A 72,089-nucleotide genomic window follows, 5' to 3' on the forward strand; every position below is an offset into this window, starting at 1 on the left:
AGAGGAAGAGAGGCTCTCGTCGTGGAGGAAGGTTCGAGTCACTGCGCTACCCAGGGATGAAACCAGCCGTGGTGCTGCCAAACGGAGTTTAAAAGGTACGCTCCTTTTAATCGTCGTCCGGGTCGATAGCTGCCTGGCTATCTGGTCTCCAAGTGCTGGGCACTGTCGATTCGACCAAGTCAGGTCCGGAGAACCGATGGGTGAACTGGTTGTTCCCACCAGCTCAAGGGAAGAAGGCTCTTTCGATGAAGATCTCCTCTCGTCGAGTGGAAGAAAAGTGGTGAGACGATCCGGCAGGGCTTCACCGGTGGTGTAGATGCTGAAGATGTCTGTGGCTTCTCTGCCCATCGGTTCTGTAGTTCCAGTGGTGACGTCTTGCTCTTCCAGTCCTCCGGACCCTGCTGTTATGCAGAAAGAGACCCATTCATACAGCCTAGCTGTTACTCACACAGTGGAGTGGTCTTCGTGGCGGGAGAACCTCCAGCCTATCAGGTTAGACTGCGACCTGAGTTGCTGTGGCAACTCTGTCCAGGGGTTCTACACCCCCTCCCAAACAACAGACCCACCCCAGATTCAGAGGTGCCAAAAGGAGGGCTTCTTGGCAGAAGCCTGCCAAAAGAGCGAACAAAGGATCCCCGACCTGGGTTAGGAGTATGGAGTAAGACTCGAGAAAGAAGTTATATTAAAGTTCTGGCAAATAAAACCTACCGGACTAAAATTAATAATAAAATAAACCGGTGGTATGTTAAAGGCTGTCAGTAAAAGTATTAGCCTCGAACAATGGGGAAATCCCATAGGAAAATATTTTCGGTTGAATATTTTTGGCAGTAACTACTGCCACCAGCCAGAAACTTTAAAGAGAGGGACTTTAGGGTACCCCCTCGAAAATGAACCCAAGGGAAAAACTATTAACCCTTTCCAGTACCTCCATAGTAAGATGGGTTGTACTGGTTAAGTTCGTAGGATTTGACTAGTAAAGTCAATGGAGACTTGACATGCTCTGGGAGACAGTAGTCAGTCCCAGGGTATGGACTCTATGTTTGGGGGTCGCTACGACACCCCTGTGTCACTGCACGGATGGTGCTGTGTAACACATGTGCATAAAGATGGTTCCTACGGGTGAGAGAAAATGCCATAGGCATTAAACACAAACAAATAGCTGTTAGGAAAGATTTCGTAATTGTGGGTCATTTTCCTTCCATGTGGCAACCCCTAAACTTTTTGCTGTTGTTTTCACCATGATCTAGACTTTGCCAGAGAAGTGCAGCCTTCTGCCGCACTCCTCTGGGCTTTCGCTCCATTCTTACGGGGAAACTGACATGCCCTTAAGACAGTCAGTACCGGGAAACGCTGTTTTCCGTAGTTTCTTTATCATGTTGCAGCTTTCGTGCAACATGACACAAGAGGGCACTGTAAGCTAAGTTACTGTTCTCTTGGGTCTCTAGCCTTCTACAGGCCCTAGATACTCTTTTTGGATTGTAACTGATCGGTGCAAGTGAATCACGGACGGGAATGGTGGCAGCGATCGTTTCTTGTGTTTTTGAGATCCTTTTGGCGTTGTAAGCGCGTTTCTCGCGCTTAGCCCAAAATGGTGGCCTGGCTCCCAAAATGGCCAGACCACGAGGCTCCTTTGTCCTGTCCGCTGACCGTCTTGCCCCTTCACATTCCCCAGGTCGAGCCGACCCGGGGCCTTCCTTATTTGAGCATGTACTTTCCCGCGAAACACAGATACTTTCGCGGGCTTTTACAGGCCTTGTGTGTGCCTCCAGGATGTGGGCTGGGATGTCTGGTCCCAATACACATCCTGGGTGCCAGAGAGTCTAGTGTGGTGTGAATGCCTGGGACCACCGTGGTTCGTGATAGGTCCATGTATGGTGTGAGTGTTTTATGAGCGGATCTCGCATTGGGTCCCCTCCGTTTTGGCGCGAAGGGAACCGTGGATAAGAGGGGGCTGGAAACGCCACTACCAGGTCGATCTCCTAAGTTCTCACGAACAAAGGAATACAGGAGCCAAGTATCCTGCAACCATGAGGCTGAACCGAGGAATCGCTGGTGACCCGCTGAAGGACTGCTCCTCTGCACTGCTGTCGCTTTGTGAAACCTTTTCTACCTCTGATCGAACCAGAAGGCCTGTACTGGTACTTCGACACTTGGAATAGCGGGGACAGCTATTCTCGGCATCTTCACCATCTCCTGCACGTAAGCCTTCAGAAGTGTCTCTGGGCCATCCAGCAGACTGACCAGCCTACCCAGGAGTCTTGCTCTGTAACCGCCGTCAGGTTGTGTTGTATATCGAGTCCTTGTCACTCTCACACGATTCGTACACTTGGCATTCCCAGGTCTGAAGTGAGTAGTGTACATTTGGCTGAGATACACACGGCCGCTCCGTTGCCCTGCTGTGGTAACAAACTGTGTGGGTTCACTTCGTTTGGGACATCTTTAACTCAACTCTGCTGCTGCAGAATCGACACGACGACGAGACGTCTCCTGCTCCCCTGAACCTGCCAGCACTGAAACTGACGCAGAGAAGCCTGGTTCTGCTTGCATCGGGGACCGGTGAGTAGCATAGCTAGGAACTGGTTGCCCTCCTGCAGGAGCCCATAGCTTTTCCCCGCTGTGTCAAACAGCACGCCTTTCCGTACTCACGCTCTGCTTCTGCCCACAGTGGAGGCTGTGCTTGAGTCGCAGAACTCTGTTCTTCTTCATTTGTGTGCCAAACTGAACTGCCTGATTGCCTCGAAGAGACTCCCCTTTTTGCCCGTTGGCACCAGCGTGTGCAGGTACTTTTGAGCACAAGGCTCCACTCTTCGTAGGGCTTGGAATTCCTTTTAGTTAGGTGCCTCTGAAGGCGGACTGGGTCTAATCATTATTTCGCACTGCCTGTTTTCCTCCCCTTCTAGGTGGACTACACATTTCGTGCATCTAACGCTTTAGACTCGTTTGTATTTGTATATATATTGTATTGGTTTGGTATGTGTTGGTTTACTAGAGTCTTATCGTGATTTCTCGCTACGGTCATTGTTGCAAAGGCCTTGGAATAAATATGTATATATTTTTAATATAACACCTGTTTGGAGTAATTTGTAAGTGTCCTTGCTTTGTGTGCTCATTGCGGGCTTTCAGTCACCCTCACCCCTCTTGAGACCTAGTCTTGACCGCTGCGATCGCTACCCTGATTGGTCTGGCTTGTCCAGAGGTTACCCTGTTCCAAGTAATTAGGTTGGCCTTCTGAACCTCTGCGCCTCCAGGACAGAGTTCAGAAATCCGTCTTAACAATAGCCTAGAACACACATAGCAAAAATGCCTAAGAGTGGGAAAAAGAGCCTCACTCTCAGCAGGTAAAAAGAAACAAACCCTTCAAATCCAGCAAAGGTGCTGGGGGACTCTATAGGTAAGGGAAATTATCCATGAAATGAGAATTCTCCCTAACAATAATATGTTGTGTTAGAATTGTTATTTACAAAGTTACAACTTCTGATTCAACACCCTCTTGTATACAATCCCACCCCACAATTGTGAGAAAAGAAAACTGGCTGTATTAGGAATCAATATTTTGTTTTATTAAAATAAAAATCAATTCCATGTTGGTTCCATAAATTTATGCTGGGGGGGTCACCTCAATAACTTCCATACTATTAGGCAGCCAGCCAATTTACTGAAAGAAACATTTGCCTGCCTGTAAAGGTGTCCCTGTGGTACGCAACACACACACAGTCATTCCACAAATCAAATGCTTATATTCCTGAATATTTCTAAACATCTTTTTCCAAATAGAAGAATGTGATTCACATTTCCTTACATGTTGTTTGGCAACAAGAGTGTTTAAATACTTTGCCCATCATATACATAACAGAAACATACTTTCATAAATGACATATTGTAAGACACATTTTATTTTCTCCAATATCCATAACAAGTATTGCTACCATAGAAAGGTTGGACTCTGGGTTCATATAATATTCATATAAAGGAAATGCAAGCTACAGGCTTGTGTTTACGGAAGCTCTGCTATGAATTTAGAACACACAGAATAATGATTTATCTACACTATTTATCCACACCAATTAATGATTTTCTGAAAGGAAACAACTATCGCTCAATTCCCTTGGACAATTTGATTGTATATATTTTGGGATCCTCTCACTACAACACAATGTAATTCATTAAATGTTACTGTTTATTTGAAATTGCATCTTTTCTATGAATGGAAATGCCCAGCTAAATTCCCTTTCATCCCAAATTGTCTTTTAACCTATCTACCCTGCCACTCAGTTGCTCCATCCACTATCTGTTTTCACACCTTCCAGCCAGCTACTTGAGGATTCTCGGCCACCTCCAAGCAGACAGTACTGAGGTGGCTGCTGGTCATGTCATCAGTCTCTGCCATTCAATTGCGCTGTCTACCACCTATTTTCACATCTTCCAGCCAGCTGCTGAAGGACTCCAGGCCAGCTGCAGGTAGACAACATTGAGGAGGCTACTTGTCACTCGACTTAAGCCCCACCCACCCAATTTGCAGAGCCTCTTCCTTTCCTTCATTATTCTTAGATCAAGGGTGTCTCTCTTCCTGGCCTCTAAAGCGAAGGGCAGATGAAGAAAAGCGCAATTACCGTTTGGACCTGTTCAGACCAGCATAACCGAAGACCAGAATCACTGCTCCTCTGACATCAGGTAAGCCCCCTCAAATATGTATTTCACTCCTCTCTCAAAATAAGCCATCTCTACCATCACTACTAATCACCAACCATGCAGCTCACCAGCAACATCATGGACGCCCCATCGCAGCAATCTCACTCGCATCTTCATAGACCCCATCAGCACTCCATCATCCACAACTACAAGAGGACTGATGCATGCCAATGTCCTCTCATCAATCAACCATGTCGCTGACAAACTTGACCTCATCAGCACACGAGTTAGATGTCATCTACATTACTGAGACCTGGATGACATCCACCTCCACCCACATCCTAGATCTCCTCATCCCCGACGGCTACAGAATTCTACAAGGAGATGGTCAAAACAAGGTTGTGGCTGGCTCACCATCATTCACAAAGCATCACGGCCATGGACCCAACTTTATGTCACCAACATTGGCTCTTTTGAAAGTATTTCCTGCCACTTCTTGCTCTCCCCGATGGACAGTTTCACTTTTGACCTCTTCTACTGAGCATCCACGCCCAACTCCTCATTCAGCAAAGTCTTCACAGAGTTAGTCACCACCATGTCTCTCACACATTCCAACAACATCTTACTCTGCGACTTCAAAATCCCTGACATCTCAGCAACCAAGTCAATGAAAGAAGATCTCCACCATCTCAACACACTGAACCGCACACAGCACATGAAAGACTCAACTCACAGGGAATGCAATATCCTTGACCTCAGCATCACTGGCCTTCCACTCTACATCATGGCTCTCCAATCCAGTTCGACTGGTGAGACCACCTGGCAATCCCCTATGACATTAGACACACCACATTAGTCAAGCAAACCCACTGGAAACTGGAGGGTCTGGAGAGGGAACAAGCCTTGCATTCATTCAAGAAATTCTCAGTAGAGGTTTTCACGTAAGACCTCACCAAACTCCACTTCATATGGGCTGATTTAACTCTGACTAACCTGGACTGCGACTCGGTCCTCTAAAATCTCAACAACACCATCACAACCATACCCCAGTGAAACAACATGACCTCCAGTCTTAACTTTCCCAGCCTGGTACACTCAAGAAATCAACTTCAACAAACAAATAATCAGAAAACAAGAGAATACTTGGCAAAAATCTTGCAGTGCATCAGACCTCACTCTGCCCAACTTACTCTGTGCTACACAGAGATTACTGATCACCACTGCAAAAGCAGATTATTACCTAAACACCATAGCCAAGGTCAACAGTGAAAGTAGAGCCCCTTCAAAGCCATCAAGCACTGCATCAACCCTCTGCCCAACCCACCCATACTGCACTTCATTGAGAAAGCTAGCACCATCAACTCTTTCTTCATCATAAGATCAGCATGATCAGCCAAAACACACAGCAATGCTACAACTGATAGCACATTATGCACTCCATCTCGCAAAAGCACAGCGACCTTGACAACTTTCAAAAAGTCATTATGGTAGACCATTCTAGCTGCACTCAAAGCCACATCATATGTGGACGACATACTCCCTGCCTCCATAATCAAGACCCTTTTGACTGAAACCCTCCTGTCTTGCCTGACAATCATCAACAGCTCCCTAAGTCAAGGCACCTTTCCCTTGACCTTCAAGGCAAATCTCTTGCTTCTCATGAAACCAACACTGAACCGTGATGACCTCAGCAATTACCGCACCATCCCCTATCAGCCCTTCCAAGGTAAGATCTTTGAGAATGCAGTAGCCACGAAACTCCTCTAACACATTGAAGCCAACAACTGCAATCAGTCTACCAATCTGTCTTTAGACCCAGATGCAGCACAGAAACAGCAAGCATCAAGGTGATCAATGATGCCCTTAACACCCTTGATGACCGCCATCCTTGCCTCCTTGTTCATCTTGACCTCCTTGTAGAATTTGACACAGTAGATCACAGATACTCACTGGCAATCTACATTGTTATATGGGGATCAGTGTGATCGTCCTCAGCTGGTTCAAATTGTACCTTGCTAATCACCACCAGTTTGTACAAATGGATTCCTCAGATCATCAACTCTACCCATCCCCTGTGAAGTCCTACAAGAATCCATCCTCTCCCCTGTGATCTTCAATCTTTTCATGGGACCACTTAGAACCCTTGTTGTTCCATACACCATCCAAATCCTCTAATATGCATATGACACACAGTTCTACCTCAAGATATCATCCATTGAAAATATCCACAGGGTCAAGGCCTGCATCTCATTGATCCAGTTGCGGATGTACAGTGCTTACCTGAAGCTCAACCCCTACAAGACTGAATTCCTACTTCTGACCAAAAACACTGAACACGGATATCTATACCTTGCTGTCTCCTATGCACTTCGAGGGCTTCACACCACAGCTGGCCACCTGCACCAAGTGCCTTGGCTTTGACATTGACAGACAACACTCCTTCAAACAGCACATAGCAAGGACGACACAAACGGCTTGGTACCACCATTCTCTCCTGTGAAAAACCAAGCCCTTCATCTCAGAAAACAACTTCAGATCGGCTGTCCAAGCCGAGGTCTTCTCCCACCTGGATTGCGGCAATGCCCTTTTGGAAGGCCTGTTGGCAAATAACCTGGCTCCCCTGAGTTGTGTCCTTCATGCTTCAGCACGAGCCATTAAAGGACTCAACACATTCAACCACATCACCCTGACCCTCATCGAACTGCACTAGCTCCCACTGCAAGCCTGTATCCTTTTCAAATCCTGCTGTATCATATACAAGGCTGTCACCCCAACATCCTAAAGCTACCTCACTGAGAAACTCAACATCTCCAGAGGTCTACAATCCACCAAAAGTAAAGTCATGTCCAAACTTGAACTTTGCTGGTGCAGGAAGGAAAAAAAATAAGATGACAGGCCATCTCTGTCTATGCCCCAAGACTCAGAACATCCTCCCCATCAACATCTGAACCGCCCCTTGCTTCTAAAGTTCAGGAAGGAGCTCAAACCCTCTTCTTCAAGGAGAGTCTTAAACTTTTCACACATTTTAGAAAACTATTCTCTACAATTTGCTTCATCGGATGGGTGTTCCTCCTCCCAATACATTGAGAAATGTACCTTATGGGCAATTGTTAAGGGTCATGAGTGATGCAGATCTTTGTAGAGAAGACTTTGCTAAAATGTGTGGATTTTAAGAGCAGTGGATACCATCAATAAACAATCTTATAAAATAGTGTCCTTATCTTCATAACAACATCATGTACTTACAACATTCAGTGAAATCACAAAATCACAACATCACATTAATTAGCTAAAATACAATTCATACTAAATCATCTATCTGTCAGTATCAAGTTAAATTCAGTTCTGATCAATTCTGAAGCATTGCTCCCCTATATGTTATGCTTATCCCTAAGTACACATTGGAGTTATAGGGCACCTCAATTAAGTAAGTCTGTTAAAAATGTGTTACAAAATGTTAAAAATAAGATATTGAGTATCAGATATATATTTCTATATTAAATATATTCTATAATGTAAAATCAGATTACTAATTAAAACCATTCCACGCTATTCCGCACTGTCAGCTGATAACAAATGTACAATAAAGTGCCACATCCAATATAGGGCAATGTGTACACTATCAGACCCTGTATTAAGGCAATAGTCCCAAAAGGCCTATTCTTTTATTGAATCAGGGTCTTGCACAATTTTACTGAGAATACCCATATAAACTTGGCCCAGCAATTTACATTCAGTAAACACGTGCCTAGCAATCTCAACAATACCTAGTACTTTGCTGATGCGACAAATCATACAGGACCGAGGGATCTTGAGTTGTGCAACCTTAAATACAAGAAGTGCTTAATCTGAGAATAACATTCTGAACTGCAGGGATAGGGCATTGTCTCAAATACCTTTGAGTTTGTAAAAATCTATGTGTAACCTTTACGCCACACGTACTTGATGGTAAAGTTGAAAGATTCACATAGTAATTTGCCCAATCCCATTGCCTCAGAATTCTCATAAATATGTATTTCAATGTTGCAAACCCAGTGACTCTTGCAAAATTGGGGCACCAGTTTATATACTCATACAAGTTGGCATTCAGTTGATTGAATTTGCCTCCAGCACAATCTTGTTTTATCCTACTTGCATCTCCGACCAGAGCAAGCAGTTGAAATTTAGGGCGTGAGTAAGCTTTTGGTTGGAATGCTCCCTGCCTTGCCTCCATTAAGCCCCTTAAGGAGACTAAACTCAACTCTAATCTCAAATATTCAACCGAAGTTGAAGGGGAAGTTTTAATATCCTTCGCCAAAAGAATCCCTCATGTTTACCCAACCAGTTCAAGTCGCTCATGGCCAGTCCGTCTAGACCACGTAAAACCATGGGGCAAAAACTCTGTCTGTAGAGGGTAATAATGTCCTCTATAGGATAACCTGATGTTTGCCTTGCAAATACGTCAATCAAATGAGTCAACCGTTGTGCCTTAGCTAGCTTTGCCTCATTTATATAGGTATAATTTCAAAAAGGACTCATTCCTGAACCCAAATAAGGGTATTTCACAACATAGTCCAGAGCCCCCAGTCTAATATTAAAGCAAGAACGCTTAAACTTCTTGGCCGCTACCAACATGACCTTTTTTTTTTCCCTGAAGCAAAGCGTTGGGGGATGTCAGCCAAGTATATATTAGACAACAGGGTTGTGAGGTTGCATCCTTGCTTCACTCCCTTGCAAATTGAAACACGGGCGGACATAGTGCCAGAGTCACCAAGTCTCACTCGCCCCCCTGTATTATGCTGAAAACCCTTCAAAACACGAATTAGCCACTTGCGGCAACCCCAGCCTTCCATTGTGAGCCATAGCTTTTCCTGTTCACACCATCAAATGCAGCCCAAACCGTAAAACAAAAATAGTATACAAGGCGACCCACCAGGTGCCGAAGCCATTCAGAACAATGCATCCAATATGGGTGGTAGAGCTCTCAGGTCAGAACTAACAAGAGCAACTATTCAGACTTCGGGAAAAGCTGTTGCAAACTCCAACAACTAGGACTTCACCTTCATTTGTATATGTTTCTAAATACTCATTACAAAGCAATAAGATCAAACAGAACATCCTAAAGCATTGGACAATTCTCAAGAATGATGTGAGGATGAAAGATCTACTGTCAGATGTTCCAGTATTATCCTACAAATGTAGTCAGAATTTGAGAGATCTATTGGTTAACACTGGCATCCAAGCAGACACCAGAGAGAAATGTAGGTGTGTAGGGACAACCCTTGCTTGAACTGTGGGAACTAAAATAGTATAAATAAGGGGCCAGTTGCTTTTCATGCAAGGACCAAAAAGAAAATCTCTTTCAAATACTATGCTACTTGTGAATCTGATAATGTTGGGTATTGTATATGATGCCCATGTTGTCTCTAATATGTGGGCCAGACATCAAGTAAGCCAAGCATATGGTGGAATGAGCACAGATCTTGTGTAAGGACACACAACATGAACTCTTCAGTCACCAGACATTATAACAAACAGGGCCATGCAATTGAGATTTCAAGTACTGGAAGCTATTGAAAATACATCTAGAGAAAACGTTCAACAGACACTAGAGCAAAATTATGCTTTCTCTTTGTATCAATTGGACTCACTTGTCCCTGGGTGTATGAATGACTTGCATTGTTTCTTATGAATAATTAGACAAGTGGGTTGTATACTGGATAAAAATCATTTTATTTTAGACTAAGCAAGTTCTTTGATCTTTCATCAACATGTCTATGACAAGGGCGCCATTGTCACACTTCTTTTGCATGTGGAATTATGAAGGAGGAAGTTTTGATTTGATATTGCAAGTAATGTCAAGTTAATCTCTAGGTTGAATTGTATTGGTTCTTGTCAGCATCTCTGGATTTTGCTTTCTTTCCCTTTTTTTCTCTTTTTTCTGCCTTTGTTCGAACATTGAATTATTCCTTTATAATATTGAGATAATCGGGGGTTAGGGTCTGTTCCTGAATTGCCAGATATGAAATTATAAAGATCCTGTACTTCGGTTAAAAGTACATGTGCATTTTTGTTTTGAGAGGGACTCAAGTTGGTCTGCCACCTTACTCCTCTACACAGTAAAGAATGGGACTCACAGGGGCCACCAGAGCTGAACCAAAGGCCCACCGTATTATCACACAATGAAGTTCAGATCTCTAAATCTTACGTATAGAGTTTCCACTGGTCTTTCCCTCCAACCTCTGCTAACTACTCCTCTTGCAGTGTCTAACCCTATCATGCACTGATGCACTGCTTATTTAGGGTGAGGGGACAGAAGAAGATAATGACCCACAATGTGTTCAGAAGCCAGCTATTCAGGTCAGATTCATAAGCCACATTGGCATTTTATACAAAAATGCTAACAATTCGGGTAGACACTGGAGTGTGAGCACAACAGGAAGTAAGACTTCCCACTCATCTGCTCACTCGAACCATTAAAACACAGATCTTTCTCTGTGTAAGTGGATCCCTATTCACACATCACTTTTGTTATGGTCAACTGGTTTCAGTGGGTTTTCTTATTTTTCTATCTCACTGTAGAGAAGGAGCTAAGTACCCCCCTCAATCCCTTTGCCCATATTGCCTATCTGTTGGAAACCAGAATATGGCGCACGTACAGAGCCATGTGAATTACAGATCCCAAGGAGAATCCTGGAAGCAAGGTTCCCTTTGAGGCATTCATACCCCCATATCTGACAATATGATGGCTGTCCGAGTGATAGTCCGAAAGAAATTGAATAATTGAATAGGGCAATTGAATAAAAAAAAAGAGATATAATGACACCATACAAATGCAAAGCTGACGTATAGAGAAGAGATGCAGAGACCATAGAATGCAAGCAATTCTATAGGGCATCAAGAAAGTATCGAGATCAATGCCATCTTGTGATCAAGATGAAGAAATGTATGCTGCAGAAATAATGAAGATATCAAGCTATTTCACAAAGAAACGCAAGCAGATGAAGTATCCTTGTGGCTAGCTTTATAGTGAATAGAGTGCGGCATGCACAAATATGTACATATATATATATATATATATATATATATATATATATATATATATATATATATATATATATATATATATATATATTGGAGTCAGTAAAGGATGGATGTTTCCACTACGTACAATAGCAGTGCTGAGCAAAAGAAGAAAGGCTTCTTTTCATTTTGTCGCAGTTAAAAAACAAGTGAATTACAGGTGAAAACAGGCGAGGTTGGATGAGCCAAGAAGCCAAGGCCACATCACACTGGGGTGAGTTGATACTAGGTACAAATTGTGTGAAAGAACAAAGCTTCCTGTCCAGAAGGCATGGACTAGAACAAGAAGACATCAGATGTCTATTAAAGAATAGTGTTTTAATACACTTAAAGCTCAATTTCGTGGTGTTTAGTCACGTGGGCAGAATAAGTTGGATGAGCATGATGGTCACACCTACGCACGAGGGAAGAGTGTGCCTTCACTCCCCTGAATTCCTAGGAGCAAAGAACATGTTAAAGGCTGAGTTTAAAGAACTAAGTGACAGTGGACCACTGAGGTGTGGATGGATGGATATGCCAATTGATGGGAAGCTATGGTTAAGACTAGCTTATCTGCACCTCGATGCTCAGCCTGTGTGCTGCTAACTTAGGTTGGGAGGGTACTGACGGAGGTTAGAAAGTAACTAATGAGAGAGGACTACATGACCAAGGGTCCTATAGTTGTGTAGCCAATTAGACGTCGTATATTTAGTGACATTCATAGTGAAATAGTTTAGGGAAGGGCTTAGTTGCCCCACTTGATGTTAAGAAGCAAATTACTTTATTTCACTACCAAACGAGTATGGATCTTATACCTAGATGATCCATTTAGACCCTATCACATTCACTCATAGGTTTTAATGTTTTGCCACATAGGATGACGTTAGTGATACGCGGGTTAACGTCATAAATGACACATATTTAGTATAAAAATGTGATTTTTTAATGAAATGCAAGGAGATCATGATGAGACGTCTGTTGATGTCCATTGTACTCCCTTTTTGAGATAATTGATATTAAAACAGTTATCCTTTTGCTGACTACCTGAGTTGTTTCGATTATTGATGTTTTGGTTGAATACAATTCTGCATCCCCATCCATCTCAAGGGTAATGCTATCTCATCTTAAAGGGCTGGGAGATACAGTTCACCACTTTCTACAGGACCCAATAAATATAACAATTCTTTACGCTGAGAATCACTTACATTATACAACTTGAAGCCAACCTGTGCTGCTAGTATAGACAGAGTAAATCAATATAGCCATATAAGAGAGGCAAGCAGCCTGTATATGTTTTCACCACAGTACAAAGCAAAGGATAGAAGTATTTAGAACGTTTTAGAGCCCCTGAAGAAGTTCTAGAGATGTATGAAATTGCTATAGAACAAAACATGTTGGACAGATGACTGGTATGTAGCTCTATAACAGGATCTATCTAATAATTACAGGTTTGGTACATTTGTTAATTGTGGTTCACAGTTGTTAGTATGCAACACATTGGCCCTCATTACGTGTTCGGCGGTACCATGCCGCTATTGGTGGCATGGCTGCCGCCGAAATCGCGTCGGGGTCCTCCAAATGAGGACGTACCGGGCCATTCCGAGTTCGGAAGGCCCGGTAATTCCTCCCACCAAGGACCCGGACACGGTCTTTCCCCATTCCCATTTCAGCCCCCATAGGGCTGAATGAGAGAGGGAGCAAACAACGGGCCATTACGAGTTGGCCCGTTGTTTGCACCCTCTTCCCCTCGCGGGACCCGGTAAGCACGCCTGTTTTTTCCAGGGGTGCTTACCGTGTCCCGCGAGGGGAACTCGTAATGCGGCGGTACGGAGTGAACGACGCTGGCACCTTTTACAGCGCCGTTCACTCCGTACCGCCAGGGTCGTAATGAGGCCTATTGTCACTTTAGCACATTGCACTTCATATTGGTTTTATTATATGTGTTTGATTCTGCTAACATATATAACAAATGCATGTTTTATATAACTAAACCTTCAAGCTAAAACAAAGTGGAAATGTACAAATGTTTTTACAAAATTATTATTACATTTTCTACCAACTCTAAGAATAATACAATTAATTTACATCTCCTGTACTAGCAGTTCAGGTTGGTTTCAAGTTGAACGAGATCTTGTCTACCAGGGATCACCCGCCTGCTGCTGTAACAAAGCCCATGGAATCTCTCATAGTTATAGAAAGAGAATCACTTACAGGCTTCCATTGAGATAAAATGTACTCCACAACCCTCTGAGGTTTTCCAAAGAAATGAAAAGAAAATCGTATACAATTTCTATTTTAAATCCCCAATAGCACACGACTTAAAGTGCAGCATTGATGTGAAGTTAGTCAGCACTCATCAATGTATGGCTATCAACTCATCTTTTTAGAACAGGGCATTGTATCATTGCCCAGCTTGTTAATTCGCCTGTAAACAATCAACAATAGTATATGTCGATTGAAAATTAATTTGAATGTTGTCAACGATTGGTTAATCTTAAGGTGTCTATCCTCTTTCCATTCGGACTCACTCACCACAGTCAGTGTTCCATCATTGGTGCAGGGGTTGTGGTAACTGTCTATATTTGCGCTGCTGCATTTATTTGCAAAGTAATAAATCATGCAAAATATGTGGTTGGAGCGAATTGCAGCCAAATGTTTTTAGAACAAATTAAGTTGCCTACTCGAACGTGAGCTTACCTGCTAATATTAGCTCCCAGTCTCATATAGCCCCTAGTGCCATTCCGCAGTTAGACATTCTTTGTATGGAGGATGCCGGACCCCAGCAGACTGGCCTGCCCACAAGAAAGACTTCCTCCACTCAACAGCTGCAGGAGAACAATGGCCCACGGAAGATAGGGTGTTAGCATTTTCATCACTAGTGTAATAAAAGTATTGACCACAATACAGACTTGCCCATATTGTTTGTAAAATACCATTGGCATGATCCACCATTACTTATCTTAGATTTGCATGTAACATTAATTATTCATTTCTAATTCTGAGAGTGGATTGTAAAATAGAAGGATTTAGGGTAGGAGGGAAGATGTACAAAGTTGGACTCCACGTGGATGACATGCTACTGCAGGTGGTTAACCCGCTGACCTTGGTGCCAAGGGCAAATCAGTTATTTTCCCACTGGATTGAAATAAGGACGACGATATGGGTCATTTATCACCCCTCGGTATGAAAGTCACCCTGAGAATGATTTGGTGCTTGGGTGTAAATGTCAAAGAGAGCTTGGGGGGCTGTATGAAGCAAATATCCCCTTCTGACGATTGAAATGGAGAAAGATCTAAAGGAATGGAACACAATGACGGTCGCCTGGATGGCGCACTTGAACGTGCTTAAAATGGTGGTTCTCCCTAGGTTTCTATACATGTTCCAAATGCTCCCAATTCAGATCCCTAACCTCTACTTCAGAGCTACCAAGAGAACTATTTTAAGGTTTCTGTGGCAAGGGATAAAGCCCAGGGTGTCTAGTGTGGTCCTAAGTCTCTCGAAGGACAGCGGGGGCATGGGACTGCCAGATATACACCTGTATTACAAGGCCACCCTGCTTAGGGTACTGATGGCACACCTTAGACAGCAGGGAGACCTACAAAGGGTGGGATTAGACAACCTCCATCTATGAACAGCCACGGTGGGAGAATGGTTGTGGGTCTCAAGGGCTCAGTTACCACGCAGGATATGGGAACATTCCATTCTAGGAACTAGTTGGAGTATCTGGTGACAAGGAATGGGAATGAGTGGCATTACATTGTGGCCCTCGCCCCTGGGACACCAGTGGGTGCTAGGATTCAGACATGCTATACTAAACCAGGAAAAGTTTCAAACATGGCACGAAGCGAGGCTAGAAAGGAGTGGGTAAGTGTTGAGGGATGGAAGGTTAATCTCAATAGTCAAGCTAGGGGAGGCCCTAAGATTAGGTAGGCTCTCAGTCTTCCACTACTTACAATTGAAGGTGGTGCTAATGAGCGGGGCATGGAAAGAAAAGTTACAAAGGGAGCTTACACCCTTTGAAAATATCTTAGACACAGCATAAGACTCCAGGGGATTCATTGCTGTATTGTGCAGGGCCCAAGTTGAGCCTAGAAGGGGGTCTACCGATAGATTGAGACAGCGATGGGAGGAAGACCTGAATATGGAACTTGACCCTCAAACTTGGCAAAGACTGTGCTGTGGCGCTCACAAAACATTGATCACCTGTCAGTACAAATTGCATACTATTAAATTATTGCAATATGACCCGGTCAGGCGTTCAAAAATGTATTAGTATGTGAGTCGGATGTGCTGGCCTGAGTGCGGATCAAGGGACGACTACTGGCATGTGTGGCGGGGATGTGTGGTGTTCCAGTCCTATTGGGATGAAGTTCTGAGCTTGATTAGGGATCTAGATGGGTTCAGAAAAGTTAAAACACTGATGCTCATTATGTTTGGGCTACAGGAAGTTGAGAGTGAATACATTAGACTGCCGATAATGGTTCATGGACTACTTCTTGTGGGGAGGGTGAGCCAGCCAACACTTTGGAAGAGAGAGTTGCCCCAGCAAAGACAGAATGGGTCAATCCGGGCCGAAACTTGTGCCTAATGCAATGCTTGATGGCGATGATTCATCCATGTCTCGGGAGGATAGCTCAGTGGCAACGTGCTCGCCTTGGAAGCAAGATGACACATAGCAAGACAGGTTTGATCCCCGAGTCCGCGCTTAGAAACCTGTGGGTATTAAGCATTTTATAAATAACCTTTCATATCATATATCATATCATATCATGGTTGAAATGGAATGGGTGGACTTTTGTGGTAAATGCATCCATCAGGGGTGACGAGAACACAACCTGCCTTCTGGTGGGAGGTGACCAAGATACCCTGAGTACCCCCTATGGAGTGAATTGACACTCAAAAGGAGGTTATACATTTTCACAGAGGACATTGACCCTTCCAAGGGATGACAAGTGAACATGAGCAGATTATTGCCAGTCAGAGGTAGTTATGTGAACGGGGGAGGAGGTAGCAGTGGAGGGGGAGGGGGAGACAGAGTGGAGAACACATGTCCATTTGTTTTTGTGTGTTAGGGGTGCTCATTCACGATTAGCAGATTATCTGAGCAGGTTATTGTCAGTCAGAGGTAGTTATATCAACGGTGGGTGGATGTGGGAGTGGGGGAGCAGGAGGCAGACAGAGTGGAGAACACATGTCCATATGTTTTTAAATGTTAGCGGTGCTCATTCACGAGTAGCAGATTATCTGTAAATGAAAATTGAACTGTGTTTCTTTTTCTTTGCCTGAAAAATGTATAAAGTTGAAATAAATAAAATAAAAAGAATATAATAACTGAATAATTCATGTTAAGTTGAAATCTAAGTAATGATGGATCATGCCCCAGATGTCATCCTGGCTGTCTTCCACTGTGAAGGGTGCCGTGGCTGCCACCTCCCCAGCCACACTGGACTCCTCCGAATGGGGTGTCTGACAGGTGTCTGTAGCCAGAACAGTGGGTGGGGAGGGTGGGGGTGGTGTGCCCTCCACGGGCCTTGGTGGTACAGGTGCTATGTGTCCCTGCTATGGCTTGCTTGCTGGGACGCAGCGCCTCCTGGCGTGTCCCCTGGAAGTTGACGGATGGTTGATGTCCTCCTGGGACGTCTTACTGTGTGTGGCCTGTGCAGAGTGATGTCCAGCTCTTCGCTGTCATGCTCACTGCCTGTGGGGATGGAAGAGAGGGACGGCATGAGTGATGTTTGGATAGGCATCATACATACATTGGGACAATTGCTCATCCACACAATTTTGGGTAAGAGGCATTTGTGTTGGGAAGGGCACGTCATTTCATACATGGGTGGTAAATGCAGCCAGATGTCGGAGTCACTCATGTTGACCAGGAACAGTGCTGTCTGACATGCTCACTATTTTGGTCATGCACGCTGTGTGCCTCATGGAACTTTGTGTGGTATGTGTCATGTACGATATGGCCTTGCATCAGGCATTAGCATGGGACAATTGCTCTCTCCTCATGTTGCTGCTGAAGACTGTGGCTGCATGCTCATGCAAAGTGTCCACAAGCATCTGCAGTTTGTCCTGGTTAAATCTCTCCTTTCGGAGGCGGGCAGATCCCTTCTTCAGAGCTTTAGGCATTCTTGGCTTGAAGGGGGCACTTTTCAGTCAATCAGCAGTGTCCCAGGGGTCCTGTGTGCTGAGTATGCTAAAGGATTGTGTTTTTAAAGATGGCCGCCGTGCTCCTTCCCGCTCCTGTGCGATGACACTATTTCCGGTTCCGTTATTTAGCAGTGACCGTAAATAGTGCTGTTCGCTAATTACGGTCACCGCTATTTACAGTCACCGTTAATGTCGCATTGCACTATGTCGGAAGTGTAATCTGCGCCTAGCCTCATGCCGGTAAGGGCTTTTTGGGAGCCTTTTGCGGCATGGGGCTAGGTACCTTACCGGCATGGCTCAAAGCTCGTGACCATGAAGTCGTAATAGTCCTTAATTAGCGGACTGGTGTCAGCACGGACACGCTATTTGCGCCATGCCAGTGAGGACGTTACTTACCTCCAAACTCGGAATGAGGGCCAATGTAGACCCCTGGATTGCAGTTCGCAAAGAACTTCTGTACCCATGGGAAATGGCATCATAAAACTACACATGTAAAGATTTACTGAATTTAGTTTTTGGGCATACCACACATTGTCCACATAGGCCGTGCCCTACTGGTCCCGAATCATTCCAGAGTGATCCCTTGGTTTGTACTTCTCTGTCAGTGTATGTCTTTGCAAATGAATAGATTCTTCATACATTTTATAGCAAATCTTGGGGTAGAGATGTTACTCTTACCCACATTTAGAGTAGGTTACAGTTTGAGAATCTCTCTTTTGATGTGATTCACCAGTGGCGAATAGCTAAGGACTGCAGTGATATTGTCATCAGGGCTTTTTTTGCGAGGGATGTTGTGAATCACTTGGAATATGTCTAGATAATTTCCTGGCGTGTTGTACTGTTTTATTAGGGTAGCCTCGTGCCTGCAATTTGTTCAGCAAGGAGTGACGCTTGTGAATCGTATTCTCGTTGGAAGGAACAGATCATATGGCACCGCATGAAGGGCATATTTTCCTTCAGTGTTTTTGCCACCATCGCCACGGACACGGAACCGGAAATACCATGATTGCCAAAACAGGAAACAGAGAGGCGGCCATCATATAAAGCACAATCCATTGCCATCCAGAGTCAGCACAAGCAGAAACCACACTGTGAGAAGCCAAAAAGGACCACCAGCATGTCTGCCAGGATTCCAGCCCAGAGGCAGCGCAAACAGCGCTTTAGTGAGGCGGAGCTAACTGTTCTGGTCGAGCACATACTGAGATGCTGTTCAGTGCCGATCAACGGCGTGCTACACAGCAGTGCAGGAAGGAAGTGTGGGTGGAAGCAGCACGCAAGTGCACCACTGTGGGCGTGACTGTGAGGAGTGAAAAGGACTGCCACAAGAGGTGGGACGACCTCAGGCTGAGGGTGCGGAACCCGATCTCCACACATCGCCAATTGCAGCAGTGGGACAGGTGGAGGACCCCCATCCCCACTGAGGCTGCAAACATGGGAGGAGCGCTGCAGCAGTGTCCTCCACCTTGAGGGCATCCATGGGATCGGGGATGCTGAGGCAGGAGTGAGCCAACCTGCAGATGCTGGTAAGTGCGCAAATATGAATGCCATATGAGTACATGTTGAGGCCAGGAGTGGGTCAAAAGACCCATTAACAACCCTGCCCCCCAGGCAGTGCATGAGTGGGCCAAAGGACCCATTAACAACCCCCCCAGGCAGTGCATGAGTGGGCCAAAGGACCCATTAACAACCCCCCAGACAGTGCGTGAGTGGGCCAAAGGACCCATTAACAGCCCCCCCAGGCAGTGCATGAGTGGGCCAAAGGACCCATTAACAACCCCCCCCAGGCAGTGCATGAGTGGGCCAAAGGACATCATCATGATCCAGATGGTGAACCATATCACTACAATGCATGTCCGGCGACAAGCATATGCATGTAAATGCAACTTTTAAATGATCAACCTGTATGATGCATATGATGCACCCATCAGGCACCACCACACAACTGGTTGCATGCCCTCTGGGGCCTGGTTGGGGGTGGGTACGTTTGGGTGGTGGGGGAGGTCCATTAGGGGGTTTGTGCATTGGGGCCGGTTGGGGGTGGGTACCCCTGTTGTGATTTCATGAATATATCATCATTTGAAAAAACACAAACATGAGTGGACATCCATCATTTCATTTGCAGTTCAACAATTTATTTACTGTCATCACCATATCCATGCAATGCTGTGAATGTGCAGTCTCTCAAAAGTAAATGCGAATCAGTGCATCCCGTGTTCGTTGTCCATCTAGTGGACCCCCAGGAGGAGGTTGAGCCATCCCATCTCCATCCCCATCCCCATCCCCATCCTCATCTCCATCCCCATCCCCATCTTCATCATCTGCGTCTGGGGGCATCGGAACATTCCTGCGCAGGTACAGATTGTGCAGCATGGCACACACAAGTGTAATTTTATCCATCTTCACTGGGCTGTACAGCAGTGATCCACCAGATCTGCTCAAACAGCGGAACCAGGGCTTCAGTAGTCCAAATGTCTCTCAATCATGCCACGTGTGTGGACGTGTGCCCTGTTGTATGCCTCTTCATGCCTGTTCCTTGGCCTCCGTACAGGCATCATCATCCATGGCGTGAGTGCATATCCAGCATCACCTACATGGGATGTAGATGTGGGGGACATGTCAATGTTTGTTGTATCATGTCTTCATCAGATGCAGTGAAATCTTGTCACAGCAGCACACTCACATTGCTCATTGCCCTGGACACACACACACCCCTTCCACAGGGCCAGTGCATTGGCAGCTGTACTCACCCAATAGCCATGTGCTTTGTCCAGCATCAAGTTCCATGTACCGTGGCAATGTGGAATTCCGCAGTACCATTGAGTCATGTGTTGAGCCTGGGAAATGTGCGCAGCAATGTGTTATCACTTGTGTGGCATCACATACCATCTGTACATTCAGTGAGTGGTACTGTTTCCTATTGCGGAACACCATCTCGATTGCACGTGGTGCTGTCAGCTTGATGTGGGTGCAGTCGACTGCACCAATGGGATTTGGCATGCCTGCAATGGCATGGAAGGCCAACTTGGTGGCAATGACCTGGGGGAGGGTACGGGATAGGGCAATCTGTTCAGACACATGGCACAACAGGGCATCCAGTACCTGTACCAGGATTTTGGAGAAACAGGGTTGTGATAGGCCGTGTAGATCACCAACTGTGTGTTGATAGGTACCGGTGGCCAGAAAATGCAGTACAGACACAACCTTCAGGAGGGGGGGATGGCAGTGGGGGTGTCTATGTGGCTGCTGATGTCCTCTATCATGGCAGTGATGTACAGTATTGTTGGACGGTCCAGCCGGTATAATGTGTGGATCTGTCTTGGGGTAAGGTTCCAGGGTGAGGCCCTGATGCGTGGTATTGTAGGCTGCCTGCAGGGTGGTGCCTACTGGACAATGGGGTTTGCCATGGGTACAGGGTTAGCTGGTTGCCGCCTGCGCCTCCTACGCCTCTGCCTCCTCCTCTGCACCATTACTGCCATCATGTGCAGTTCTGCCTGTTGGTTGAGTAGGCCCAGTCCCAAACCTACTAGAGCTGCTGCCTGCATGGCTCTGTTTTGAGTTGGCTTGGGCGTGGTCCTTTTGTAGGCTCGCAGTGGCCTGCTGGGTCCAGCTGGGCTGATTTGGTGCACCTGTGCCCTGATTCAGGTCACCAGGCACTGTTTAACGTCTTGTTCGCGGTGGCGGCGGTACCGCCACCATGGTCACGGTTTTAGTGCCATTTTTCTGGTGGTGTTTCCATGTCCGTGCTACTTGTGATGCTTGCAGTGTTTCGTATTGCCGGTAACGGAGGGGGTTTCCGTGCAGGCGGAGTTTACGGGTGCTTAAACTCCGCGGTGGTGGTTTATGGTGGTGCTATTTCCAGGTCCGCAGGTCATGATTGGACGGACGCGGAAACGGTGCCGGTATGGTTATACCGGCAGCATTAAGTCTGGACCAGAGTAGTTGTAATGAGGCCCAATGCCTGCATTCTATTCTTCTGTCTCTTTGTCTCTCTAAATATCTGAGGTATCATCAAATTAGAGGGGTCTGAGTCTTGATTTTAAATCAGGGTTGTCAAGTGTAATATTTGTCATGGTATGCATTGTCATCTGTTTCCAAGGAAATTACAGATTGGATATTTTCATCGTCCACCTCCACCAACTCCTGAAACCAATTCTTGGGCACCTTATGCATTTTCCAAGGTGCTGCATGCCCACTTGTATGTCTTCCCAATGCAACAGATTCTTCTGAAAAAGATACCCTGGTTCTTTGGAGAGGTACAAATCTGCAGCTATCAGTTGGCCAGTGTGGCTAGCACAGAAACCCCCTTACTATCCTGACTTTGCCAGCGCACACAGCTGCTGCATTAGCAGGTGCAAAAGAAAGATACATTCCTCGCCCAAACCTTGCCCCTTTTCTGACCATGTTTGTGTCATGTAGTAGATTTAGACATGTTAATTTATTTTCACTTCCCTTCAATAAATGCATGTGGCATTCTCAGTGCCTTGACTTCACCTACTCCTAGTAAGTGTACATGGTGTTCTGAGTGCTTTGGCTTTCCCTAATGCTTACAAAACACATGAGACGTTCTCAGTGCTGTGGACTTCTCCTATGCTTGTAGAATGCATGTGGGTTTCTAAGTACTATGACCTTCTCCAACATCTAGAAACTGCACATGGAGTTCTCCCAAGCCTACAGCATGCATACAGGTGTCTAAGTTCTATGGCTTCGTTTCATGTAGTAACTGCACATGGAGGTCTCAGTGCTTTGGTCTTCTCCTGCCCCTACAAAATGAACGTGGATTGTATTGGCCCCACCCACAATTCAGATCCCACCTCTCCATAAATGAGGGCCCCAAAACCCTGCAACAAAATCACATCCTAATTCCCTAACTTTACCTAGGCCCTATTTCTGGTTATATTTTATCATAGCATAACTATCTTGCAATTCCCTTGCTAAAAAACCTGAGCCTCTACTTCCTCTTGAAAGGCCAACCGCCAATGATCAACTGTCCAAAGTCTGTACTTGGCTGTCTTTATGTAGTTGTGAGGTGGTACACAGTTGAGCATCATATCTCAAAGCTTAGGAAAATAAGCAAAGTTAGACCTGGGTAAACAAATGGAAATTCTATGACTTCAAGTTTTACTTGAACCATCCTGTCCATGCTTACCACTACAATTAGCAGGAGTAGTCTTGTAGATTATGACTTCTTGAAAGGCCAAATCTAGGTCTGCTGGATCTAACAGTATACCGTTCCTACTTGGAAGGGTACTCGATATGCAGCATCTATGAAGACTGACAGGAACCCATCTCTCTGGCTCTTCAGACCATATCCAATTGATCGCAATCCCGTTTAAAACCAGAGACCCACTACAATACTTCATATTTATGAAGAATGGCAAATACCAAAATTGTGTTTGTTTACTGGTAAATCAATTCTCTCTATTATTGTTTTTTAATGTTCTGATTTAACATACCACCAAATTGTCTTAAATGCTATATTTTGTGTGTCAAGCAGAATCTGAAATTGTATTGTTGTATGATTTTCGTTGACCTAAACAGATAGATTCCTCACTTTTTTCAGTTATACACTTTTTGAAGATGCATTAAAACCGGAGGTGGTGGTACTTTCCGAACTTTCTTTTTAATGTGGTTTCCCTTATAAAGCATGTCTTCATATCTGTGTATGTGTTTACAATTACTGAATGTGTCTAATGCATTTTTCTGAATGGCCAGTCAGCTTTTAAAATTATTAAACTTAAAATAGCTTAACAAAAATGTTGAAAACAATCACTGACACACGGACCGTCAATGGCATGCGTCTTGAACTACAGCTCAGCTGTCGGAATAAGAGTAAAATGTTGTATGAAAACATTTTAAGGGGACTAATATTAGTATTGCCAACACGTGATCACATGTCACTATCCACAATATCGTTTAATTTGCTGTATGATGTAGGCGATGTAACAAAGCGTATATATCATAGGTGAGCTGCATGCAACATAGAATAAAATCTTAACATCATTAAATTGAGAAATAATGACACCTCTTATCACAGCATTTAGAAAGTAATAGATTCTGGAATGAAGGTCAATATGCACATTTGATCTTCTTCTACTTCTTCTTCTTCTTCTTCTCCTTGTTCTTCTTCTTCTTCTTCTTCTTCTTGTTCTTCTTCTTGTTCTTCTTGTTCTTCTTGTTCTTCTTGTTCTTGTTCTTCTTCGTCTTCTTCTTCTTGTTCATCGTCTTCTTCTTCTTCTTGTTCTTCTTGTTCTTCTTCTTCTTCTTCTTCTTCTTGTTCTTGTTCTTCTTCTTCTTGTTCTTCTTGTTCTTCTTGTTCTTCTTGTTCTTCTTCTTCTTCTTCTTCTTCTTCTTCTTGTTCTTCTTCTTCTTCTTGCTCTTCTTCTTCTTCTTCTTCTTCTTCTTCTTCTTCTTCTTTCGTCTTCTTCTTCTAACTAATATTATTATTATAATCAAATATGAATATCTAATGTTACCTGATGTAATATTATTATTGCCAATTGAAAAAGACTTATGTTATGTTACAGGACATTATATGTGAACGCTACCTAAAATGTATTGGAAAGGGGCCTTGCATAGCACACTTCAGGCGTAAGGGCTGGTCCTTAGGGCATGGTTTTGGAATAAAGGGAGGTTGGGGTGAGAGGGTTAGCGATGGTAGAGGGAGATGCAGATGCAGAACATAAGGTGTTGATGGGTGACGGCATGAAATACCTGAGTTTTCTGTGCAACTATGACTCTATGAGTTTTCGGTCATGGTGACACTTGTATTGTACTGTACTTGTCATTTGAATAGCGCCAATAGCGAGTCTCAATGAGCTGTTAGTGGGAACACTCTCGAGGACTGAAGTCCAGAGTTTTGGTGGTCATGGAGTGTGTGTATTAGGACAAAAAAGGCTTAACAGGGCTTGCCAGGCTCCAGTAGAGAAGCAACTCATGCGATGGGATGGGTGCTAAGAAGAGTAGGGGTGGCATCAGTGCTAGAGACTCTCTATGTGTTCAGCCTGACCAGATTTCTCAAAGGTCTGCACAGCATTCTGCTGTCACAGGTGTTGAGCCATATTCTGTTGTAAGAAGGCAGAGAATTTATGTGAACAGCATGACTGAATTTTGTCATAGTCTTCGCTGTATACTGATGTGTGTGGATGGCCATTCCCGCGGCCAGTGGAGTAGTGTATCTGTACCTTGCTGCATTTTATGGCGCTTTGTTGTTAGGGCGCCCGTTCAGGTATTTGTCTTCTTATGTAGGTTCTTGCAGCTGTGATAAAAATGGTTAGCAACAGCGACAGTCTATGCTGCACCTAATCACCACAAGAGGCGCACAGGTTGTGCTTCCAAATTCTTCTAGGTCGAGTTGGTGAGTCTACCCAGATATCAAAAACGCTTACTGATATTTTTTAAGGAGATATCTTTACCAAGGGTTGCCGATCCTATGCTGGTTCAGGATATGGCCATGGTCTCCGACTTCCCATGACTTCCCTGCAGTGCATCCCACAATTGCAGTGGTGGTGGCGTTGGTTCTATCACACCACTGTGCTTCTACTACTATTGATGCGATTAGCCTGTTTTTCGTACATGTCTGGTGCAGTCAATCATCAATCCTGTGACATTATATATATGAGTGCTGTGAACCAGCTAGTGGCACTTGAGGGTAGACAGGGTCATGATAGGTGTATGATAGTGTGTGTGTGATCTGGGCCACCACAAACATAGCTGGCACCGTCAGGTTTTTGGAAAGGTCGATGACACCACAAGCACAGCCGGCACCATCTTGGGAGACAGTTTATATACCCAGGATGTGACGCATTAAAGGGGGTTTTCAGGGTAATGCAGTAAATAGCCAGGCTTTTCGAGGGCATTTTTGAAAGAGAGGTCGTTTCTGGTGCGGCGGATGTGCAGAGGAAGAGTGTTTCAAATGGTGGGTGCTGGAATAGAAAATAAAATGAGTTGCAAACTCAGGAGGAGTGGTGTGGTGGTATAGGCAGGAGAAGAGCTGAGCCCAATCGGAGGTTTCTGGGGGGCTGGTAGTGGATGATTCGGTTTTGAAGGAACTGGGTTCCCGTCTTATGTAGATCATGCTGTGTGATGCACATGACTTAAAAGGTTTCTCGTATGCTAACTGGGTGCCAGTGCAAAGTTCTGAGTGCAGGGGTGAGTGCAGGGGTGATGTGTTCTCTGGGTTAGAGGGTAAGGAGCACAGTAATATGGTAACTCTGAGGTGACGGAGCGGAAGTGAAAAGAAGAAAAGGGAGGGTGAGGTGCCACATGGGTAGTAGAGATGGCACAGCTGAGATAACACGAAGGTTTGTAGAGTTGGATGTAGGAGAATAGATAGGGTGGTCTCTTACTGTGGAAAGATTTGACCAAAGAGGATGCTGGCATAGTAGTTCAGTTTAGAGAAGACGAGAGTGGTTAAGAGGTGCTTGGCTGCGGTGAAAGGAAGGAGGTGCCTGATTTTCGTAATATTTAGGAATTTGAGGCAAGTCACAGTTTTGGAGATGAAAGTAGAGAACATGCAATGATTTGGCAATTTTAACCAGTAAACTTGTGTAAATAGCATCGTTCTGTTTTTGCTAAGCTAGTGCCCTTTAAAATGGGCAATTGTTCCATGATTTTGTGACGGAGTAACACATTGGATTGGTATAGTGTCAATCCATTCACCCATGCAAATATTTTAGAAATTCTGGAGGGCAAGTGTTGTCTGTGACCAGAACCAGATCACTCCAGACCTGAGAACTGTTGGGTGGCATCCCAATTGAATACATATGGTACACTGCTTTCACCAAGGGGACTCATTCCGGGTGTACAGTAGAACCTTTACTAGAGTCCTACTTTCCTTGTTTGCAGGGTGCAAACAGGATACCTTTTCAGACTTCAGATTTTGCACTCGCCACTAGCAGTTGACTAGCGGTAAATTACTTTTGCCAAGTAAACAAATGGTGTGCTGGTTGTACGTGCAGAAATGATGGAGCGAGCCACCTTTTAATGCTGGGGTAGTAGCTTGTAACTTTATATTTCTTTACCCCTGCTTTTTGGCTGCTATGGCAGGCAAGTCCCATTCAGGGGCGGGGCTGAGGGAGCAGAATGGAGGGGAGCAGTACAATTGTGGAAAGCCAGAGTGTGAGGAAAGAACAAAGGGGAGATTGAGAGATAGTTGGAGGGATGCAAAGCACAGGTGAATGGGATCATAGGGTACTGGGGATGTAAAGAGTATGGAGTAAAGAAGGCGGGATCTGGGCCCAGTTAGAGGAATGAACTTAAATACACCCTCCAGAAGATGGGTCAACTGTGTGTTTGATGAATAAACGTCTAACTGTTTAAGATTCTTAAGGTACTTTAGATAAGTACCTGTACCAAGGAATTAGGTGATCGCTCCCCTACTGTGTCGGTAACACTGACATTTTTGTTGTGATCTCTTCCCACCCAAATTGGCATTGTAGCATCCAGTGGGAAGCGCAGAGTATGTGGTCTCCCTATTTCTATGGTGATGTCCTTTTGACTAGAGCTGGGGGCAAAGTTAATTTGCGAAAAAGCGAAATGGGTGGCTTTTACTAGGAATTCTTGTTGCTGTTGGATTGGACATCCACTATTTCCCCAACAACATTAAATAGAAAAAACTGCTTCCTTGCGTTGTTAAAACCAATTGATGTGTGAATCAAAAGTTTTAACCTTGCATGTGTGGCAAAACCAAATGGATTCCTAATATTTAAGCATGTTCCAACTTTTTGGGATAAACTGTTAATCACATGAGTTGCATTTAACATACCACTGATTCATCCAAATGGAACTTTCTCAGACTTCCTTCAGGCATTCGGGTGTATGTTTTATCCAGAGGGAAGACCCCAAAATGTATTTATGCCAGCACTGGGACACAGTGAAAGCTGCTTCTCTGGGAAGGACAGGGTGTGTTTTATGCTAAGCATGCTGCGGGTCATGTAGTGAGGTCTGTGTGGCTGCACAGAGGCAAGAGGGTGTAAGGTTACATTGCGCAGGGTGTGTGCATGTAGTGTAGTGCTGACAGTAGATCGAAAGATGTGAAGGCTATTTGCAGGGAGGAGAGGAAGCTAGGGAGACTCTTGAGAGTGTATAGGCTGAAACGAAACGATAGGGTCCCAGTCTGCCTCTTAAGGTAGACTGGAACCCTAGCAGTCTCAAGCTGAAAGCAGAGGTCCTCTAATGCTGACATGAATCAAGATAGTGGGCGTTCCATGTCCTCCGACCCAGTGCATCATGTGTGTTGTATGATGGCGGTTCAGGTGGGTGTAGTGGATGAATTAGATTGAGCTAGTAGAGATACGTAGCAAGAAAAACTACTTGAAAATCGGCACAAAAAACAACAACATGTCATTCGACAAAAAAAAGTATAAATGTTCAGAGATCATCTTTGTAATGGAGGTGGGTGCTGCAGTGTCTTGTCATTTGAGAAGAAGTTGGTGAGAATGAGCAGACCGGGGCGATCTGGAGGGTGTTCTTAATTTGAACCTTGTGCATCACTGTATAAGAAGCTGGGCGAGCCTGATCTGAATATTTTCCGTCTTGTTCCTCATATTTGCGCATAATTTTTTGTTATGTCCTCTGCAAAAATGCTCAGGCTGCAAGGTGAAACAATGTATTTGTTGAAATCTGTAAGTGTCATATTCAAAGAGTGTTGTTGGTTAAGAAACTCAATTGCAGCGAGGAGCCTATGCCCACGTTCACATGGCAGTGCCAGTGAGATTGATTTTCAGTGTATTGTATTGCTTCAAATGAATACAGCTATGACAAGCTAAATTGCATTATCATTTCCCTATTCTTCTGCTGTGCCTGGTTTTCATTTGAGCATGGGACAATGCTGCTGAAATTAATAATTGCACACGTTCTATTAAAACTGCATTTGCATGTTAATAGCCTCATCTATGTTCTGCTTCACTTTGAAAGTTTTTTTTTTTCTTTGAAAGTAGGATCTGTCTTTGTTTGCTGCTTTTGCTTAAGAATGGCATAGCATTAAGGGAAAGCGCATGTGTGTATGTTTAGATCGTGCCTACCCCCAGATGGTGTAGAATTGGGGTCAGCGTTGACCAACAGTCTGGACTTGTAGTTACTAGTACAAAGAGGGAAGTACAATTTAGTGGATTGCAGATTAATTTGTGCAACCAGAATCAGCAAACGCGCATTTAAAATGTCCGTGGAAACCCAGTTTCGCTTGATCTTGTAATTAAGTCTGATGTGCTATCTCTTTCCAAGAGTGTGCCAGCCTCCACCAAGATCCAGCGAGGCTCAGGCTGGCACGGCTTGATAGTGTGCCTTCTGACTGTAATATGAAAATGAAACTCCCTAAAGATAACAACAGGCAGAGATGAGGTAATCTAAATGCAGCCCAGGCATCTAGGCTGAGATAATGGCCTCTGCCAGGATAATTTATGGTTTTCAACTTTTGTCAGCATTTGCAAGAAGCCAATGTTCCATGGCACCCGCATCGAGCTACATGCTGACAAGAGTGCGAAGCCATTTGTACAGTGTGTGCAAAGAAGGGTACAGAAGCACTGTGATAGCACGTTTGCTTTCAAGTTTTGCTTGAACCTTGATTTTGTGCTGGATTTCAGAAGTTAACTCCTACCCTAGCGTTTAAAAGACCATGATTAATTATCTCATTTTATCAAAGTGCTCTGGGATTAGACGTGTACTTCTCCCGTCCATATCTCGCCTCGTAGACTAGATTTGCTCAATAAACAGATGTACCCTCAACTAACACATTCATTTGTCAGCCCAACAATATGTGGCAACAGTGCCCAGGGTTTGTAAAGCAATTACTTTTACTGTCAACATGACTGGTGCAATATGCTGTCTCATTACATGGGATAAAGGGAGATGGAATGTAAAGAAGAGTACAGGATGGAAAACACGGAATATGAGTTATTTATCAAAGCAGGGCAAGTGATGCTATAGCGAGCTGGTTGGGCCACAATAGCCGCTCCAATCTTTAAGTATGAGAACGATGAAGCAAATATGGATACAGCCTCCCAGCTGATAAAACAAAACAGCATTCAAGATTGATGCGCCTCGGTACTCAATGTGTCATTTTAATATAACGTCTGGGACCAAACTATGGGATATAAAATGAACTTCAGGGAAAAATACAGAGTAATTGATTTATTTATGAAAACTCTGCTAAACATTCAATTTTCCTTGTGGGAGAGGAGTTTACATTTTAATCCCTGGGGGGCAGACAGATGGAGGGGTGGAAGCAAGACGTGAGTCAGAACTGCATGTCTGGCTTGGGAAGTCAACTCCAATTATTGCTGCACATGTTAGGTTTGATTACATGTTGAGGGATGTTTGATTCGATTTCAGGGCTTTAGTTTGAACGATATGCTCGTTTTTTAAAAGCAGTCTTTATAGAAAAATAAGACATTCTATGAACATTTCATGACGGCTGCATGCAGGGAACCTAGTGATAGATGATTAGAATCCAAAATAATCCACCTTTTACTTATACATTGACGTCGATCTCCTTTAACATAAGAGTTGAAAATGGAAATTTAAAGTGCACCTCATCTTCAACAAACGTGCTCCACAATTGAGACCACAGAAAATAAATTGCTTCTCCCACCGAGTACGGCTAACGCTATAGTACGGCTCGAGCAAGATCAACATCGAATACATGACAGAATAGCTTTCAGGCCTGTCGTATACTGGGTTAGACTGTGGTCTTCACCAACTCTGGGGAAGTGTAGGGAACTTTTATGTGATCTCCTATCACAGGATGGATACCTCGATCTACCCCAGTGTATGCATGTTAAAAATCAACATGTAGTCCTAATTTTCTTTGATTTCTTTGATTTCTGGAATAATCCCACTAATATTACAGCTGGCATGAAGGATACACTCAATTCTGCATGTCGTACCTCTTTGCGGGACAGGATCTTTGTATACTGCAAAAACATACCCATGCTAGTTTTTATATGCACTGTAAACAAAATTTCGTATTTGAGGTTTATTTAGATGAGATGGCCCCTATGTAGGTTTTGCCCTGTAAGTTTGATGTATTGAAGGCACACCCCTAAATTCTCACACTAGAGAGAATACACCCCAGTAGGGAAGAAAGGCCCAAGTTGGTCTTGAAAGGATAACAAGTTTTAATCTCACACGCAGATGAGAAAAACAGCAAAGAACTCTGCTGCTAGAATGTTCTGCCGAAAAAAGAGGTAAAACAGAAACGTTTAAAGTTACACAGCATCATAATGACGCAACAACATACAGTAAAAAGTTGCATGGCTGATTGAATAGACCCTATACATACTTCACCTTTATCCATAAGGAATGCCAGTCTATTGGTCCCAGCCCAGTCCATCCGTCTTCCATCACGTGGGTGCTGTAGGGCTCATCTTCTTCTCACGTCGAAGGTCAGAAAGCAAATTAATTATACTCCTACTATACAACTTGTTTTATCACTCATTCTGTGCACTTAGCAGGCCTACGACAGACACAACGGAGGTTGTAGGGCATTCTAACCTTCACACACACATTTCACACACTCCCCTCTAAGCCACCCCGCTCCAAGATCTCCAACGTCGTTTTTGAACTATAATTTATCCCTCCCAGTACCTCACAATACAAATCACATGATTGTCGCCTCAACGATACGCCCTGAACATTTCAGGACTTGTTATTTTGGGGTTGGTGGTCAAAGGGCACCTGGTGCCATGGCAATCAGGGATCTTAAGTTTAGTCAGCTATATGGGCTATAACTTGTGGTCACCCGGGAAGGTGTCTTGCCAAACTTGGCAATCAAAGCAGACTTCATGTACTGACCCCTTTCTTCTAAACTCAGTTTCAAAATTCAGAAATATCCAGTCTGAAGCACTCTGCTTTACAAACACTTAGCCCAATCTCTTTTTATCAACATCGTGGAGTCCAAAAGCCATCTCAAATGCTTCCATCCGTTGGAGTATATCAGAGCCCTCCACATACACACCAACCAAATCTTTCATAAACTTGGCGACAGAGGACCTGCCACTCTCAACTGGTAACGCTGAAGTCTCCACTAGCTTTCTCTAGCTGGATTTTCTGACATTCAGTGTACTTGTTTTTAAGTTCAAGATCCTTATCTTTGAGTATCACTTGTTGTGCCAACTTCTCTTTCTTAAGTTCAGCTTCAGTTTCCAACTTTCTATATTCATAGGCCAATTTCAACCTTAATAATTAAAGTTCCAAGGAATTCCCTCAAGAAACATTGCTGGAGGTCCGAACAGAGGCAGCAGGAATGGTGGTGTTCACAGAATCAGATTCCATGACAACCCCAGGGGCAGGGTCCTCATTGGTTGCATCCCCCCCCTTAATTAAGAGCTTCACAATCAGTCTGGTAGTCCACCAGGGCAACTATAAGCTCAGCCCTGGATGTATCCTCAAAGTCTAACTCCCTGGCTTCACAAGCACTCTGCAAAGCCTCTAAGTTTATCGTAGTTAATTTACCATTTGCAATAGTTTCCATTGCTTGTAATGTAGTTATCTTGTACACAACTAAACCTCAATTTAACAAATTGTAGATATTTTGTAAGTGGCAAGGTTACACACTGATTGTTAAAACCATTAGCATCCCACTGCGAGGGGGTAATCTGTACTCCTGTTCTTTATATGGCAGAGTTGAAGCACAGAGCACCCCAGCCAAGATTCTCTATAGGGTAGCTATGGATGAGCAATCAAGGCTTAAGCTCTCAGGAGGTGATGCAGGCTGGTTCTTAAGTACAGTGTAGTTCCCAAGCACCCAAAAAGGAATGTCCACACACTATGTTAGTGGAAACACAACCTTTATATAAATAAGGTTCACGTTATATACACAATCACAATAACCCACTTTGTACTCTGGCAATATTATAATGGCAAATATATACAGGTCTACCTGGTACCACTCTTAACTATCGATTCCTTTGAAATGCATGAACTGCTAACAGCTCATACGGCATACGAATCAGATCATAAGATGAATCAACGATAGATACAGAAAGAAAGCAGGTTAAATCAAGCAATGGCAGAACAGTCCCCTGTCTACGTAGAGACAGTTCTGTGCGAGGGTCCCCCCACTTGGGCAACCTGTAAATAAAGCGCAATGACAAGCCCAGTGCAATTATGCTTAATATAGTCTCGATTCCTTCTAAAAGGTTCCTTAACCCCAAAGAACCTGGTTTCGTAGAGTTCCTCGGTGAGTCATCGACGGGCCCTTCTTGAGTGCACTCCCTTTAAGGCAGGAGCCACAGGTCATCGAGAGTCAGTGAGGAAAAAGTTGAACACTGTCGTTGCAGCAGCAGCTTTGGTTCTTGCGGTGCTCGTTGACGATCGGTCAAAAAAGTCCTGCAGGCTGAGGCGTGCAGTGCACCTCGACGATGAGTGTTCGTTGCCACAGAGAGGTAATGAAGAACTTTGGCCCAGCAAGGGCATCAGGTCGTCAGTGTGTCTGTGGTCCTCAGGTGGCAGGAAACCCACCGGCAGATTCTCCTCGGATGTCGGCGGCCTTGACTTTCTCTGGCAGGATGAAAGCGGTCGAGAATGATGAGCAAGGGAGTCCTTGGATCAAATGTCTTAGGCAAAGGAGCACATCGGCTCTGGTTGGTGATGGCGGTCGACGAAGTTGATGAACTTCAATGTCCAGGCGCTTCACTTCATGATTCCGCTGCGGTTCCCTTCTCCAGTCAGCAGCCTTTCGAGGGTCTGGCATCCAGGGAGTTTTGGCAAAGATCAGCTGGTGCACGATGGTTCCTCGTAGCTATAGGAGAGGTCTCCTAGCCATGTCCTCTCTTGGATCAGTTCCTTGACAGTCATGCAGCTTTCAGGTTAGCAAAGGACATCAGCAGCAATTCTTCTTCTTCCAGTGGGCTTCAAGGTTAAGCATCAAGTATTAACTTCAGCTTCTGAACAATTTCCATCAGTGAGAGGCCCCCAAATATACTGTTGATCTCCCATTCACTCTGCTGGGTCACACTCAGGCAACCAATCATTCAGAAGGGCATTCAGGCAGTCAAACAGCCAATCAGGCTAACAGTGCATTCAGGCCATTCTTCTCCATCCAGACACTCACAAAACGGAATGTGGATTTGGACAAGCACTCTACATTCAGCTCGCCACACTGCATTCATACCAGTTTCGGGCAGGGCTATCTCAGTCATTGTGTCAACCACCAGATACTACCCATAACTTGAAATGCGTATTCGTCACACGCTCCATTCACCCAGGTCCCACCCCACGGGCGTACCCACAACATACAGTCATTGGGAAGGCTCCAGCCAGTCTGGCCTCTACTTCCCCACACTAGCATATATGGAACTTCCACCCAACAGCCAGTCAGGGGGAAGGGATAGAGTCAGAGCTTGCCGGGACTTCGGGAAAATAAGGTAGCAGGCGATAGAAAGTTAGAGGCCACTGGGGCCAGCTTGTTTCCTATCAGGAATCAACTGATTCCAATGGCAGGGCCTGGGTATCCCCAAAATGGAGGAGAGTCAGAGCACCTGTCAAATTCAGCATGGAATTGCCACCAGCTCATACCCTGCTCTGTGGGACACACACAGGTGCCCAAAAACATACACTTGGAGTACAGGGTTGTACTCTCACCCATGGGTGCCATACGGGTATCCCAAGGGTCTGTGCACCAAACCAAAAAGAGGAAGATTCTCACCACCAGGAGTCCCACATGAACTCCTGCGCGGAAGACAACACAGAACATACATAATAAAGCAATAAAGGACAAGGAGATAGAGGCCCTGTCCCTCCAATGCATTTCCAGCATCACAATCTTGCCAACTCTCGCTCTGCTGTCAAACACTCCTCTGACATCTGCCACCTCCTGGAAGAACTAGACCTTGACTTACCGTGGTTATGATCTATCGGCCTCCTAGTCAAATCACCTGTGGGATGTATTGACACACTCCGCTATACTATGGGGCATCACTCTACCATCTATGGTGCAAGAAACAGTAAAATAGCGGCAAAACCTTGGGCACGCAAAAACCTCCAAAACCGCATTTTCAACACACAAAAAGATGGCTGCACAAACTGCCACCCATGTTGCATGTGTGGTGGAACAGAGCACGCACTTCAGAAAAAGTGCCAGTGGGCTCCATGACAAGTAAACATAAAGTGCAGAGGGAGAAGCAGCGCTTTGCAAGTGAAATTCCAAAATTTGCCTGTAAATGACATTTACTTTGCTGCTGAAACTTCAAAAAATACCTGTACATAACACTGTCCAACACTCAAAATCTTGCTTGGTGCTAAAAAAAAATTTAATCTAATGGAGCACGGTGAACTTACAAGGTCCTGAAATGTAAAAAGCAAAACATCTTCTCAGAAAAACTGGATTGCCTGTGAATGATAGTTCCTGTAAAATGTTAATGACTCCAATCAAGCATCCCACTAAGTCAATGCCTCGTCTGGGACGCCAAAGGGAAGCCCTTATTTATATATTTTTATGACAAGTTATAATCTGGATGATGAACCCTTGTATCACGCCCCTCTCTGAGAATCCCCCTGACCCCACTGAGCCAAGAAGTAGGTTTGTTTTGCAAATTGAAAAGGTTTATTTGAAAAATTAAACAATAGATATATATCACACTTTTATAATAAATTAATATTTGATATCACACTTGGACATATGACAGTGATCAACAATGGATGATGTTATACTAGCACACTGGTTTAATTACTTAGGAGTAGTATAGAGGATAAGGTAGCTGAGAATGCTTTATATGATACAAGGAAATGCAAAGTGGAAAAGAAGCAACACAGGGATAAAATTGATATGATTTCAGCAAAAGATAATAGAATCACTTTTTCTCTGACAATTCACTCCCCCCCTATGCAATGTAAGGAGAGGGAAGTAACACACACAGTCTTCAGGAATACAATCACAGTACAATCCGAATTCAGTTCCCCCCTAGCAAGCTTAGAGAAACGGGTGATTTTAAAAACAGGCAAAGTACTTTAAAGGTGGTATGCAAAGAAGGGAAAAATATGCTAAAAATGCTTTAAATTCCCTATAAGAGATTCAGGGTAGGTGATAGCTACTTTAAATTAGTTCAAGATCACTTTAGCAATGCTCTATGTATGATTGTCAGGTTGCAAACGAATTTCAGCAAAGGAAAGCAAGAAGCTGCTATTTTGACACGTGAAGAAATTTGAGCCAAATCGCAAATCGCGGCACTTTTTCCGAGTGCGTCGAGCGCGACAACAGAAAAAGTATAATGAACGTTTCTGGGTTCGTTGGAATCTTAGCATTAAAATGAAAGTTTAATCTCATTCTAGCACAAATGGTTCAAGAGATACGGACGATTTTGTGAAGGTAGATTCTCAAATAAAAGTAATGCTCAGAATGACAGATGACAGTTTTGCAGCTTTGAATCAAGAGGAGGGACACGATTTCTATGATGCAGTTCTCAATAGGTTAAAATAGTTTGAATTAGATTATTTTAAACTAAGAGATTGGTTTTGCACAGTTCTGGCTGAGTACTCCAACTATATTTTGGACAGGAATGCGACCGTCACGGATCGGGTCAGGATTGGCTGCGGTTCTCTCGCCACTGGGTACTGGTTCTGCGCACAGTGATCTGGGTCAGCTCTCAGCGATCTGGTCTGGGTCGGGTCTATCTGGATTTCTGGTCTCTCTGGATACAGCACTGCTTTCTGGGTCTGCTATCGTTTCTGGCAAAAGTTCTTGGCAAAGATTTCAAACAGCTCACCCGGCTGTTGAATAGATTGCAAATGATTTTGAGGCCTGCTGAGAATACTTCTGCTTGCCGTAGGCCTTCTTGGTTCAAAGTTCTGTAATCTCTGGGTTCAAAGTTCTGGAGTCTGGATGTGAAGTCGTCCGTCTGCGTGCTCCGCAAGGAAGTGGAAAATGAATGTCCCTGTCTGGCTTCCAGTGGCTCTTTTTATGTCTTTTGAAAATGGGTGTGGATGCTAACTTTCTTTGCCCAACCCACTCACGATTTGATAGGTCAAGGATTTCTCTTTGACCTGATTTGAGGAGGGAGCAGTGAGTCAGAGTGAGTCATCTTTATGGCATACAGAAAGAACACTCCCCTTTTATTTTACCTTAGAAAATCATTTTCATAACTAAACACATTTCCCAGATACACAAGTGGTTGACATTACATGTACAGATTGCAGATGACTTAAAGTACATTCTGGTTCAACTCTGATCTTCCTAAGAGCTTGCATTCAAAAATGACAACTTATTTTCATTTTTAGTTGGTTTACCAATATCGGACGTTTACCAAAAATGGCACAAATGTACACCGCCTTTCTACACATATTCCAGTAAATTTTAATTTTTCTAGCGTGAACCCAGTGTCTGCAACATGAATAAATTGTGGGGTTCGGTCCCAGAACATCGTACGGAATTGAGTTTAGACTCAAATTGTAGGTACATTTTCCATTTTAAGGATCTCCAAATTGTACATTCCTGTCATCTGGTTACAATTAGTTATCAGTGTTTTTATAAAACATATATTTGCCTTCAATTCAATTCACAAAAAGTGTCTGGCCCGCCCCTAGGAACTGGGTGAGTCAGGGATCACATGTCTCTTCTTCCAGGCAGAGCTCTGTTTACAGTCCACACCCAAAATTAACATACCCCATTCAATTGAAAGGGTCTATTGTCTCTCTCCTCCAGGCTGAAGGGGAAACCCCCTCCCTCCCAATCAACAGCGCCATGTGATATCCTGCCTCCTGGTGTGGGCCTCTGGGGTGTTAAGAGTTCTCAGGAAAGGCAACCCCTTTGAACTTTTAATTAAATAAGACTCCTTCTGATCAATGAACAGTTCTGCAAGACAGCTCTCCTGTCAGAGTTTAGACCACTAGTGCCGGTTTGTGGAAAATGCCGGTACTGCACCCATTTTTGGGATCTGTCTTGAATTAATACATTTCGAAAAGAAAGGATTTTACTTGATAGTATATGATCCTTGCTTGACATGGCATTGATGTGGATCTGTAGTAGAGTAAAGTAAAACACTCAACTATAGTTGGATTTTTGTTTGGTGGTTCCGGGCCCATGATCTTAGCAATTTTTGACATTAATAAAAACGGGTTTTGAACAGAAGCATCTTTCTTTGCACTGGTGGGTGGCAGGTCAGGGGACCATTTTGCTGTGCACAATACTGCACGGTTCTCCAGGATTCTGGCGCAAATGTGGGCTTTTCCGCCCTCTTGGATTTCCTAAGCCCACAGCACCAAGTGTTGCAGCATAATAGTCCACACGTGGGTCAGGACACCCAACACAAAAATCTGTGTGCCCTGTCAATTAGGCTCTCCTGATTAAATGTATCTAAAACTAAAAGTCTGCTGGGTTACAAAATATAAAAGGACTGTTGCTGAAAGCAACACAGATTTCAGTTGTTTTTGATCCCACAGGTTAAATCTAATTTACCTATGTCAGCTGATGCAACAATTTGTTTCATGTTGGATTTGAAGTTAAAAAAAAATTAAGAATAAACTAGCCTGGCTGGGCCTGCCAGAAGTTGAAAAACAGGTTTCCACCCAACGGGGGGTGGGGGAGGCATTCCTTTCAGAAGATACTCACTGACATATGATCATTGTGGGGGTAGGACAGACTTTTGTATGCAGCCAGAGACTGAACAATCGCAGATCCTCCAGGCCAGGAAATGGACGTGTGAGGAGGTCGTAAACCTGGCTTGCTGAAGGAAATCCCAAAGGAGGGGGCTACTCCTTGAGCTCCTGAGAGAGACAAAGAATATGTAATGAACAGTTTTTAGAGACTTATAACTCGCTATCAGAAATGGTTAAAAATATAAAAAGGGCAAAGTTTTCACTCTAATTTTTGGCCCTACATTTCAAAACATGGGGGAACTATGTAGCATATTCTGAACAGGAATGGTAATATATGTAGTTTTATGGGAACTGTAGTTATGCTAGAATTGTTAAACTTTGCACACACATTCCTATGGTAAACACGCATATTTGTGTACATTTGGAGAATGTTTGGAAAATGTTTTCATGGAGAAATTGACAAAATGCTGCAAAAAGGAGAAACAAGGTCTCACAGCTGTGGGATTTTGAGGAACAGATACTCCATAAATTATGTAATCCTTGTTTGTGATTTTCATAGATGTTAAAAATGTGTGAATATGTATTTATGCCAAATTTGATTTTGATACTAGTGGGTAGGGGAGGTTTCTAAGGATTGTAAAAACCAAACCAAAAACTTGACACCATCTGTCCTTGATCCAATAACTCGGATGCAAGGCAGAGATGAGGCTCTGATCCAATCCCAGTTCACAGGGGCAGGCTTAGTTAAGCCGGCCCATAAACCCATTTTTGTGATGTCATTTGAAAGGATAAATAGAGATAGCTGACAACACACAAAGGCACTCTCTCTTCTGATTCCAGCAAAGCACTCTGATCCAGCATTCAACATCCAGCTCTTAACATCCTTCCAGATCCAGATGCAAAGGACCAGCCAAGCAATAGCTGAACCATTTTCAGCAAGGCCTCAAACCTCAACTTATCCTCACAACCCAGTGTAGCGCTGTGGTGTGGGAAAGCATCCTGAAACTAGTATCCTGAAACTATTTGGCTTGCTACCACAAATGCTTGCCTGATGAACTTGCTATCCCGCTGATGTGAAATACCCAGAAACAAGAAGGGCAGATCTTGTGCAGTTCCAGTGATCGGACTAGCTGATCCTGTCCTGAGACTGAAGTGCTGTCCTTCCTTGATAGACTCGATCCATTGACCAGAATCTTGACAGGCCTAAAAACTTAAATCCCAGTGGATTGTGAGTATTAACAGGACATTAGAGAACTATTGTATACCTTGCATTATCTTGTTCCACTCCAATCTCTGAATTAACCTTACTTTCATAAACAGTAAGAGTGTCAGAATCTTTAGTGCTATATTATTCTGTCTATTTGCTAAGTTTCATTTTCATAGACATTTTTATTTGTGTAACTCTGATCCAAAAATCCCACTTTGAGTGTTTGGACTGGTTCCGTGCCGGGGAAGGTGATGGGGATCTGTTACTGAAGTCATGAATCAGTCTCAGAGCTTACTTTGTCCCAACTTGGTGGTCTAGTCTGAACGCTCTAGTCTTGACTAAAAGCATAAACTATATTTTGTGATTTTAAACTGAAGTTCTTGTCAAAATGTGTGTCTTTATTTCCGAAAAACACTTCTCACTAAAACCTCTATAACTCTCTCAGTTTATAAGATAGAAATGAAATTTCACTTGCACTTATACCTAACCTCATCAGCTACATCCAAACCCATTGCGGAACAGTGTGGCCCATTTTAATCAAAATTTGCATAGTAAAACTTTGCCACGAAATTACTTTTTGCAAAAGATTTACACGTATGAATTGCCTTTAAATTGTTTCCTACTTGGCCTTTGAAGTTCCAACTGTTTTCTTTTGATTAAATAATTGCTTGTGCTTGCTTGCATATGTTCAAAGTGGCTCCTGTTGCAATTTATAATAATTTAAGCATTTTTGAATACATTTAGTTTTTCTCTTGTGTTTAAGGGGGAGTGGGAGTGATATTCTGTTTGGTCTGTGTTATTCCTGAGTATCTGCTCTCTCCTCACATCTATTTAAATTGCCTATTGGTGGGGTGATGGGTGTTGCAGGGGGAACCTATAACCATAGTGCTATCTATTCCAAACCAAAAGTATTATTTTCTTTGCTGCATTCTTTTGGTGCTCATTACTTGATTCCCGGTGCATTAAAGATATTATTATTGTTCCTGTCACCCATTGGTGATTGTTGTTACCTATTAAAAATATATTGTGATTTTAAATTCTAAATACATAAATAAATATTTACCATTGCAAGTTAGCTTGATTCACTGGTTCAGTGTGACCGGGGGGTGGAGGGTATTTTGAGAATGGTGTGATATGAGTGGTATATCCTTCAGAATAATGAACTTTTAGACACATATAAATAAGGGTTTCATTTGTGCACTACATGTTGGGTGAGACGTGGGTGTGTACCTGATTGAAATCCCTTACACACCTCATTCCTCTCTGAATGGACAGACCTCTCCTCCTCCCTCCTGGCCTCTACCACTCAACTTTTCTTCCTCAGTGACCTCAAATTCCATCTAGACTCTTCGTGTTCCTCCCCTTTACTCTTCCTTGAACTCTGCGACTCCCTTTCCCTCAACTTCCTCCCCTCTGGCCCAACTCACTCTGCAGGGCACACACTTGATGTCTTGATCTCATCTAAACTACCCCTCCCCATACCCTTAACCACTCCTCTCTCCCAGGGCGATCGTTCCCTCCTCTCCTCTCATCTCTCCCTCTCTTCCCCTCAGTGCAAGCCTACCCCAAAATTGCCACCTACCTTCTCGGACATCTGGCCCATGAAGCGTGTGTCAGTTGAGGCTTTTGCTGCTATCTTCTCTCTCCCCACCTCTGGCTGACTCACATCCTGACACAGCCCAGTCTATGCTCTACTCTTCCATTTCTGATACTCTTGACGCTCTTGCCCCTGTCATGAGGATCCGTTTGAAGTCTAAAGCCAGGAGCAATTCCAGGTATGACTCTGAGCAAGCTACACTTAAACGTGTAATACGGCTGAGAGGAAATGGAAGGCTTCCTGTTCATCCTCTGACAAACTCTCCAGTTCCAAAGGCAAAACCGACTCTCTGTCCTCACCGAGAAGAGAGTCCACATTCAAGCCTGTGTCTCTGCAGCATATTACAACTTGGCCGAACTCTTTAAAATCTGCAAGGAGCTGGCCAACCCTGCTACAGTCTCTACTCCTAATGTTGCCTCACAGGCTTTTTGCAATTCCCTTGCCTTTCACTTCATTTAAAAAACCCAGGACATCCTGTTCACCCTCTCCTCCCCTGCCCCTCCTCTCCCCTCCCCGTCTGTGCATGCTGACCTTCCTTCAGCCACACCCCCCACATTCTTTCTCATCCTTTCCTCTTTTCTCCCCTGATGAGGTAGCTAGATAAGTCAAAACTATGAAAACCTTGTCAAAACAGGTTTGTCCCTGTTCCTCTAAAACCATCAAGGACCACCTTGATATCCTCGCTTTGGCCCTTGCTGATTTCTGCAACTATTCCTTTGCCTCAGGATCCTTACCCTCCCCTCTGAAGCACTCCCTTCTGCATTATCTTCTCAAAAAACCCACAGATGATCCTTCTTGTCCGGCTAACCTTCGCCCACTTTCCATTACTCCTTTTTTGGGCAAACTCCTGGAAAAGCTGGCCATCTTAACCTTCATTCTGATTCTGTTGCACCAATTTAGCTTCAGAGCTGCCAGAAGCATGGAAACTGTTCTCCAGAATATCCATGACGATCTGCTCTCCAACCTTGACTCAAACATTCCTCTGTCCTCATCATACTCAATCTCTTTTCTGCCTTCAACATGGTGAACTATACCATTCTGCTCAACCATCCCTGTGATAACCTGGGTATCACTGATCAGGCTCTGGCCTGGCTGACCTCTTTCCTGTCTGATCAATGCTCCCAGCTCCAAATTGGGTCCTTCCTATCATCTTTCTCCCTCTCTACCTGTGGTGTTCCCCAGGGGTCTAACCTATCGCCCTGGCTTTTTAACTAATACCTGGCAACTCTTGTCCACTCCAGTGCCTTTTTCTACTCCAATTTCCAGTGCTACACTGATAACACTCAACTCATTTTCAGGCTGCCCTCTGCCACCTCCTCTCATCTCTGAATGCCTAACTGCCATTCAAGATTGGTGTGCTGCCAATGAGCTTTGTCTGAATGCCAGCAAGACTGAGAGCCTCCTCATTGACCCACCTTCATCTTCCATTCCCCTCATGCCCTGGCCGGCCTCCCTTGGCCCTCCCCATGGCCCCACCTGCGTGGATAAGAACCTCAGGGTCACTTTGACTCCACACTTTCCTTCTCCGCCCACATCTCTGATGTCTCTAAAAAGTCAAACTTCCTACTGTACCTTCTCAGGGGTACTCTGCCTGTCCTCTCCTTCCCCCAGAGGTTCACTGTCTCCCAAGTTCTGGTTCTCTCTAGTCTCGATTTATCAAGTAGAAAAGATGGTAACTCTGTAATTCACACTTCTTTACGACTAGCAATTAATGTAAAATAAAATATACAGTTTTACTTTCTCTAGGTTGGACTACTGTAACAGCCTCTTTCTAAATCTATCTGCCTCTACTCTCCGCCCTCTGCAACTAATCCAAAACAGGACTGCGAGACTTGTCCCTGGCCTCAAGCCCTGGGATCGTATCTTTCCAGCTCTGAAATCTCTCAATTGGCTCCCAGTGGATACAAGGATAACATTCAAAACCCTCTGCATTGTCTACAAGACTTTTTGGGGCCTGGGTCCAAAACGCCTTCAGGTATCCCTCTGCAAATAACTCCCCTTTGTAGCTCTTCACTCCTCTACCTCTAACTCCCTCGGGGTCAGTCGCTTCTCAAAGAAACGAGCTGGTGGCAGATCTCAGTCTTTGGCTGGGGCCACCCTGCCATGTTGAAACTTGAGGTTAACTAACTCTGGTTCGGAAGCACCTCAAGACCTTCTTCTTTTCTTCTGCCTTCACCCCCCTATCCCCTGCTGATCTGTTCTCTTTTGGCACCGTGCACCTGGCCTACCCTCTGTCTTCCTGGGCCCAGGTACCTGCTCACCCTGCCACTCTTCTGCCCTGCCTCCGGGCCACCCCTTGCACTGGGGTCTGTATCTGTACCCATACAGTCCCCACTTTTTTTTCTCTCTGCAAGTATCAGGCATACCCTGTCTGCTGCCTTAAACATAACAAACCCAGCACTTGCCACCTGCACTACTGCTGTTTGTTGCCTTTGTTATGTATTTATTTTTATTTATTCTGTTTTTCTCCTTTGATCCACACCGTCCTCTTCTCCCCCCGCCCATGCACTTTTCCCCTCTCCCTCTCCCATGCACTTGCACTTTTTCAATGTCACTGGGCATAGTAAGATCATTGTTTTGCTCTCCCCTGTTTCCCCTCAATTGCCTTGTCATGCTGTGAAACTCTTGTGTACGAGCGCAATATAAATAAAATATCAATATCAATGCATGCAGTGTGGTGTGCTGAAAGGCTGGGTGCTTGACCCAATCCACATTCCGTGTTATGGGTGTCTGGATTGAAGTGAATGGCCTGAGTGCACTGTGAGCCTGATTGGTTCCCTGCCTGCATGAATGCCCTTCTGACTGAGCTAGGCTCAGCAGTGTGAATGAGGGACCAATGTGTACACCTGGGGACCTCTCACTTACCAATGTGTTCAGAAGCTGAATTTGAAACTTGAAGCTGCTTATCCTTGAAGCCCAGCTGGAAGAAGGTGGTTTGCTGCTGCTTATCGTTGACGAAATCTAAAAGCTGTTGAGTCTGTCAAGGACTGATCCAAGAGACGACCTGTCTAGGAGACCTCTCCCCGAGATATGAGGGAACATTGTGCAAAAGCTGATCTTCATCGAGGCACCCTGGAAGCCAGCCCCGAAAAGGCTGTCGACCGAAGATGGGGTATGCTGATAAATCGTGACGTAAAGTACCAGGATATCGAAGCCGTCGATGTTCATCGTCGTCGACCGGGGTAAGGAGGATTTCCGTAATTGCTGGAAGCCTGTCGAGACGTGTTGCCCAGAAGCGGGGACAGCTTAACGCTGTTCTGCTCAACGACCAGAGCCGCAACATTCCACCATTGCCTATGAACACTTAAATGAAGGGCTCCCTTGCCATCACCGTCGACCGCTTTGCTCCATCAGAGAAAGTCGAGGTCGTCAACGACCGAGGAAAGTGCACCGGTGAGTTTCACGCCACCTGAAGTGTACAAAGATGCGGACGAGTGAAGATCAGAAATCCAGCCGTGGCCGAGTCTTCTGTGCGGCCTCAAACTCTTAACATCAAGGTGCACTGCACACCTCGTCTTCGGAGGACGGCCATGATCGATTATCGGCAAGCACCATAAAGGTTGAAGCTGCTGTCTCGACAACAGTGTTCATATTTCTTCGGAGGAATCTCGACAACCTGTGGCTCCTTCTTTAAAGGGAGTCCACTCACGAGGAATCTGTTGATGAACCGTCGAAGAAATTGTGCTAAACTCAGGTACATTGGGGTAGTGGAACATTTTGACCAGGAAACAAAACTATTTAAGCATTAATCGACTGGGCTTGTTAATACACTTTATTTCAGGTTGCCGTGTGGGGGGATCCCCACACAGAACTGTGTCTTAGTAGCTAAAGTACTATTCTGCCATTGTTTTGAAATAACTTGTCTGCCTTCCTATATCCTATGCTGATACACATTACTGTTTGATGTGTATGCCATTAGAAACTATCAGCAGGTGGTGCATTTTAAAGGAGTCAATAACTAAGTGGGTTACCACATAGACATTGTATATATTTGCCATATTAGATTAGCCAAAGTACAAAGTGTGTTATTAATTGTGTACATATATTGAACCTTATTTTTATATAAAGAACTGTGTTAGCACATAACAGTATGTGTGGGCATTCCTTTGTGGGAACTTGGGTAGTACACTGTACTTCAGAAAGAGACTGCATCATCTCTTGAGAGCTTAAGCCTTGGTTGCTTGTCCATTGCTACCACATAATGAACCTTGGCTGGGGTGCTGTGTGCTCCTACCTGACATATAGAGGGCAGGAGTACAGATAACCCCCCTCCAGTCTTTACAGATTGGGTTTTCAAATTAAAGAGACATTAATTTGTTTGGGATACTTCTTTCTTTTCCTTAGTTCATTTTATTGCTAATGTCCCATGCTAAGAGTGGGTATGTGAATGTCATTTTTACAAACTTTCTTTATTGAACATATTTTCTTTACCACCAGTACATGTGTAGCCCATCAAATCACATGACCTGGTGCGCAAACCAGGGTCTCAAAATCAACCACAGGTACTGCAGCTTATTAATAAAATGATAAATTACCTAACACTACAACCATACGATATAGATGATATTCAGGCTCTATTATTATTGGCATAGGTAAGCAAATCTGTTAATTTCCCCCACAAATTCCCTGATCTTCATCCCCCAACATTTTCCATTTCCACTTAAATCATCAATATGCCCCTCATCAGTATATTGAGAAGTTCTTCACTCTGTTTGGCTTATTATAGTACTGCTTCCCTATCTCTGACATGTTCTTGGAACGGGGACAACACTTTGACAAACACCATAAAGCCTCAAATAGCGAGGGCTGTTATTTTTTTCAATTGCTAGGACCCCCAGACTTTGACCCACCACTGACTTATAATCAGACCCTGACGGCTTTCTAGAATTGTGCCAATGTTACATGAACCGTATTCAACAAAGTCACCGTCGGACCCCTTACGGACCCCTCATGGCATAGACAACATGCACCACAATGTGCAGAATCATAACTATTGGGACCATGAGGTTCTCTTCCCAGTATATCTTTAATATGCCCCAAAACATATTTCCAAAAGATTTGGGATTCATAAAAGATCCATCATATGTGTCATATGGTCCCCAATTCACCACAACGTCTCCATCAGAGGGGGGAAGCAAGGGGGAATATCTTATTAATCCTCTGATGGGCGAGATAACATTCAAACAAATTGTGTACCCTGTGTCCGTGATTGTACTACATTTGGAAGCTCTGTGTGCTCTTTCCCAGATATGTTCCGAATCCTCTTGTGCAATAGAAACCCCCCAACTCCCTTCCCCATCTTTCCATGTAAGGCAGTTTATCAGGAGGGGTATCACCGTCCAACAGTCTCTAGACCTTTGAGGTCTTCCCGCTCTCAATCCCCTACTTTATTGCTATGTCTAGTCCAGTTTGTACCCTATTCCCCACCTTTTGCAACCCTCTGTTTGTAATCCAGTGTCAAGATTTGAGGATGGCAAAAAGTTCCCATTCCCCCAACCTGTATTGGGTTGCACAATCCTCAAATGTCAAGGAACTTCTTTCCTTATAGAGATCCATATACTGTGTGATCCCCTTATTTTCCCTTATTTTTCCAGCCTGCAAGATAAACCCAATTAATTCCTGGTGTGAAATCGGGCTTTTTGCTGGTTTGATGAAATGGGACCCAATCCCGGCCTTCTGTCCCTTGGTCTTAAAGCTCTAAACCTGTGGAGTAGTCAGCATTCTGTCACATCCAGAAGCTGTCTTCCAGTATGCCATGCAGTCCCCTCTAGGAAGGGGAGCATCTGGAGGGGGTTGACTTGACACACTATTCCATATCCTTTCAACCTTTCTTTCCCAGTGTCAATGACCACTGCAACACAGGTGCGAGCTGTGCAGCTTAAAGATAACTCTTAATATTTGGACTGGATATCCAGTCCTCCCAACAAAAGGGCTCTAGTAAAGGTCTTTTTATTGATTCTCTGATGTTTCCTGCTCTAGATACATTTAAATATTTCCCTCTTTAATCTTCTAATCATTACCACCGTTATTGTTACAGGAATAGCGAGCAGTACATAGAGCACAATTCACAATTGGCAGTAGGGTCATTTTTAGTAATGCAACCCTGGACAACCACAACAACTCCTGCAGATCACACCTCTTTAAATCCTAATTTGCCAACTTTCAAACTTCTGGGATATTGGCTTTATAGTGACGCTAATTCGACAGCTTTACCCCTTAATAATCTATCATCTCGCTTTCCCAGCCTAAGGGGAATTTCCTGCTAGAGTTTTCAAAATGTATTGTGAATCCCAACCCCAGTCTGAATCGGGTAACATGTACATTGTGTCTTTTAGGAACAGTAAGATATCAACAGTGTAAAGTACTATCTTATGCGGTATTCCCCCTCTCTCTACACCCATGTTGTCATGGGAGGATAGCTCGAGCAGCAACGTGCTCGCCTTGGAAACAAGACGACATGAAGCAACACAGGTACGATCCCCGTGTCCACGCTTAGAAACCTCTGGTTATTAAGCGGCGTTATAAATACGCAACTAAGACATATTCCTGTAACAGCGCCTCGATGCCCCCGGGCTGTGTGAGCGCTTTAAAAATTCAAATAAATAAATAAATGATTGCACTTTCACCTCTAATGGAGCATGCTAAAAGCTGTCATAAGGGGAATAAGTACTCCATTAACATGTATCATTGTTGCAGGCATTTGAATGTTAGCCAATACCATGTCTCTGAATTTAGGATCCAACCCAAAGGCCTCTAGTGTACAGGACAGAAATCTCCAGTCCATACTGTGAAAAACATGCTGCAACTCCAATGCTATCATTGTCATGCGTTGCCCCGATCTTCTACCCCAGTCTATGATATTCTCTGCTCTGCATATACTATCATGGGTCGAGCTATCCTGAATAAACCCTGTCTGGGCTGGGGGTATCACTCCTGGGAGGAATGTCATCAATCGGGTCACTAAGCTCTTAGCATATGACTTTGCATCCCCATTAAGGAGCGATATTGGGTGGTAGCTTGAGCAGTTGCTTAGATCTTTTCCGCCGTAAGCACCAATACTGTTGTTGACTGAGCCATATCCTGTGACACAATCTTTTTTTCTGCAATTGTTTTGAACAGCTTTGTCAAAGACTTTGCTTGGACTCCCTTTAACATTGTATAGTAAACATTAGTAAAACCGTCTGCACCGGGGGTTTTATTACGGGGCAAAGCATCTATCGCCCTGTCAGCTTTCTCCTGCGAATGGGTCGCTCATATAGTTCTTGCTAGGCCCCCAATATTTTAGGAAGTTTTGCCTCAGGAGTGGATTTCTCTGGAGATCCGGATCCAAATCCTCCCCTCTCATTATCCCTCCACTGCAGTTTTCCATAATATTTAGCTTACCCGCTTCGTCCTGTTGCAGTACACCTCCTGCATCTTTTAACTCTGCAATGTAGTTTCTCATTTGCTGCTTACGCAGTTTAGCTGCTAAAAAATAATATTTGCCTTATTACCTCTTAAATAGTATGACTATTTAGTCCACAACACCATCTGTGTCGACCAGTCAGCCAAATACGCATCGAGTTGGTCACGTATTCTATTGCCCTCTTAGCCTTGATGGTACCCGTCGGCTTGTGCTCCTTTTCCACTAATTGGACCAACTTTTCCAGTTCTATCCACACACCCTCCTTTGCTCTCATATAGACGCCGATTCCCCAATAAGTTATCACCTAATAAACGCTTTACTTGCATCCCATATTAATCTTCAATCCACTCCCCAACCTCATTCACCCCAAAATAGTAAAGGAGCACCTCACGTATATGTGTCCGAATTGCAAGCTCATTCAATACTAATCCACCACACTTTTCTAATCACTACCATTCATTGCAACCTCCCAGAGAACCACTTATTATCCCTACATATACCAACATATTTCTCATTGCCACAAGAAGTACACCAAACTCTGCACCCCACCACTCCCACCACTCTATGAGTGATCCCATCTGCCCCCCATTGAAAGTTCCAGTTTGAATTTGCTCCTCCCCTCCGCCCCCGATTTCCTCACTCTGCAGATTCCCTCCTTCCTCGGTTTCTTCCCAGAACTCTTTTTCATCTTGTTATATCTCATCCAGCCAAGGAACCCTCCGTCCTCAGGCTGGGGATTGTCAAGTTCATTAAGTCTGCAACTTCCTCTTTCTTTGCAACATTATATGACTTTCTTTCAAATTTGAAAATCAGTGTGAACGGATTTGCCCATCCAGCAAAACACAGGTTCGATCCTCTGGGTATTAAGCGCATTATATAATAACCAATCATAGCATATCATATATCTCACACCTTACTCTCTAAGCCAACTCGTAACCAGACATAGACTCTTCTGTTTTTGGACATCACTTATGTTAGGTCCTCTAAAATTAAAAAGGAGGTCTCCCTAAAGGATATTGTCTCCTGCATTCTAGATTTTCTCATAATCCGATCTTTAAGCTGAAATAAGTAGACCCATGTAATGACATCAGGCGTCAGATTGTTCTTTTGTTGCACCCTCAAATAGACTCAATGTGTCCGGTCCAACACAATGTTCATCTCCTCAAGATCCTCCAAGATGTGGAAGAGCAATGCAGACACATATGCCTCAGAGTCCTTGTCTGTGATCTGGGGTGGAACTCCTCTTATCCGAACATTATTCTGCTCATCTGGTTTTCCGAATCCTAATGGCTGGTAAGGACCTAGTCCAGCTGATGTTCAAGCCCCTTCACTCTTTTCATGAGGTCTACATGTTCATGTGTCTGCTCACAGAAGATGGATTCCACCTCCTCCAGCCTGTTTTCTGCTGCTCTGGCATGTTTATAAAGGTCTGCCATTGATCTGGCTAAGCTAGTTGTGTTATATTTCATCATTTTTTGTATTTCTGCCAGCATGGCCTGTAGGTCAATTTGGGTAGCAGGGGTCTCCTCAACACATGGTTCTGCCTGCAGGGAATGTATCTGTGAAAATTGCTGATTCTTCTTCAAGCTTTCCTGTGCTTGCATGAGGCTTTTTATATCTCCAGATTGGGCTCCCTACTGTTTGGTTGAAGTGTTGGCCATAGTGATGCATTATGACATTGTTGGCAGAGTTATGTTTCCTTTAACCATAAGTGGTGTGTTTTTAGAACCATAATGTCCATTTAACATTATTTTTTCAAGACAAACTTAACCATAATGTTACATTAACCAAAGGTTTTCACTGAATTTTGTAATGCCTCTGGCCATGAAATGCACCCCTATTCCAATTATAGTGGAACCTGACCTTGTCATGCAACTATAGGTAGAAGTCACCTAGCCCATGACTTGGACTTCAGCAATACCTCACCCCCTTAACTCACCTGTAATGGGCACAGGCAAAGTGGCAGGCCATGTCAGTGTCCAGGTTACCCAGTACTTGTACTTCTGCCATTAGATGCCCTTACAATCTGCCTATATTTGGTGCTCTCAATGGCCAGTATGCAATTTCCCCAAGGCATTACCTCCAGTTGTGCCCCTGGTATTCAATACTACCCTGATTGGACACTGGCCATGGTCTTCATTAATTGCCCATAACCTTCAAAACACAAAGTGTAGCCACTGGCAATGCCCTTTGGTAATTTATTTGGGGTGTGGCCTGCGGCCATGCTCCTGGCACTACTAAGACACTCAGAGTGTCCACTGGCCATTGTCAGTGTTCATACTATCCTGTACTTTGCTTCTGGCATGGCCCCAGCCATCACAAACCATGAAAAGGGCCCACTGGACAGGACCTGATGCCACACCCATTGGACACTTTGACATCCAAACTAGCCAGTTGCCCTGGTGCCTGGAGATTGAACCTGGATCCCCGTCCTCTGGCCAACTGTAGCTCTATGGACCCCATCCATAGGTCAATGGTAGCCCTCTACTCTCCCTCTGGGTCCAAGTCTCAGGTAGGGCTTGGAGACTCAGCCACGGGCCTACCAATGGCACACTAATCTAATGAAAACAATGGAATTTCTGAGGCTATGTCTGTGGTCGCATGGACTGTCACCCATGTCGACCAAGCTACAACCAACTCGCTTTTGGCAACTTTTGGCTGGATTAAAAATAAAACACTGCACGGTTGCACCCCAAATCAAAGGCATGCTTTCATGATTAGGAACCTGCTCAGAATGAATGGGTGAGCCACCCTCGACCATTACTTCAAGCCATTCGTGAGAGAAAACGTTCACCAATGCGAAGTGTATGGAAATTAACAATTCTAGACCCACTGGCAACTTTGCCACTCACAATACTTGTTCGTGCAACCTTATGCAACTGTACATACAAAGTGAGATTTTATTCTGCATTATTTGGGACATTTTTCTGAAGATAAAACGTGTCTCCCTAGCCAAAAGCTCGCTGTTGTCGACCCTGTAAAATATATGCACTGTTATGTGTCTTATTGAGCTTGTATGGATGCATGAATGCTGCTGCATGGCATGCCTGCGAAGTCATGTGCATGGTTGAATGTAGAATGTTGGTGTAGAATACTAATGTGAGAGCTCAGTGAATGTTACATGTTTGCCAGTTTGGTTGTATGCTGTCACTGTGTAGATGGCCTCCTTTTGTCATCGTACAAGTAACTACTAACAACCTGAAGCATCTAGTGCCTTCCATCATCCTGTAGCTTCTGTTACCACACAGTGCTTCTCATCTTACAATATGCAATTGAGCCAGGTAATGCCAATGTACTGAACTGCTCCTTGAAATTACCACGGCAGGAAGACAGGTGGGAGTTTTGTTTTTTTGCTCAGCAGTGCAGTGGTAGAGCCTGGTTCATGTTATAATCAGGCACACTTGGCGTTCTCCATGCAAGTAGACGACACCTCTCTGAAAGGTGCAAATCAGATGCATACCTCAAAGGGATCTATTGTGTAAATCACAATGCTGCCTGTAGTCGCTCTATACAATGATAAAACAAACCGTATATCAGAAACAATATATAATGTGTGAACAGTCCATATACTCAGCAAACAAAACAATATGGAACATCAGTAGTGCCGAAGCAAAGAATGTATGACTTCAGGTTTCTGTTACAATGTACACGATTTGTCGATAATACTGGGCCTCATTACGAGGTGGCCAGTAAGGGATTACAGGTACCGGTAAGGACACCGGTGCCGGTAATCCCTTACCACCCGATTCCGAGGTCCCTTAGCGGGTTCCTTCCTCAACGCCTGGTTTTGCCAGGCGTTATGGAAGGGACCCGTTAAGGGACTTCAGAGTTAATAACGGGCCCGCTCAAAGCGGGCCCTTTATTAGCTGTATTCCCATTCCCATTGAGCCATATGGAGCCTCGAATGGGAATGGGGAATGGTTCCCGGAATGGGGACTTACCGGGTCCTCCAAGGTCGGAATGACCCGGTAAATCCCTAGTCCGGGAGCACGGACCCGGAATGCGGTAAGGGGGTAGCCATGGCGCTAATAGCGCTATGGCTACCTCCTACCTTGTAATGAGGCCCGCTGTCTTTGAGAGAGGCATGTGTACATATTGCTTCTTTATCACCCGAAACAGCCATTTTATCAATGCATGTTATCACTATTCTAACTCTACGTTATCTTGAAAGCATGACCAATACAACTGTGTGAAAATTTCTTTTTTTACCACTAAGATTCTCCTTTTCATTCAACACGGGTATGAATGCCCTGTTGACAAAATACACAGACACATACACGCTCAGACACATGTAATTTCACATTGTTTTCTTGCAACAAAGGTTATAATGCTTTGCTGGTGCACTCACCCATCAACTGGCATCAGGGTTTGATCCTGGTGAACATCGCAATCAACAAGGGCTGGGTTCTCCCCAACAATATTTTTTTTCATGCCCTGATTTTCTTTGTCTGGTCAATTGTATGATGTGGTTAAGTACAACAATCTCGCAGGATCTAAAACAGGAGGTTTGAAACACTGAGCTGATTCAGGCAAGATGTCAGTAGTTGAAGGGAACCAGTGGTCGTACAGTAACTCATGCCATTCTTTAATTTGGCCCCTCTTAGTGGACAATTGCTTGGTGGGGATCTGGTACAATTCCTCAATATAGTCACCCCATACATCCAAACAGTACGCCTACTTGATGATCAACCTTTATAGTTGCTTTTGCGCAGCTCTTCCACACCAACCATAAAACATATTAATACTTATGGGAATGTGTGCTAAATTGCTTTTAATGTGTCCAATAGAGGAATGTCCCTGCTGGTAGGCTAATATTATCAATTAACTTCTCCCTCCCACTAAGCTGCCTCTTGGCAGGTGACAGCATCAGTTCCAATCACTCCCCGACTCATTCCCATACGTCTGTCTCCATAGAGCTACAGTATTTGGAGGATCAAGGGTACTTTCAACTATGTTGAATGCCAAGTAGATAGCGCAAGGTTCACTGCTGAACATTAAACATTGTTCTCATTGCTAACCGCGCCCGTAGAACTGTACCTTATCAAACAGAAAGAAGTAAGCCATGTGTATGATAGGGCTCTATTTATGTGGCAATGGTCATTGTAGCACTTAAAACTGTGGTGAAGATTTACGGTGCCACCTTTACCGCAGTTTCAAGTCTGAAAAATGCCTGATATGTTAACAGAGACATGTTATACAGTAAGTGGACCATACCATGCACATTTCTCAAGTTAATTGTATAAAGCAAGTGAAAAAGAATCTGGCGAAAATACATAGAGCACATAAAGCATTGTTGTAAATGAAGAAGATCGAACACATTTCGCGATTATGGAAAAATAGGAAACTAAAAACAGAGATGTACTAAATCCTGTGAAACATATATAATATCACAGCATACAATGAAGATGTGGGCCCCTGATTCATTGGCCGAAACTGTTGAAGAGGGAGAGATCCCCTCCTTACAGAGGGAAATAGTACATTAGAACAAAATGAGCGTGTAAGAATAAATATAATAAATAACGATTACATTGTCTCAACATTTAGGGGTGATAGTGAAAGCATTGGGCTATCTGTTGTAGAGGGAGAGGTCTCCATGCACTACTCTATTAATGTCACAGAAATAAATCATACATTTGTTACCAATGTAGAAGATACTAGTGAAGCTGTTTACACTAGGATACTAGGAGAGAAAGGTCAACATGAACTCAACATGAATCAAACCCAATCATTGAAATAATAAATCAGGACAAAATAACATTCGGAAATACCTCTTGAAGAAATCTTCAAAGGGATAGCCTTTGCTCCATTGAGTTGATGAACATGTCTTGATCTATTGATTTTCTGGTGACCAATTAGTTTATGTTACTACAAGAAATGTGGGTACATGAGATCAAAGGTCATCTTAATGGGTCCACATATCTCTCATCGGGTTAACATTGCTTGTGGCACCATGGAGGATGACTTCAGGTTGTGAGATGGGGGGGTTATGGACAAGGGCCATTTGTGATGTTGCTAAGTGATGCGGGTGTTATATTTGCAGGGAACATGATGCACTGTAGATGGACTGGATGTATGGTATTCTGTTTCTGTGTTTATTTATGGCCCTCTAAATGTTGTCGCCACTCAGGACCATGTCATCATGGGGCTTTCCAAGTAACCACAGACAGCCCCTATATACTCTAATGGATCAGTTATGATGTCCCGGCCATGGCTCTATTTTGTGACCAGATACTGGTCTGTGTGTGTCTGGGGCGAGAGTGTTATTTGTGTGGACACAGAGCTGCCTCCTGCATCTTCTCAGTAGGGCTTGTATCCTCATATTCTGTGTCTGCTGCTCACTGGATCCTTAAAACTGCATATTATACGTGGCAGTTCCGCACTCTAAAACCTATCAGTGACCTGTGGTGTGCTTGCACATCCTTTGAGCATGGTATTGTCATATGATGGATTGTACCTGTGGTTGTTGCAGTTGTATTTTTCACAGGTGTTTGCTTACCTCCAGCTGACTTGAGTCAAGGGATTTATATTAAGCCTTGCCTTTGATACATTTTAGAAGCATCTCTTTTATATGGGGTGTGATATTGGCCGGGGACTGACACATGCAATCCATGTTTTCTGTGGCTATGTGGGCAATTTTCATCCAGTTTTGTACGTTTCCCATGATTTGTCTGTCAATACAATATCCTTTTGGCTGGGGTATTTTTGGAGGACCACTGGTAATACAGTATTTATAACGGGCAGTAATACTGGACCTTCTTGGTATCACCTACACTAACTATGCAGATGATACCCAGATTCTCCTCCTGCTTTCAGGGGATTCCAACAAGGATTTGGCCTTGGTGAATAGGGTGTATCTCATCGCATGGGTAGCCACTCATGGTCTATGCCTGAATGATGACATAACAGAGCTAATCATTCTGGGCACACACTCCAATCTCAAAAAACTAGGCCAGGATTACTCTGCCTTTGAGATCGATGAGAACACTATTAAAGTAGCCAAAGAAGTGAAGACTCTAGGCTTCCATCTAGATGCCACCCTCTCCTTCAACAAACAGGTGAACTCACTGGCCTCAGCCACAGTTTACACATGTAAACTCATCAGAGTAGGCAAACACTTTATTTCAAATAATAATATAATATATTGGGGCCAACAAACACATCCTACATAGATTACAAATTCTACAAAATAATGCCTTAAGAGCAGCTCTCTGTATCCCCAGACGATCACACATTACGATGACAAGGCGCAATAACAACTGGCTGTCCTACTGAAAGTTGCCTCCCTTACACACAAAGCATTGAACAACGTGACTCCTCCCTATCTAACAGACCGATTTGTAGAAAGAATATCCTCCAGACCCTCAAGAATCTCCTATGCCAACACACTCATTATCCCTAGATTCAAATTGACCAAGGCTGGAGGCACCAGCTTCCCCGTCGGGGCAGCCCAAGTATGGAACTCACTGCCCCCCAATATACATGAGGAGAAATCCTACCTTAAATTCAGATCTAACTATATCAGCCATCTGAAGCAATAGATCAACTAGCCAATACCCCTTCTCCTCCCTCACCCTGGTTGATATACTACCTGTAAACTGTAGAATACTCTGTATATAATTTACTGTATTATTGCTACGACCTGTATATATTTCTAGCATTATGTGTAATTATGTAACTATGTAACCTATGCCTCGCATATCTTTTACTGCTGGGCCCTCTTACCCTCGGGTCTGGTGCGCATTATAAATGAATAAAACAAACAAGCTTTGGAGGTATTTCTTGAATACAACCCGAAGAGTTTCCTGTGTACTACACATGTAGAATTCTTGTGGTGTTTGCAAGCTGTAATCAAGTGTACGGTAGCCACAGGCAGTATTACTAGATACTGTTGCATGTCACCCCTCCTGGGAGCTTTGTATCTCCCAGGATGGGTGTAATGGTCACATGGTGGTTACCATGTGACCAACCCAATAAAAGGGATGAGCCGCTTCCGGCTCGTTAGTCGAACAAGGAGCTGATTCCAGTGGGGTTATTTGGAGCACCATGCTGGTGCTACACAGAATGCAGCAGGCCTAATGGTGGGGCCCGTGGGGCCCTGCATGTGGACTTTGCCCCTGCTGGGCAACACGCCCCATCTGATTGTCTCTGCCGTGTGACCACAACGATTGGTGCAACCTGAGGCTGTGGTGAGCTGGGTGCCCCCATCCCACGTTTCCCTCTCCGGTGATCCGGAGCGTTCAGGGTGCCCCCTGTTGAGTGTCTGCTGCGTAAGCTCAGCCCAAAGGTCTACGTTGGGTGATCCCGACATCAGCTGTGGCCTGCTCCGGTGATCCGGGAGCAGATCACAACAGATACCACTAGGTTTACTGTTATTGCTCATCTCATAAGGACACACTTAGAGTCTATGCATATACACAAACTGACATGATATTATAGGTTATTTATAACGCGCCTAATACCCAGAGGTTTCTAAGCGCTGACCCGGGGATCGAACCTGTGTAGTTCCATGTCGTCTTGCTGCCAAGGCGAGCACGTTGCCGCTGAGCTATCCTCCCGAGACAATCGTCTGAAACAGAATCGTCTGAAAATAACGTCTGAAAGAAAAGGATACATTTGTTTTTTTAACCCCTTTAATTGCTAAGGTCTAGTATGCTCGTCCTTTTGCATAAACTTGATTAAAGCTTAGCATTTAACACACGTATTAGTATATCAATCTTGGATAACACAAAATAAGTCTTGGCAAAGATTTCATATAAAACAATTCAACAGCTACTTACAGTATGTTTTTTCATTTAAAAAAATAATATAAATCGAAATTGATTAGAAAAGATATAACACCATGGAAATGCAAGCACGAGCTACCAAATGGCATTATCTTCACCAAGACCTTGTGGCATTTAGGAGCAGGAGCACAGGAATAAATAAAGCTTTTGGTAAATTGGAGCGGAGTGAATTAATACTGCAGAAACGGCGACTGACAGGCTACACTGCCTCCACTCTGCTCGTGCCTTCTGGGATAGACGTGTTGCAATGATCCGAACGCCGTATCATTTGTCATCTGTATTAGTAATGATCAATTAATTGATCCCGACATTTAGGCCCCTGCAAGGGACAAGGAAAGGATGCTGAGACTTGCTTTTGAAGGGGATTTGCAATTTGTCAACAACTGTAAACCAAACTGCTCAAGAAATGAAATAATTACCATTAGTTTTCCACAGCTGGCTGACTTGTCTGATTAGTTTTGTGTTTCAACCGCATATTTTGCTTGAGTACCGTTTCACAACCAATTGATTTCCAAACCATGACGATGCGTGAACTTTAACATGAGCCCTGTAAAAATACTTTTCATGTGAAAATAGTATTCATTGATCATATCACTTTATAATGTGGTTATATAATTGCTTCAAATTACAACAAAGCCATCATTCTTGGGCCTAATTACCCAAATAAGTGCACAACGCTTTAGCACCGCCGCTATGATTTCCCCACGCAAAACTATCGGATGGCAAAACAATTCCCACAATAAACACTGCGCTAAATCCAACGCAGCAAACAAAAACAGTAGCACTTTACACTCCAACAACGCACACCCAGCGCAGACCCACAATGTGCCATGAGCGGAAGTGCTATTAATCATATAGAATGCCTAGATGAATGCTTGGATAACTTACCGTAAAAGATATGACTACTACTGCTACTCTACCTCGTCACTGGACATACTCTATGAAGGTGCTTAGCCACCCTACAGAAAGGGTCGGACTGGGACAAGAAATAGGCCCAGACACCCAAGAAAAAGTGGCCCTCCTCTCGCCTGAAAAAAGTGTCCCACCCCTCGACTCACGACCTTTGACCTCTGATGACATCACAGGAAGTGATGTCATTTGACCACACCCAAAAGTGACATCCCGGGAAGCGATGAAACTCAAAGTTTCACCCCTTGGCAAAACAGGAAGTGGCATCAAATAGATTTTTTCATAAGTACACTACGAAAAATATGGTTATGATTTCACTAATGTGATATACATTTCATACAAGAATGGACGACCATATGTAGCATTAATATCTGTGTGTATAGATCCATATTGTCAAATTACTGTCAATGCAAGCAGATGTTCAAGGCCAAATGATAATATGTTATTGTATAGCACTTACGCTTAAGCTTTTTTTTTATAGAACAAATTTGCACACAATATGACCCAACCTGTGTTGGTACTCATTTATCGACCTCAGAAGGATGAAAGGCTGAAATGGCCTTGCTGTGATTCGAACCTACAACCTGCAGATTACACATACATCACAGCAGCAAGCGCTCAACCCATTGAGTGATTGTATCGGCTATAGTAAAATGAGCAAATATTTTGTAGTAGATACTATTAAACTGGTAACTGAGATTTAACAGCGGACCAGTTAAATTCATCTGCAGGTCTGCTGCAAAGTTGGTGTAAAGACTGGTAGGGGGTGTGTGTACTTCTGCTCTCTATATGGTACAGGAGAGGCACAGAAGGCCCCAGCCAAGATTCTCTATAAGGTAGCAATGGACGAGCAATCAAGGGCTAGCTTTTCAGGAGGTGATGCGGGCTGGTTCTTAAGTACAGTGTAGTCCCCAAACCCCCACAATGGAATGTCCACACACTGTATTACTGAAAACACAGTCTTTATATAATTAATATTCAAAGGTATGTACACGATCACAATAACGCACTCTGTACTCGTAAGTCAATAATGATAAATATATACAATTCTAATGTGGTACCACTAATGTTATCAAATCTCATTAAAGTGCATCAACTGTACGGTTAAAATGTCACACAGATTAATAACGAGGAAACCAGCAATAGAGATAGGAAGGAACGCAAGATGGTTGAAACAATAGGCAGAATACTGACCCCTACCACTAGGCACAGTTCTGTGTGGAGATCCCCCCACCTGGGCAACCTGTAAATAAAGATATATAGCACAAGCCCAGTCCATATAATGTTCGATAGTCTTACTTCCATCCTATTAAGGTTTTACCCCCCCAATGTACCTGGTGGAGTAGAGTTCTCTGACGATGCGCCGACCAATCCTTCTTGAGTGCCTCCCTTTCAGGCGGGAGCCACGGCTCGGCGAGAGGTGTCGGGGAATCGACGGCCCTTCTTGAGTGCCCTCCCTTTAAGGCAGGAGTCACGGGTCATTGAACGTCCGACAGTGAACAGGGGGAGACAAGCAGATGACGATGCAGACGAGAGCGTCCGATGATCAATGAAAGTTCTTAGGCAAACGGGAGCATGGCGGCTCCGGTCGGCGACGGCGGTCATCGACAGTGGCGGACAACAGTCCGAGGGCCTCTCTTTGAGATTCCGCAGCAGTCCCTGTATCGGGTCGGCAGCCTGTCGAAGGTCTGTCTACCAGGGAGCGTTGGCAAAGGTCAGCTGTGCACAATGGTCCCTTGTAGCTCAGGAAGAAGGCGTCTTACCAGGTCCTCTCTGGGTCAGTCCTTGGAAACACGCAGCCTTCAGATTGCGAGGGAGAGCCACAGCACTCCTTCTCGTCCAGCGGGGGTTTCAAGTTCAAGCGTCAGTTACTCCAGTTACTCATCGTAGTGGACTTCAGCTTCTGAACACGATTCCTAGCAGTGAGAGGTCCCCAGATATACTGTTGATCTCCCATTCATTCCGCTGGGTCACACTCAAGCATCCAATCACGACTACGGGCATTCATGCAGGCAGGCAGCCAATCAGGCACACAAGGTATTCAGGCCATTCACTTCTCTCCAGACACTCACAACAAGTTATGTGTATTGGGACAAGTACTGAGCCATCCAACACTCCAAGCCGCACTCATACCGGTTTCGTGCAGGGTTGTCTCAGTCATTGTGTCAACCACCAAATACTAGACACCCACAACACAGAATGCATATTCATCACACACTCTATTCACCCAGGTCCCACCCACAGGAGGTACCCACAACATACATCACCGGGAAGGCTCCAGCTAGTCTGTCCGGGCCTTCACAACAACACCATATATGGCACTTCCACTCAACAGCCAGTCAGGGGGAAGGGACAGAATCAGGGCTTCCCAGGTCTTTGGGAAAACAAGGTAATGGGGAATAGAAAGCAAGAGGTCACAGGGGCCATCTTGTTTTCCATCAGGAATCAACGGATCCCAATGGCAGGGCTGGGGTATCCCAAAATGGAGGATACTCCGCGCACCTGTCAATTTCCGCATGGAGCTGCCACAGCCCATTCCCTGCTCTGCGGGCCACCCACAGGTGCCCAAAAACATACACTAGGGGCACAGGGTTGTACCCCCACCCATGGGTGCCATAAGGGTATCCCACAGGTCCGTTCACCAAACCAAAAGAGAGAGAGAGCTGCACTGCCAGAAGTCCCACATGAACTCCTGTGCAGAAAACACAACAGAACACACAATAAAAAGCAGTAAAGGACAAGGATACGGAGGCCTTGTCCCTCCGATGCATTTCCAGCATCACATTTGGCCACATGCTGCAGCAGCATGTGAATGATGCACGCATCATAATTTATGATGCACACATCATGCATGCAAATCAATCTTCAAAGCAAGGTAACACTTGCTTTGATGAATTATGATATTGTGGGTGCTTTTTGTTTCTTAAAAAAACGCCCCCAGGGACTAAACATGATTTTGGCCCAGCCATGGGCCGAGTGGCAGATGGACCAATACCACCCTGCCTACAGAGCATTTTTCCAAACACTTAAATTCTCTTTATTCTCTACCACCAACACATAGCCAGTGGCTTGGGCGGCACCAGGCATGGACTTAGGAGAGCTGAAGTCCTCCCACTTTCATCTAGCAGTCATGAATATGTTGTGAGGCCCAGCCGGGCTCAGGCAAAAAAGCTGCCACATTTGTCACCTCGGAGAGCAGTGTTTTTACTTACCTTTGTTCTTTAAAAGTAAGTAAATATACTTACTACTTACTAAATACTAGGGATGTACTGTGACTGCAGCCAAAGCAAAAGCCTGCCCAGGGGATGATATCAATAGACCCCTTATGTGGAAACTGAAGGCTTAACTCAACTTTTAGTTGCCCCATCCCTCCAATGATTAGCATTCCTTTGCTTAACTGAATAGCCGGTGAGATGCAGAGGTGAAGACAGGGAAGGGCCTGAGTGCGTCAGAAGGAAAACAAGTGTTTTTGTGTGAATTTTATATACCTATGCATGCATACGCATGTTTGTATGTGAGGGAGTGTCTAAGTGCATGCATATGAATACATGTTGGTGCTCTCATTTATTGACCTCATAAGGATAAAAGGCTAAGTAGGCCTTGCTGGGATTTGAACCTGTAACATGCTGATCACACACAGATTGCAGCAACAGGGAGCCAACCCGCTGAGCTATTGTACCAGCAAAGGCATATTTCCTTACTGTATGTTAGAAAATACTCCTGTGCATTGTTGATGACTTGGCTTCTGATGGACTTTTTTCATGTCTTACCCTACAAAACCGTTTGTAAACTGTGTGACATTTTCCCTAATGTATCACAGAAAGTGTGCTGTAGAATTCTCCATTTCAACCCCTTATTTATTAAACATTTTCCTGTGGGATAGAACCCCCCTGAATTCACCTTGGCTGGTTTGCTCTCCCTCGCTAAGCTTGGTAGCCCCCACAAATTTGGTCGGAAGCAGAACAAGCCCAGATCCCTCTTCAGGCTCCCCTTAGGGTGAGCCCCACTACATTGGCTCAAGTCCCCAGCTGTTACACAATCCTTGACACGCCAATGGTGAATTGTAGATGAAAGATGCATCTAATGGGTACAACGGAAGGTGCAAAATCTATTCAGCCTGCTGGGCTCCAGGTGGAGATCAACAGCGAAATAGGGTTTCCACGCACTACAGCTTTCAAAACTGTCATCCAAACCCACCAAAACTGTGTAGCTGGCTCTGCCCCTGGCCAGCGGTATAAAGCACCTGATCAATGCCAAAATCCCCCTCTCAATTTAGAGGAACTGGGTCTATCTTACAACTGGGGAGAAAGGGGAAAGTGTCAGTTCTGTGACGAGGAACACTACGGCTATTAGTATGAAATCATTTCCTCCACATCCCTTTTTCACGTGACAGTGCTTACTCTGTGAAGGATACCAATGATGCACATTTCAGACTGACACATACTTGTGCTTCAAGGGAAACACACCCCTGCCTAACAGAAAACAACAGGAGAGAAGCACAAAGCCAAGTTCACTGGACAGACACATATGCAGACCATTCAACAGTCCCTATGCATGGACAGTCCAAACCCAGGGATATCCATATTATCGCAAAAGCCCCAGGCATAGAATAGGGAAGAAAGCAACCCTAACTAGCCCCAAGAAAGGGGCACCACACTCCCCGATGCTTAAAAGGCCAACAACTGCAACTCTATGTGCATAGTCATACCATCAGGAAGGGCGACCAGAAAGAGCCCCAGCCAAGAACACTCCACCGACATATGGCCAACGCTACTCCAAGTATGGGACTGCACAACCCTTGAAAGGGGGATAAAAATGAATTAAAAAGGGTTGCCTGGGTTGAAGGGTAATGACAGAACACCAGGGCAGGTCATCACTAATGAAGTAGGAATGGAGACCAGGGCTCCCAAGTCCCTCACCCCTACTATGGTCTATTATCAATGAACCATGGTCAATGGGGAGATACAATTTTCCTAAATGAGGGCCTGCACTGAATCCCCCCTACTCAGTGTCTGTTGCTCCTAAGAATACGGAGAAGTGTTCTAGCTCACCAAATACATCTCCTAGAGGTGGATCTCAGATGGGCTAAAGAAGCTACTGGAGTGTGTAGAACCAGGTGCCAAAGTGCCCAGATTCAGATCCCCATCCACAACATTTAACATGTTGCCCAAGCACATCATGATTGAGACTATGGAGTCTCAATGATCCAACGTGGGAGCATAAGGAGGATATAAGCTGACTCAGGGAAGAGGCAACGCAAAATGACTTCAACAACACTGGACCCAGGCTTTCAGAATATACAGCAATATAAGGACCTCAGCCTTATAACTAACAGAATGGTGTTAGGGGAATGACAGGGAGAACACTAGTAACACTTTCACACAATTCTAAACATGACACACTACCATATTGCAAGATCAAGCTATCTGCCAGCTGCATTTGATGTTGGGACAGTGGTATTCCATCTGTGGTGATGGCTCTCCTAGGGTGGTTCAGATGATGTCAAGTGGAGGCCCAAATCTCACTCAAATGTGAAGACAATAACATTGTCTAACAGAAAATATAAATCAGTTTGCCCTATTGGGGTTATGGGGAGGGGGGAACTGCCAAAAGCAACACTAGTCTCTGAAATCTTGACCAAAGCATGGCCCAGTGACCTCAGGCACTGTTGACTATAGTTGCTCACTCCCAATGCCTTGCCCTTTTGCAGGCCTAGGGATATCCATGTGATACTCCTGGAGCAGCCCAGCTGAATCTACAGGGATGCCCCATACTCACCAGGCCGGTGGCTGCCACCTCTCCTGAAACACAAGCCATGCTGGGACTGAGTGGGAAATCACGAATTGCATGCTTAAACCCACAAAGTGCTGCAGTGGGGTAAACACATTTGTAAAACAAGAGAGCGGCCCAGCTGGCACCTCCTGTTGTCACTGACTGGATGGACAGGAAGCAAAAGCAGAGGATCATGGAATTGGCCAATATACCCCAGGCAATTAGGTGAAGGGGCAAACAAATAATCTAAAACAATAATTATTTGGTGAGGGTTCTTTCAAAAGACAGAGCCCTGTCATACAATATGTACTGGGATGAAGAAGAGAGACACGAGAGGCCCTAGAATGTAGATGGTCACCATAAAAATATCAAGAATAGCAGATAAATGGACTGTCAAGGTTTGAGTCATCCCAACATACAGCAACATGATGTGAAATGCAAATACATCACAAAATACCCTATTACCAGTACTCATGATTGCAGTGCCTGTGCTGCACATGGCTCTGAGGCCATGCAAGTGGGATACAGCCGTGCAGGTCAAAGACCTGGGCATGAAGCACTGGATTCCCCTGGTCGAGGATCTGGCGCTGTAGCAGTGTCACACAATGGCAGCAATGAGAATGCACCCCCTCTATGTGCCCTTGCTCAAAGGTGCCTTCTACTGGCTCTGCATCCTCATTTCATTCCATCCCTTTCTGATGTGTTTGACCATAAGGACTGTCACTCCCACTGCATTGATGGCAGCCATGTTGTTGTCGCAGATCCGTTAATGAGCAGAGGCCCCAAACTGCTTGTCAGCACTGAAGAAGGACATGCAATTCCTCAGGACCTCGTCACCAAGGATGCCAACTTAACTGGGTGAGAAGTTGAGAGCCCTCAACCTCACCACTTTAGCAGTAAGAAATAGTGGTGCAGCCATTGCAGAGTTGAGGTTAGTATGGGTGACAGTGAGTTGTGAGAGTACCTGAACAGAGAAACTGTAATTGGTGTAATGGAGGTGTAGTTGTCCAGGTGAGGCAGAGGAGGTGGTTACAGGGAGTAGATGATATAATGCTGTACAATGCTCCAGCAGCAGGTGACAGGTTGTGGTAGTCAAACAGTCACTGAAGGAGAGTGAAAGTGTCTAGAAATCAAGGACATACTACCAGGCAGCAGGAGTTGCCATGCAGACAAGGCAAGTAAGGCAACTGAAGGGACAAGGCAGGAGTGCAAACAAAGCACACCTGGCATCAAGAGTAGTAAGAGGAAGCAGATTGTGAAAGTTGAGGAGAGGCACTCGGCGCATAAGTTACAAACACAATATACACTACACATGTGCAGCGAGATCACATCAGAAGAAAAGGGGGTGCATGTGCAGACTGTTATTATGTAGTGCTACCGCAAGGGACTTGCTATTATGTAGCACTTCCACATGGGGGAATATAAGCAGAGCGCTTTGCTTTTCCATCGCACATGCACAGGGGTTGCTGGGTGAAATTGCATGCTGTGCACTCCATTACATGTGCGAATAGGACCAGGGAGAGCACCAAGAGTCAGAGGGAGTCACAGAAAGAGAAGGGGACAGAGAAGAAGTCACAAGCTCAAAAAAAGTACCAAAACATACAAAATGGGACAAATCAAAACACACCTGGCATCAAGAGAAGGGCCCAACTCCAAAAAAGGCACACCTCAAGAAGAGGGACAGCCTAAAGAAAAAAGATTTACAGATGATTTCTCTATCTATTTATTTATTTATTTATTTACATACAAGAGGAACAATGCTATTTTGATCACAAATGAACGTACAATAGATAGAAAATCAGATTTGACTGTAAGCTGTGAACTTCTTACAATGGGGTGAGTTTGAAGGACATTCTGACCAGGTTGTGGAAGGGAGTAAATGGGCCAGTCACCACAGACAATACATAAGTAGACATACATAAATTAAGGACTATGTACATTGAACATTTGTAAGTGCAGATAGGCGGTTTGACCAGCTGTTCTCTGGATGTGACCTTGATGGGTGAAGTGTTGGAGTGGAGGCAGAGGATGTGAAGGACAGAGGCAGGTTAGAGAAATGGGAAAATGATAGCTAGCAGCCAGTTGTTAGGTAGGTTAAGAGGTTAACTGAGAGGGGAGGAGGTAGCCTTTAGTTTGGTTTTGAACAGTGTGGACTGTTTCTCCGATGTCCGAGGGAAGAGAATCCTTGCAAGTGGAGCAAGAAGGGAGATGGAGCGGAAGCAAGAGGAAGCACAGGGAGGACGAGGAGCCACAAGGGTAGTCCAGGAGGCAGAACAGGGATTACGAGAAGGCTTGTAAAGATGGTAGGAGGAAGATAGATACAGTGGTGCCTTACTGTGTATGGATTTGTGGACCATGAGAAGAACTTTAAATCTGCCCATGTTTTGCATCGATAGCCATCCAGCCTGGTGACGGTGCGAGGAAGTAGGTGTGAAATAAGGGATTTCAAAAAGAGTCCTGGCAGCGAAGTTAATGATTTTGTCAGGTGGACAGGATGCATAGTTGGGGAGACCAAAGAGGATGCCTGCACAGTAGTCCAGTTTAGAGAAGACAAGAGTGGATACGAGCTGCTTCGCTGTGTTGAAAGAAAAGTGGTGCCTGATTTTCCCAATATTTAGGAGGTTGAGGCGAGCTGCTGTTCCAGTTTTGGAGATGAAAGTAGAGAAGGTGTGAGACGGGTCATAGATGATGCCGGTGTTTCTAGCTGAAAAAGAGTAGGGGAGAGTGTCAGCTGGTAACTGGTAGAGGAAGAGTATCTCTGTTCAGGTACTCTCTCAACCCACTGTCACCCCTACTAACCTCAACTCTGCAATTGCTGTGCCACTATTACATACTGCTAAAGTGGTGTGGTTGAGGGATTTCAACTTCTCATCTAGTTACATTGGCATCCTTGTTGGCCAAGTCCTGAGGAATTGTGAGTTCTTTTTAGTTCTGACAAGCAGTTTGGGGCATCTGCTCATTGACAGATCTGGGACAACAACATGGCTGCCATCAATGCAGTGGGAGTGACAGTCCATATGGTCAAGCACATCAAGAAGGGCTTGAATGACATGAGGATGCAGAGCCAGAAAAAGGCTCCATTGAGGCAGGGCCCACCGTGGAGGTGCATTCTCATTTCTGCCATTGGCAGAGGAAGAGATGAGTGAGAGTGTTTGGCAGGGAAGAAGAGCACCTCTGTTTTGATAGAGTTTAACATACGAGAGTGCAAAGCCTTCCAATATTTAATGGCAGAGAAACAATTGGAAATATTGATAGAGAAATCAAGGAGAGTTCAGGAAATGGCAAGAAGATTTGGGCGTCATCCACGAAGAGTTTGTATGAGAACCCAAAGAAGGTAATTAGTGCCCCGAGAGCAGAAGTGTAGAGTGTAAAGAGGAGCAGACTCAAACAGAGCCATGTAGAACGCAAGCAGTTAGAGGAGTGATTTGAGAGGTGTTGTTGCTCCAGAAGACAGAGAATTGGCAAGGTGAAATGTAGGATACAATCCAGGAAAAAATCTTGGAGTCCTGCTGAGTCTTTGGCTGAGTACTTTGTAGCGAGCAGAGCCTGCTCTTTGTGTCAATTTCATTGACGTGCTAAGGAGGAGGAGGAGCTTATCCCCATAAAGACTCCCGCTCCAAGCAGAGCGCTGCAGAGTACCACTGAGGCTTTGGCTGAGTACTGTGTAACTAGCAGAGTCTGCTCTTTGTGTCAATGTCATCGACATGCTAAGGAGGAGGAGGACAGGGCTGGACAGGGAACCAAAATACATATTACCAGACATCCTTCTTGACGTATCTACTTTCCCAATGCCATAAACAAACCCTTGCGAACGGCACACCATGACCATCTGCTGCCATACCACTGATACCCCAGATACTGCTACATACCCTGCAATCTTCTCGCTTGCCTCCACACTACCAATAACACAAAGCACACTATACAAGCCCTAGTGACATCAATGCATGGACAAAAACCTGACTTGATCACCTACACCCCAGGAATACCAACATGCATCCACATCTGAAGTCCCAGAGTAGAGGTGCACGCTTCAGAAACACGCACATCTTAACACCATTAATTTAGATTGGCATACTGTCGTCCGGGACATCCATCTAGCACTCATAGTGGAGGTAAGAGCACACATGGGCAGTGCTAGAGGCAGGAGGAGAAGAGAAGATGGCTCGGAACCAGGGGGAACTTTCACTCCATGTGGATATGATGGGCCTGCCGCCTGTTTCACAAAGAGTTTAAAATGCTTTGGGATTCAGGCAGAGCGACTATAGGTCAATATTTCACATACTTTCAGAGAGGGCAACCAACACCAGCACAGTTTCCAAAGGATGGCACACACACACACACTGCCAGGCTCGGACAGGCCTAGCAGTGTCTAGGACAATGCTGAAGTGAAGGCCAATCATGTGAGTGTGGGCCAGGTTTTGGTCAGTCCGATGGGCAGCAAGTGGTTTACACTAGTAACACTGCGTTATTAATATTTTTTAAGATGCATAATTTGCAAGACCGTTTAACACAAGCTCCCTACTCGGGTACTACAGGAACACTCTTGTCGAAATAGAAATTGCATTTTGTGACTGTGGGCCACTTTCTATTTGGCCCTAGCCCAGTCTGACCCAGGATTGCAACAGGAATACAGAGGATCCAGCATGGGGACGCACACACAGCAAGCAAGTCCCTGTGTCCTGTCCTCAGCAAAACAACACCTGTGTTTCTGTACCTCAATACAGGTTGTGTCATTCCCTGCACTTTCTGCATTAGGTGGATCGAAATCCACAACTTAATTTAAAAAACATGAACAGCACTGCAACAAATATTTGATCAAAATGATACGTTTATTTTTTATGAAAAGTGTAATGTGTAAGAACATTTCTTTTCAGCACCAGTGACACTGCAGGTGGAATCTGTGCAAATCACTCGGAATGCTGCCCATCATGACCTGTGTATCAGCGGTGGCACAGGGCCAGGTGTGCACAGGGGATGCCCTAATCAAAGTAACTAAAACCCGCACTAAGCAAGTAAAGAAGAGGCGAGCCGCTTTAAAACCGCTGCCACATGTGCATAACTGGGGTTCATCCCCACAAGCCGCCATTATGAGAACATTGGTTGTTCCAGGGATCCACATCCGATATTACCCCGAGATTCACCCGAAAAAGTGGTTCAGAGAAACATTTCCCCATAGTATTAATGTCCCAGGGGGGCACACTCCACCCAGCCCCCCAGCATTAATCTCTCAGGATAGTACACATGTCACCTGAGAATTAATACTCACTGAGAATAACTGTCTCACAGGCCCCCAAATGGGTCTAGATCGATCACAATGTCCAAAATGCACATAAAAAACATTGTGGTGGTGGGGGGGGGGGCGGGGCTCAACGGTTTTTTGAATTCATTATTTTTTGAATTTCATTAAACATATCAATGATAACAATGCCTAAACACTGTATATGATCCCTCTCCACTGCACGCCTAACCTTTCTCAATTGTATATAGAGACTATTAGCTACCTGTATTATACTTATAACTGTCTTATATTGTATATATTGTTCCTGCACATTTCTGAGTGCACACGGTAACGACTTAAACACACTGTAAATTTGTAACTATACAATTATGTAATACTGTACATTTGTGCTCAATACTGTAAATGTTTTATTCATAGCAAATTCGTTTTATGTAACATTGTAAGCTTTGCATATACCTTCTTCTGCGCCCGGTTACCTTTGGGTCTGGAGCGCATTACAAATAAAGAAACAAACAAACAAACATCAATTAACCATTTTTAAAATGGTGTGCATTGCGAAATCGCAGAACACAAAATGATCACAGAATTCTTACAAATCGAGCACTGGCACTGAATTAAGCCCATACCACAGATTGGTTGGTGGTCACCAAATAAAATGTAACCCATTGTGCAGAGTCCGTCCACTATCTTCCCCATCTAATTTAAAATGACGGACCCTGCCATGAGGTCAAACACCTGTTTCTAGGCAGACGAGGTGGGTGCGGGCCGCAGATGTTTTAATTTCAGCTACTTTCTCTCACCGTCTTCAACCAGAAGAATGGTGAATGGAAGATACTAGCCCATGCACCCTCCCGCCAGCAACTTGATGTGGCTCATTTTGCAAATGCTTTTTCCCCTGAAGTGCGCACCTTTTTGCAGCAATTCTGCTGAGTCAAAGAATGTGGGCTTTGGTTGCGTTTCCATAGTTACTGTATGATTATTTCTATGGTAATTAGGGTACCTTTTTGCCCGGAGACTGTGACTACAGCATATACAGAGAGGGGTAAAAACGAGGGCACATCAGTTGACACAAGAAAAGTGCAGTCTTTTACTTTGAGCAAGGTTTTGAAGGCCACTTTTTTACAGAAAGTGACTGCTGTTGGCCCAGTCAGAAAGAACCAATAAAACAAAAATGCTACCTGTCTCAATAAACATGTTGACTTCATGAATCTAGTGGCATGCTGACTAAAGTAGGCCTTCCTGATGTACTTACATATAGTACCATAATTGTTGTTTAAAAAATATTAAATATGCAAATAGTCTGGTCTTTTATTCAATAATGGGTGCTCTGCACAATTTGGCAAGGCGCAGTGCAGACTGCTTCTGTGCCATAATACTGGCACTGGGCTCCTTCCACAAACTGACTATACATCAGTCCTCCTTCCTATCATTGCTCCAGCACACTAGTCCTCTAAATAAATCTAGTGGCACCCAGGTAATGGTTTATCCTTCTATTAGAACATCCGCATGTACATGCAGGCAGCCGGCCTGGCAATAGCGGAGCTTCTGAATATGTAGTCCAAAACAGAAAAATATATACGATTGGTAAATATGATATATTTAGCACTCGCACGGATTCACACCTCACCTGAAAATCAAATGATTGTGCCGGCCTGAGCATGCTGTTCGCCTCCTCTGAGCACTTGCAGCAGCAGAGACAGGGTCAGCACTGTTGCCCAGGCTATGTTCTGCACCTGCACAAGGTGCACATCCTGTGATGTGAGCAGTCTGCAGACAGTGTACTGCTGCAGCAGGGGCACGTGCGGTTTGATGTTCCCTGGGCTGTGCCCCTCAAAAAAGCGCAGACGCGCAGCTAGCCCGGCCCTGGCAGAAGAAAAGAAATGCACTAGCCAAAGCCAGTGTGATAGCGAACTACCCAGGCTGACCTGGATGTTCGTTTACCATTATTATGTATCCTTCCCCAACAAGAAATGGTTTAAACCAAAGAGGGTTCACGCTACCGAGACAGAAGTGAACATCTACTCTTTCTCAACTGATTCTATTGATGGTGATGTAATTAATTAATTTAGCATTTATATAGCACTACGAACCCGCAGGTATTTGAGCACTGCTTATTATTACCCACGGTGTGTGGTGCTCATTTATCTACTTCAGAAGGATGAAAGGCTGAGTTTGGCCCTGCCGGGATTTGAACCTACGTCAGCAGGCTCTGCACAGAAGTCAAAGCGAGCTCTACTTGCGGTGCTATTAGAGCGGCTTGTAGACCGGATGTAGAACCCATCCTGCCTTGTGTGCAGGTGGCACCTGATCTTTCTCCTCTTCAGCCACCTATGGTGATAGTAGCACACAGCCAAGTGAGCCTGGGCACTTCCATTGAGCCTCATTCCATTCCTAAGAAATTAGACCCAACAGCTCTGTTATTTGTGTCAGCTGAGGATCCAATTGACTCATGGGATACTACTCCTCAGAATTTTCTAACTATGGAAAAAAGTAGGAAATCTTTATCTTACGGTCCTGGGTTGGGAGGTCTGTCTTCAGGTTTACCTAGAGTTCCAAGGGATCCTGTTGGGGGCTCCTCCTTTAGACTTCCAGCTAGAGATGAGGACCTTGAGGGGGGCCTACTGTCTTCCTCGGGTGGTCCGCCTTTGTCGTTGGGCGATCAGCTGAGTTATTTATTTTATTTTATTTTGTACATTTGTATAGCACACAAACAGCCTTTGGGCATCGAGGCACTGTAACTTGCGGGGACCTTGTTACAGGGGTGTACAGGTGGGTAATGCATTTACATGTTGTACAATAATACATTAGGGGTACAGCTTATATAACATTTT

The sequence above is a fragment of the Ambystoma mexicanum genome, chromosome 12 (genome assembly GCF_040938575.1).
Source record: "Ambystoma mexicanum isolate Mex_15411 chromosome 12, UKY_AmexF1_1, whole genome shotgun sequence".
Classification (NCBI taxonomy): Eukaryota; Metazoa; Chordata; class Amphibia; order Caudata; family Ambystomatidae; genus Ambystoma; species Ambystoma mexicanum.